At 36.8% G+C, this 72,089-nt stretch overlaps 2 long non-coding RNA genes across 6 annotated transcripts; both read left to right on the forward strand.

Moving 5' to 3' along the window:
- Positions 1-20,525: 20,525 nt before the first annotated feature.
- On the forward strand, positions 20,526-23,764 carry LOC113283130. 4 transcript variants are annotated; one of them, XR_003327349.1, is made up of 7 exons: positions 20,526-20,748; positions 21,156-21,204; positions 21,418-22,060; positions 22,173-22,319; positions 22,401-22,624; positions 22,982-23,059; positions 23,571-23,764. It is a non-coding gene; the product is annotated as an uncharacterized LOC113283130 (long non-coding RNA). The 4 variants fall into 4 exon arrangements; XR_003327348.1 differs by having other exon boundaries at positions 22,401-22,439; XR_003327346.1 differs by having other exon boundaries at positions 22,173-22,624.
- A 644-nt stretch (positions 23,765-24,408) lies between these two features.
- LOC113283131 lies at positions 24,409-29,859 on the forward strand. 2 transcript variants are annotated; one of them, XR_003327351.1, is made up of 6 exons: positions 24,409-24,708; positions 24,830-26,136; positions 26,218-26,365; positions 26,451-26,550; positions 26,647-26,863; positions 29,596-29,859. It is a non-coding gene; the product is annotated as an uncharacterized LOC113283131 (long non-coding RNA). The 2 variants fall into 2 exon arrangements; XR_003327350.1 differs by having other exon boundaries at positions 29,605-29,859.
- Positions 29,860-72,089: the final 42,230 nt, after the last annotated feature.

Raw genomic sequence — 72,089 nt, forward strand, 5'->3', positions numbered from 1 at the left:
AACCAGGGTTGTAAGTCTCTGAGTATGGGTCAAACTTCTGACGGTTCTCAAACCTATCATTGTTATAGATAGCATGGGATTGCTCTTCACTAACCCAACCTTCCCAAAACGAGTTATTGGGTTCTACTCAACAACTAGACACTTGAAAGGCTCTAAACCTATCATCAGGTTCAACAAGAGACCTATGTTTAGGATGATTCAATTCCAAAGCTTCTAACCTTCTAGACAAAGCAACAAACTTAGCATCAGACCCGAAGCTTGTATCTACCACATTGGTGCTACTTCTATTGACCAAGAGTCTTTTGAGGGGTTCAACACAAGACTCCCACTGTTGGGATTTTTCAGCGACAACTCTTAAGAAGGTGAAAGCATCATCAGCACTTTTACTAGTGAACTCACCAGCGCACATAGACTCAACCATGGCTTTGGTTGAATAGTCTAAACCATCATAAATAATCTCTACGAGTTTCATCTTATCGAATCCATGGTGAGGACACTGTGATAGGAGATCATTAAATCTCTCTAAGTACCTATAAAGAGACTCTCCCTCTTGTTGCACACTGGCACTAATTTTCTTCCTAACAGATGCAGTTTTATGCTTAAGGTAGAATTTCATATACAAAGCAACAATAAGTTCCTGCCATGTTTCAATGGATTCAGATGGTAGGTTGTTCATCCAGGTCTTGGCTTTATCTCTTAAGGAAAATGGAAACATCTTAAGTTTCAAGACTTCATCAGTAAGGTCTTTTGTTCTAATTGTCCCACAAATTTCCACAAAGTCCCTAATATGAAAATAAGGGTTCTCATCGTCTTTCCCTAAGAATATAGGGATCATCTGAAAAATACTAGGTTTTATCTCGAAATTAGCCGTAGTGACTGGCAATTTAATGCACGAAGCTCGGGTGGACCTAGTTGGGAACATGTAATCTTTCAAAGTTGCAATTGCTGACACAACTGAAGTACTATGGGTATTTTCCTCACAAAGAGACAGATTCTCAAAACTGAAGTTTCCAAAAACATGGCTCTCAAAAGAAGAGTCTTCGAGCTCCCCGCCTTCACAAAAAGAACTACTTGGTTTATCACTAATCAAACGACCTAGAGTGTTTATTTTCCAATACCGCTCTTTAATAACCTTGGGCATACACTAGAAAAAAAAAAGAAAAAGAAAGAAATCCTAAAAGAAAGGGAAGTTCTATGCAAACACAAAGCAGGATGACTCCACCAAAGCAAACCTAAAGATTTCTAGCAAACAAAAAGCATGATGGCTCCACTTAGATTGTTTCTAGACCAGCTTCTAATCCTTCGAAAGGGAATTTGTTACAATTCAAGCAAACCCCTCTGGAATCAATCCGAGTTTAGGTAAGTTGAATCGAGACGAGGGAAGCTCAATGGATCTTTGATACCCAAGGCCTCACCGGCGTTACAAGGCGGCGTATTCAACTCGCAGAAACCATCATGAACTTTGAAGCATGCTTAAAAGAGTAACCAATATTTTTTGAATGACTTTCCTATTAAGCTCGTTACCCTATAGGTCTCGTTCTAGTCAAATTTTAGGCATAGGTTCGCGTTTGGTTTCATTTTCCTAAGGCGGTCAAGAAGGGACAGTGATGAAATCCGAACCCTTATCTTGTATGGCCAGTCCTTGCCCTTTACTAGGAAATTAAAGCAGTCGTTTTCATATCCTCAGCATATATGCAAACGAAGGAATACAATAACTCGCTGACAGGAGATTCGCGAGTGTTTCGACAAACTTACCTCCCGTACCAGACGGGGGATGAACCGTTGAAGTCGACTCGGGCCACGACTCCTATGTCATGTACGAACCCGAGGGGCCGAGGCGATATCGTAATCGCCGTCCTTCTCTGCAAACAGTTTATATTTTAACTACCCTTTCGTAGGGTTTAAAAAAATAAAGTCCCAAAGTCCACAGTCCAAAGTCCGAAAATAAAGTGCAAAAGAAAAAGATAATCTAAAAGAAATTCTAAAAAAAATATTGTCTCTCTGTTTTTTTTTAATTAATTTTTATTCTCCTTTTCTTTCGCTCCTTTCGCTTTGCTTGTACTTCAAATATTTAAGTATTCACCAAAAGCTTTGGCAAATTTTTCTTTCGCTCCAAATTCCAAAATCTGTAAGGAAAAGACAAAAACCCAGAAACGTAAAGAAGAACAGATAAAATAAAAATGAAAAACAAATAAAAACCTAAAAAAAATATCTAAAAAACTCTAGCCTAAAGACAAGTCCGCGTCGGTGGCGCCAAAAATTGATCTGATTTCAAGTTGTTGTTGTAGTGAGAAGTTAGTTGAGACTTGTGAAAGCAATAGATTTTATATTTAATTTTTAAGACTAAAAATATAGCAAACTTAAATAAAAGTGATATGAAAAATATGGTGAAGACTGGGGCTATGGAATCCACTGTTTACCAATATCAAAGTGATTTATATTCTCTAATTATAATCATGCAAATCATGCATTCAAATTGATTCTTAATATTGCAATAGTTGATTTTTTAGAAATAACAATTGTAGATCGAAAGTATGGGACATCAAAACCTAAGCTAGCATGCTCCATCAATTGAAATGACAATTGTTTAACAAAAACCATTTTGACAATTTATTTATCTAGGCAAATAATCATATAATAATTCCATAAATTAGAGATTACCACTTTTCATTGGTGAAATAGCTTCCTCCTTTTCCCCAGAGGATGGGTTTAGCACATCATTGTGTAAACACGCTCAAAATATTTGTTCATTGCTTCAAAAGTTGTTTACAAAGATTAAATGGAGAGAAAATAATGAAAATCGGGTGTTTGCAACGTTTTTAATTGTTGCAAAACACTGTTACAGAGAACGATAAAAGGAAATTGTCGTTGTCACTGTAGCTTATACGACTGTCAAATATGTGTCGCAATCACTGTAGAAATTACGATTGCTCCTTGTGGTCTTATGTTATTCGTATCTTCTTCAATGGCAGCAACGGCAATTCTCTCAAACTCGCGTTTCTTTGCTCTGGTCTCTCCCCCGATCACTCCCCCCTCCTCTGTGACTCCCAAGACTTGTTTATATACCCACGGCTCCTCCAAATTATCTCGAATAAATGCAAATAATTCTCCTCTTTACCCGAGAATAATATCCTGCCATTTTCCGGAGATATTATTCCCCTTTTCTCTTTCTGTGCGTCTTCTGGTGGTGATATACTCCAAATGCGTTTCTTACACGATCCAGGAAAGTCAAACTCGTGCATACACGAGCCAAACAGAGTTAAACTCACGTAACTTCCATATAAAGCATCACCTGCCGGAAATATTCACTTCCGTCTGTTCCACGTAACCTTCCTATTTTATCGAATCCGACTTGCATACCTTCCGTGTTTAGGTGAAACATGTCTGTATCTGTCCAAACCATGAGAGAAATCCGCCTAAGTCTTTTCCAAAACCAATCCAGCAGAATACGCAGGTGGAGTATAATTTTCCCGCCAAATCAAATGTTTAAACGAGGAAGATAGGGGTGCCCTTATAACTTCCTGGGTGCCTTTAGCGCGATGGGTGCTGAGGACAAATTTGGGTGCTGAGGATGAATTTGGGCTACGCATACACTTGGGTATCCCTTAGCCAAATTTGGGGTTCGTATAGCAAATGTCCTTCAGGGGTCCAAATAGCACTTTTTGAGCCACTTTTTCCACACAAGTGTATTTCTCCAAAAACACCTACACAAACATAAAAACACCATAATAAGTACAAAATCAAGCACTAGCAATAGAGACACTGATGTGTCTGATCAGAATACACAAGGATTGATTCTATCTTCAATCACTATTTGCATAACGACAATTAATAGACATAATCCTTGAATACAAACGATTTTAACCTATCTTCCATCAAATGTTTGACAATATAGGCTTCACTTTTGTATTTGTCAAAAGTCTATTCATTCTTTTACCAGTACGTGAATATCGTTCACAAATGACTTTACTTTTGATAGAGTATGGGATAAACATAATTCACGAACGTAAACACCAATATCCCATAACAAATTGCAATATCTAAAACCATAAAGATTAATACTGCAAAAATCATCTTCAAACAATTTTTTAGACTTTTAACAAATAAATCTAAAACATGAAGATGAAAACGTTGGACATAGCTATGTGTAAACACAATAACGGGTATTCCAAACTCTAGTAATCCTTCTCAAAAACAAGAATAAGTTCTCATAAGAAGTTTCCTAGGCACCAAGACAAACTCGTAATGCACATATAAGATGATTTGTCCTTAGAGGGTAGAATCAATCTTTTCTCCCGGATTTACACCAAGAATAGCTACCAAAGGCGTATAAAAATATTTTCTTAACAAATAAGAACATACAAAGTCATTAACGACCATGCACCATAGTCACAAAAAAAAATATTTGTGAACATTCAAGAATCTCATAGTAATGCGTGTTACTGCCCATTCTTGAAATTTCTTCTTTGTGATTCACCAACAACATTCTTGTAAAACCTACAAATGAGCTTAGAAGAGTAGTACTCCAAGAATCCAAGTGCCCAAGTCCAAGAGAAGTGGAACAAGTACAACGAAACACAGCAAAACACTCAAAAACAAGAGACATGACAAATACCAATCTTAACTCATCCAAATTCAGAAATTCTCATCTTCAATTTGAAAAGAATTCAAAGAGGAAGAGAATGCAAAAATAATGAGGTCATTCCTAGTTCGGACGAAGAAGTTACGGCCAGAACAAGTTTACCGAATATCGACGTCAAGTATGCATATGGGTTTGCAAACGAATTTTCAAGTCCGCGAACTTAAACCCCTGGATTTTGATTTTAAAAGATGTTATGCATACCTGGTAGGTGTACCATGAAGTCCAAACATCTCGAACTACTATTTTCAAACCTAAACGTTTAAGAACTTTAAACACAGATCAAGTTAGGTAGAAAAGAACGATAAGAAAGGTACGTGAATCAATATAAGTTCTCTAAACAAATAAAAGCACAAATCTTGCTCAAGTTTATAGACATACCTTTTTATATTAATCCAATTGAATTCTACAGCCTTACCGAACATAATCTGTGCGCCCCAATTTTCGTGCTTCCTTCACCGCATAGCAGGGCATTCCTTGGTGAGGATGCACTTACAACACAATCAAGTTGTGTTGGGGTGAACAATGTATTGTTCACCACAATTGACCTTTGGATTATCATGAAATGGATCACTTTTAGATCCTTTCACATCCAATTCCGTTTTTCCAAAAACTTGTTAAGTTCCAACATCATGGATACTGCCTTCTCCATAGTCATGGAATTTTCTGGAAGATCATTCCTTTTCACACTCAAAGCATCATTATCTTTCTTTGGTACCCAATTCTGAGTGCGTTTAGGAACAACCGGAACCTTCTTCCCATTACTCTCTTCAAGATTTCTCGGAAGAGAATTGGATTGACTATTCTTTTGCAAGTTAGTCTTTCTCCAATTGGGAGCATCGGATCTTGTCTTCGTCTTTACGAAGTTATCCTTTTGATAACCATTACGATTACGAAGTTATCCGCAGAGAACATCCTAGAGTTACCATAAATGTGTTTCTATAAAGTGAAAAAGAAAAAGATAATCTAAAAAAAAATTTATCTCTCTATCTCTCCTTTTTTTTTAATTAATTTTTTATTGTTCTTTTCTTTCGCTCCCTTCGCTTTGCTTTTACTCAAAATCTTTAAGTATTCACCAAAAACTTTGGCAATTTTTCTTTCGCTCCAAACTCCAAAATCTGTAAGGAAAAGACAAAAACCCAAAAACATAAAGAAGAACAAATAAAATAAAAATGAAAAACAAATAAAAACCTTAAAAAAAAATCTAAAAACTCTAGCCTAAAGACAAATCCGCGTCGGCGGCGCCAAAAAATGATGTGATTTCAAGTTGTTTTGTAGTAATAGGTTCGTTGAGACTTGTGAAAGCAAAAGATTTTATATTTAATGAAATTTAAAAACAAACAAAACTTAATTCAAGATTATTAGGAATAACCAAGACACTGATTCCACTATCACACATGAATAAAATATGGCAAATAATCCAAAACTCTAATTATCTTTTAAGTCCCTTTTTTCTTAATTCACAAATAATCAGGCAAATTCTCAAATATCAATTGTATTCCCTAAGCATAGGTTATCAATTGACTAAACAAAGTATAACCTATCATATTGAATCACAACTAATTAAGAAAATTATACAAACAATTTAAAACTCTGCAAAAGCAATGATTGAGTGAATTATAAATTATAAATTATAAATTAGAGAAACTAAAATACTTACCAATTATTCATGCGTAAATAGCTTCCTCATTTCCTTGGTTGTAGGAGATTTAGCTCATTATCATGTTGGAAACACGCTCAAAAGTTGATTTCATTGCTCAAATGGTGTTTACAAATGATGAAAAGGGAGAAATAATTCAAAACCGGTTTGTAACGCTTATAATTGTTGCAAACCAAAGAACGATACAGAGGATGTGTCACTGTTACTGTAGCTCTAAGATTGTCGCTTCTAATAACTCGTCCATATAGTCAGATAGCTACAAACACAGACTTTTGAGGTCTTAAACGTGTTTTCCTGCTCTGATACCAATTGAAAAAACGGGGGTCTAACAACCACACCCAATATTTTGCTTAGCAATCTGTATGGACAAACTCCAAAATACTTTCTAAAGAATCAACTAGACAGTCAGACTCAATCTAGATAAAAGTATATCAAAGAGTTTATATCTCAATATCTCGATTTGATCTATACTCAAGCAAATAGAAATCAACGAGTCTTTATCAAAGAGAGATAACTTGGATGGTACCAAAGACCAATATCCAAGTGCCAATCAATTTAAATCAACAACCCAAAAGGTCGGATATTCTAATTGATTGAAAAACACACAACCTTTGATATTTCAATTATATAACAAAATATAATGTGGAATAGAAATAACACAGACACCAGGATTTTGTTAACGAGGAAACCGCAAATGCAGAAAAACCCCGGGACCTAGTCCAGATTGAACAAACACTGTATTAAGCCGCTACAAACACTAGCCTACTCCAAGGTAACTTCGTACATGACTGTAGTTGAACCCCAATCAATCTCCCACTGATCCAAGGTATAATTATGCTCCTACGCTTCTGATCCCAGCAAGATACTGCGCACTTGATTCCCTTAGCTGATCTCACCCACAACTAAGAGTTTCTACGACCCAAAATCGCAGGCTTTGACAATAAACAAATATGTCTCACACAGACAAGTCTATCAAAGGATCAATCTGTCTCCCACAGATAAACCCTAAAGGTTTTGTTCAGTCTTTTGATGATAATCAAGGTGAACATGAACCAATTGATAATCCGGTCTTATATTCCCGAAGAACATCCTAGAGTTACCAATCACCTCGACATAAACATTGTTGTGGAAATACATTTATGTATAAGTCCTATTCCTTGAACCAAAGTTTGCGAACTTTGTTGATCAAGAAAAACTGGAAAAATAGCTTTGCCAAGTCCGCGAACTGCCGAACTTCTCATCTCGAGAAATTCTGCTGGAGTTGACGAACTAGATGCGTCCGCGAACCGGCGGAAGGTCTTTGCCAAGATTTTCTGCCGGAGTTTGTAAACTCTACCGGTTGCTTAAGTCCGCGAACCTAGTTTGCGAACTTGAGAAGGTTATATATCTGAAGATGATTTCTGAACTTAAACTTTAAAAGACTAAGGAATGCAGTTTGCAAACCGTGGCTATAAAAGTTCATGAATCGATTCAAGTGAATCAAATCATCTTTGATTCAATTGTGTCTTGTGTAGTACATAAGATTTCCTTGCAATTGAACAACTCTCTAACTAGTTCATTTGAAGTCATTTGAACTAGTTATGGTGAAGAAGAACATGGTTGATATGAAATGCTCATATGGCTAACCTTTTGGTTAACTATTGTTGAACCAACAAGTGCATACGTTTGGGTACGGTTAAAAAACCTAGAAGCGTGCATTATCAAGTGTGTGTAACAAGCTAAGTTTTCGATCTAACGGTTGAGAAATATTAGCTTGAATCTAAATCAGGTTTTCATCTAACGGTGAATATTTAATGCTTTGTTACTAAGCTAACATTGGTTACAAACCCTGATTTGAAAGACTATATAAAGGAGACATCTAGTATTGTGCAAAATTAATCCCCACACCTTACGTGTGACACTATTTTGCGTGCTAGAGTCGATTCTCCTTTAACCTTTGGTTTTCTTTTTCTAAAACCAGGTTAACGACTTAAAGACTTCATTGGGATTATGAAGCCAGACCGATAATACTTTTATCGTAGTTGTGTGATCTGATCTTGCATCTTATATCGTACAAGTACAATCAGATTTATTGGCTTGAGATTGATATCTCCGATAGGCAAGATATAAAAAGTAATCACAAACATCTTCGTCTCATTGTTTGTGATTCCACAACATCTTGTTTCGCTACCATACGATTAAGATTGTTATACCAGTTCACAAATTACCAGATGATTCTGAAAGCTTTGATTCATCTGAGATAACTGCCACATCTAAGTCAATATATAAACATTCTCTTGATGTAAAAACTGTTGATTGGGAAATACTCATAGAAGAACAGTTGGATGAACTTTCTGATGAAGGTGATTCAGATATTGATAGAGATGTTGATGAGGAAATCTCAGAGTATGTTAAGTTTTTGGATTCGTGGAAAATGAAGAAGATTACAACTTCTCATGTCACACCTCTTCTGACTCCTCTCTGTCGAGAAAACAAGAAATTGAGAAGATGTTACGCATATGTTTATTTTTCGAATCGTTCTAACGAATCGATCCTCAAGGATTCTGAGGAAAACCTACGTATGAAGTCACTTGAATGTGATAATCTTTATCACAAGTACTTTTTGTTGGAAGGGAAACTTGAAGAATCTGAAGCAAAATGTAACTCTCAACAAATTAGTTTTGATGACAGAGAAAGTGCTTGTCTCGTTCGAGAAAAACGCCTTGAGGCTGTAACTGCCGCTCTTGATAAAATCAAGATATTGGAAGATGACTTGAAAAAGTTCAATACTAGTTCAAGCAAATTAACCACTATGCTAGGAGCAAGTAAAAATCATCGTGATACACGAGGATTGGGCTATAAGGGAATAGATGCTCCAAATATTAGCAAAAAGGTAGAATTTGTCAAGGATAGTGATTCTTCTCGACAAAAGGTTTTCACTGATAGCAAAAGAGAAATACCTTCACCGCCAGTTAAGGTTCAAAAGAGCAAAGTATATCAACCTCCAGAATCAACACACATGGATTCGGGTAAGAACGTTCCTTATATTTGTCATTATTGTGGAAACAAAGGTCACCTGGAAAGGAGATGTCGTTTTCGTATAAGGAATGCAAAACTTCATGATATGCTTGTTTGGGTGTCAAAAGAAGTGATTAAACCGGGATCATATATTAAGCCTAACACTCTCGACATTACGGGTTGTAAATGTCCAACCTTTAGGCAAAGGAATTAGTCCTATGATAATCATAGTTTTGCCTATAAACGTTATACAAGCCTTTTCACAATCGTAATGGTTATCAAAAGGATAACTTCGTAAAGACGAAGACAAGATCCGATGCTCTCAATTGGAGAAAGACTAACTTGCAAAAGAATAGTCAATCTAATTATCTTCCAAGAAATCTTAAAGAGAGTAATGGGAATAAGGTTCCGGTTGTTCCTAAACGCACTCAGAAATGGGTACCAAAGAAAGATAATGATGCTTTGAGTGTGAAAAGGAATGATCTTCCATAAAATTCCATGACTATGGAGAAGGCATTATCCATGATGTTGGAACTTAACAAGTTTTTTGGAAAAACGGAATTGGATGTGAAAGGCTCTAAAAGTGATCCCTTTCATGATAATCCAAAGGTTAATTTGAGCAGTCGCAAATACTGTAGCAAAAACGACTGCTTTTGTGGGTCTGTGTTCTACGTGTTCTTCAATGGCAGCAGCAGCAGCAGCAACAGGTTTCTCCGGTGATCGTGTTTCGCCTCTGTGATGTTCCAAATCCTTCCCAAACTCTCCGTAAACCATCTAAGATGCCAGAACACGCTTTATATACACAACAACTTCAAAATATCTCGTAATAATGTCTCCAAATTCTCTCACAGCAAAGCCATTACTCGGGAATATATTATTTCCAAATTTATGGTTTTATATCCTTCTTTACGTCCTTCACGCGTCTATTGCAACTCAGAGTTCTCCATACATGTGCAACACACAAATTAGAGTCCCAACAGCACACGAAAATCATAGGAAGTCCCGTGAAAACTCTCCCACGAATCTGTTGTTCTGTTTGCTTCAAACCCACGATGCAGCCAACTCTAACCGAAACCATCGACCATACCATCCCTGTTTGGTCCAAACATGCCCAAAGAAATTAAATCCAGTGCTCGAATCTCATTCCAACGTGACCAAAATCTTAACAGAGTTTCCGCAGGAAGAAAAACCCGGGAATATGCTCAACCCTTATTTCTACCGTTCTATCCAATTCTGGTATGAACGACGACCATTACCGGCTCTATTGGATCAAAATAGACAAACCCAATGAGTTTAAGCCCTTGAATCTCCCTAAAACATGATCAAAACCTCAACCCTAATTCTGCCTGCGTCTGCACTATCTTCCCGCCAATTTTGAATTTTGAAATGAAGAAGAAGAGGTGCCCTGATCCAAAATGCAGACGCCTTTAACAACAAGGGTGCATGGGGGGTTCCCTTATCCAAAATGAGGGTGCCTTTAGTACTTTTCTCTGGAGGTGCCCCGAGCAACTTTTCGAGCCGAATTTTCCAAAAATGTTTATTTCCCAAAAATACCTACAAATACAAAAAACACCATAATAAGTACGAAATCAGTACCAGCAATACAGAAAATTGAGGACAATATAGACACATAAATCCATCTATCATTGCTCCATAAGTTTGCTTATGATTGATCATAATCAATTGAATTGATCATTTCCATGATTTGTTTAGTTGTGTTGCTCCACAAGTTCTCTTATGTCGAGCATGACCAATTGAATTGATCACTTTGTTGTGGTTAATTTAGTTGTGTAATTTCGACTGAATTAATTATGAGTCTTCTTGCGATTAATTTAATTGTGCATTTCAATTGGATTATCATGAATGCTTTTATGGATAATTCAATTGAATATTTGGATTCAAATTCATGTTTTCATGTGATTCGATTTTGTCCAAAAAAATCCTTCTTTTCTTGTGAAAGTATGGTCGCCTTTGTTGTTCTTTTGGGAATGACATTTTATGTGGGAGAGTTCTTTTGAACTTGTGCTTAATCGCCATATCTTTGTGGGGAGTGCGGTTTTGCAATATATTAGGGGTTATCTTGTATCTTTATAAACTCCTTGATGAGTGCATTTAGCTTCGGCTTTATGATTGCATCTAAATTTGTTGGTATGTTAATACACCTTTGGTCTTGAAAATCTCCGTGGAAATTTTATTAGGATCCCACTAATTTCCGTACCTTTGCCAATTTTATTTATAAAAAGGGGGAGAATTAATGTGTAGTTCATACTACAAATACATATGGTTTACAGATCATTATGTAAGGGAGAGTGGTTTTCAGGTTGAGATAAAATATTGACTAAGGGGGAGCGATACATATCACCATAGTTTTGTTGTCAAAGTTGTGATACAATTGAACTTTGATACTGTGTAATAATACTATGACACTGTATAACAATGATTGAGAGCATTTGTTTTCTCATTGTTAAAGCTACGGATCCTCAAAAACAATGATACTAAACTTACAACCTTTGGAATCATTGGAGTACTTGGAAGTGACGAAGATTTCGAATCTGTTGAAGATGCCAAGGAGATCAAGCATGTGAATGAGAAGCTTCAAGTTTTATTTATTTTGTAATCCATATGTATTGATAGTTTTGTCACTAAAATTGACAAAGGGGGGAGATTGTTAGAGCATTGATCGGTCGAACTCGCATGCGTTGCTATCTCAAGCATGTTTGTTAATGTTGGTGTTCAAAACTATAAGTCTTGATTTCTAGCCTATTCATAGATGTCTCGGACTAGGACATAGATAGTGTAGTTGAGCTTAGATCTCTCGTCGTTCATCATTTGAAGACGAAGAACTACTAAGGGGATCTTGTGGAACTTTATCAACAAAAGGTATGTGGAGACTTAAACTCATCTATCACTTGGAAAGTCCATTTCTTCTCTATCTCCTATATTGAGACATAAGTCGTGTTACGATATAGTTTTTCTATTATACACATTTGAGATTTTGAGCTGAGTTTATCTCACTTATATATTTCTCGAAATATGTGTTGAAAAGCTTTTGCTTTATCCATGAACTAGTTAGAGAGTTGTTCAATTGCTTAGATCTTATGTAACTTCAAAAGACACAATCAAAGAAAAAACAATTTGATTCACTCGAATCGGTTCATGAACTTTATAGCCACGGTTTGCAAAAGCATTCCTTAATCAATAAAGATGAGTTCAAGAACAATTGTTTTTAGATATAACCTACTCAAGTTCGCGGACTTAAGTTCCCGGATGGAGTTCACAAACTCCAGCAGAAATTCTCGGGTTGAGAACTTCGCCAGTTCGCGAACTGAGTTCGCGGACTGAGCTTGCTGAGTGAGTTTTCAAACTCCAGCAGATATTCTCGGATGAGAACTTCCGCCAGTTCGCGGACTGAGTTCGCAAACTGTGCAACACAATTCCGGTTCTCTTGATCAACAAAGTTCGCAAACTTTGGTTCAAGAAATAGGACTTATACATATATGTGTTTCCACAACAATGCTTATATCCATCAATGGTTATACAATCTAAACTCTCATTTCAATCATTGAAACATTCTCAAAGGACGTTATATAGTTGTTATTCACAAACCATTTTTCGTCAGAGCAATTTTCAAAGTGATTGAAACATAATATGACTTTCGTCACTAGGTAAAGATGAACTTGGCTAAAGAGAAAGCTTTACCAACACATATTTCGAGAAATAGATAGGCGAGGTAAACTCGGCCCAAATACCAAATGTGTATAATCTAAGTATATATAGCAAAACGACTTTTGTCTCAAGATACGAGATAGTAGATAGACTTTTGAGTGATAGATAAGTTCAAGTCTCCACATACCTTTTAGTCGATGAAGATTCACCGGTTCCTTGAGTAGTCCTTCGTCTTGTATGATGATTTCCATGGAGTTCTTGAGCTCAACTACACTTTCTATCCTAATCCGAGACCTTAGCTATAGTAGACTAGAAATCAAGACTTATAGTTTTGATCACTAACATTGACAAACATGCTTGAGATAGCAATGCATGCGAGTTCGACCGAGCAATGCTCTAACATTTTTATATAAATATTTGCATCAAAGAGTTTGTCCAGCACATCAACATTCCAAGCATAAGTGGGACGAAAATTTCAGAGACTACCTCATAAAACCTGAAATGATCAATGATAGGTGTATGAGGATCTGACATTCCTGGTATCCATCTGTCCAGCCAAATGTTTATTTTTTTTCTCCATTATTAAGCTCTATGAAATAGTTTTACTAAACTATTTCCAAACCTTTTGTAATACCATTCCAAGTGTAAGAGCAATTTTTAGCCTCTATGTGTTGATGAAAAATATCACCAGATTTGAAGTATTTACCTCCAGGACTTGTACCATGAGATGGATGGATTCAGTACATATTCTCCAGGCTTGTTTGTTTAATAAATATAGATTAAGACTCTCAAAATATCTGAACGCAAGGCCTCCAATGTCTTTAGGCTTGCACATATTTTGCCAGACTATAAGATTTAAACCCCTGTTAGATTTATGAACCCAGAAGAATTTCCTTTCAATGGAAGTAAGCTACTTAATGAGATTATTGGGTAATTTAAAAGTCCCCATTTGGTAAGCAAACACTGAATTGAGAACATGCTTGATCATGGTTTCTCTACCTGCTTGAGAAAGAGAGATATCAGACCATATAGAGTATCTACTTTCAAAATTTTCCTTGATAGATTTGAAAGATTCTTATTTTGAGTGACCCAGAAGAAGTGGAGATCCCAAATAATTTTCCTTAGCATCCATCTTTTTAACTCCCATAATTTGAGTTAAGGTAACTACAACAAATGGATTGGTGTACTTGCTAAAGTGAACTGAAGACTTTTCAAAGTTGATCACCTGACCTGACTGAGAGCTAAAGTCTTGAATAGCAAGTTATTCACTGTAGTTAGATTAGGTTGAGTGAAAATCAAACAATCATCAACAAATAGTAAGTGATTAATAACTGGAGAAGTATTAACAACTTTCATCCCCTTAATTGTGTTATTCTGTTGAGCATGAATTAGATTTCTAAACAAATACTCCATAGTAAGAATAAAAAGATAAGGTGATATAGTGTCACCTTGTCTAATTCCCATTGTAGGTTGAAATCTTTCACAAGGAGAGCCATTGAGAAGCACAAAGAGTGATGTTGTACTTACGCATTTATATACAAGGTCACAAAAATCATCACTGAAACCAAAATATTGAAGAACTTTTATAAAGAAATTTCATTCTAGCCTGTCAAAAGCCTTTGACATGTCTAGCTTAAGTGCCATCCAGCCTGTTTGACCCTTTTTTTCTTCATATAGTGGATGATCTCCTGAGCAATTATAGTATTATCACTGATGAGTCTTCCTGAAACAATCTTAGCCATTAAAGGTTTCATTCTTCCAACAAGAATTTTGGATATTATCTTATAAGAAGTATTACATAGACCTATTGGCCTACAGTCAACAGTCACAAATGCATTTCTTCTTTTTAGGAATGAGGAAAATATAAGTATTATTAATTTCCTTCAGTATATGTTTTGTTTCAAAAAATATAGAGACCATCTGACAAACATCTTCACTAATAATGCTCCATCGACTTTTGTAAAATCCAGCTTGGAAACCCTCTGGACCAGGAGCACTCCAATTTTGCATACTTTTAAGAGTAGAGAAATTTTTTTCTGAAGAAGGTATACTAACTATAAGTGTATTGTCTTCAGAGGTAACAATTTAAGGAAATACATTATATAACCTCTCTTCAAGAACATGAGAAGTGGAAGTACTGATATCCTTGAAATAGAATGTAAGATGATTAGCTATTTGCTCTCTCGAATGTAACCATTCATTGTTCTGATCCATTATTGAGCCAATGTTATTTCTTGTTTTCCTCTTATTTGTTTTTTTTGTGGAAGCACTTTTTATTATAATATATGTCCTGTGATACTTGATAATAGGTTCAGACTTAACCAAACTTTATCGGATCACTATCAAGTATGTACGGAGTTAATGTTTGTGTAATTTACTTTAAATTATATAAACAAATATAATTGCGGAAATAGAAAAGTAAATCACACAACAAGATTTTGTTAACGAGGAAAACTACAAATGCAGAAAAACCCTGGGACCTAGTCCGGAATTGAATACTCTCAGAATTAAGCCGCTATACAAAATCTACACCAACTTCGTATAGTTGAGACCAAGCAACTACCCATAGTTCACTTAGTTTCCTCAATATCCCTGCGCTTCCGACTTCGATAAGTGCACGCACTAGAACAATTCCTTTGGATCGTATTCCAGACAGTAAAGGAACAACAAATCTGTTCGGTAACAACTCTTTTGATTCTTTCAAGATAAAAATATCTCAAGTCATACGCAAAGGATCTTACGTTCAATCCAATAAACTCCTTTGCCTGGTTAGATCAATCTATCCAATAACTACCAAATTAGTCAAGTTTAGATTTGCAATCAATTGATATAGATTCCAACAAAAAACTATAAAGTGATGCCGATCTCGCACAACTAATAAATCCGATTCTAGTCGGATCCCAGCCGATCAAGGTTGTGCACACCCAAAGACATGAGAACCAAATAAGAAATCTTCTTTGTCTTCAAATCTTCTGTAATCTTCAATAAACATCTGGACAACATCACTTGAATCTCTTGTGATCAATCACACACAGAACGAAGTCTGTTAACAATGGATTATCACAAGACGTCTTTAGATCTACAACAGTTCTAAAGATCCCGCCGATACTTCGACATAGTTTGAGTGAATCTTATATCAAAAGACAATATTCTCAAGAATAAACAAACTAGGTGCAATCAAATTTTCAACAACTGTTAGTCAATCAAATCAATCGAAAACTAATAACACTGCAATTATCTAGTTTCCTACCAACATTACTCGCAGAGCTTCTTGATCCCACAAAAGTCTTTAAACGAGCGGTCGTAAGAGATTTCGCCTAATTAGGTTACTTTCCTCTCCAGATAGACGGCTCCACCATAAACAACAAAAAGATGAAGTTTTCTCGGCTCTTAGGATAGTTTGCTAGAAATGCAAACTTATGTATTTATAGACCAAGGAATTTCCAAAACCAAAAATATTCTCAAAATATGCAATAAAAAGCAAAATTCGGTTTTCATAATTACAATAAATGTTTGTCAAAAACTCTCAATAGAAAATCTTCAATTAGCAAGTGTACATTACTAATTATTATTCTCTAGAGATGTGCATTTAATTGCTGGTAATTAGAGCATATAAAACCAAAAACCTTAACTAAAAGATAATCAAATTATTTTGGCACATGATCTCCTTGAGTACTAAGGAATGTATTTGAACAATAAATGATAAGAGTTATTGTACGTGTTCAAAGTATAATGACATCTTTTCACTGTAAATCCTCACTCATATTAACATGGATTTACATTCTTGGAATCGGTTATACCACACTTCCAAACAAGTTTAAAATTGATGAACCTACATTCCAAGATCACTATGTGATTGATCAAATATCAAATCACATACATGGGTTAAATCGGTTCTACCAATCACTAGGATCGGTTATACCTTAATATAGAAACACTTGTGGTCGGTCACACAAGTTACCAGGATCGGTTACATCAATTACCAGGACCGGTTACCATATGCTCATGGTATTGCTTGTGATTGGTCACACAAGTTACCAGGATCGGTTACACCAATTATCAGGATGGGTTGCACCAATTACCAGGAATGGTTACACTAGTTACAAGGATCGATTACACAATTTCTCTGTGACCGGTCACACCAATTACTAGGATCGGTCACACCAATTACAAATATCGATCATACCATCGCATGTGATTACTTAGGATCGGTTACACTAATTACCAAAACCTAGTCATACCAAATCATAAGTAAGACATTGTTATTAGTTATACCAAGATACATAACAAAGTTACGATCGGTTCTACCATCTCACACATATTGGTAATATAAAGATATGCAATGAATAACCGTACCAATAAGCCTAGTGATTTCCCTTTCGATTCATAAAACAAGTTCACGAATGTACTTCCTCTAAAAAAATGTAAAAACATTGTTTCCCAGGATGAAATCTTCACCATAACCCATTCACATAATCAAAACAATATATATACGATTATGTCGATGTCATATCTATGAAGTTCAAAAGATAAGCGTTATACTTCGTTGTCTAATTCCCTAATACTATGATCATACAAATATGACTCTCTCACATCACTAGAGTAATATATACATTATGTACAATATATACAGCTTCGCAGTTATGTTTTCAATATAACACGACTTGAAAGATACGTTATGGATGAAAGCGGTTCAAGTCAATATTACTAACCTCAAGAGGAAGGATGATGTTATCGTCGTAGTTTGCTTCTTCTTCACTTTCTTCAGGTCTTTAGAGTAATACTTGTATGTCCCAACATTCCTAGACTTTCTAGTCTAACCTAAATGAAGTTGACTATAGTATACAATCAAGCGACTTTAGATGAGTTTTGAGTCACTAAAATATGACAACCAAACTTGACATACCAACGCTTGGTGAGTTCAACCGAGCAATGCTCTAACAGGATGAACTCTATCTACATAAGCATGACCAACGCCTGATATTTCACTAAACATGATGAACTCAGAAAGTCCAGAGTTCATAAAAGAAGTACAAGCATGAGAAACGCTTGATAGTTCACCAACATGATGAACTCTTATGAAAAAACAACTCGAAAGTCTAGAGTTCATAAAAAATGATGAACTCCAACTACATAAGCATGACCAATGCCTGATAGTTCACCAACATGATATACTCTTACGAGAAAACAACTAGAAAGTCCAGATTTCATCAAAGAGGATGAAGTCTATCTACATAAGCATGAACAATGCCTGTTAGTTCACCAAACATGATGAACTCTTATGAGAAAACAACTTGAAATCCGGGGTGCCGACTCTTCTTATTGGAGGGATTTTTGTAGAGAAATCGATGTTGTTTGAAGAGAAAACCGATGTTGGTTCACAAGTTTCCATACATAGTCTTCTCTGGATTTTTGTAAAACTCGCGTGTTTGTTTTCTTCAGACCTTGGATAAAAATGGTGATTCCAAATATTTGGAGAAATTGGTAATCGATCATAGTTGTTATTTTTCGTTGATATTTTTGGGAATTTCTTGTACTCAATCAAGTGCATGCTCAAATTGGTTCAACCTTCAAATCCACTGTTTGTGATCGATCAAATCCATTGTTTGTTCTCAATCACTTTCAATGCTTCCTGAACTAAACCTATACGGCAGATGTAACACGCCTCTATAAATTGATTAATCATTGCAATTGAGATATTGATCATAACTTTGGACGGTTCACTCATCATAAGATTCGTTGTATGGATTCAATAATACTGACCCTTGAGCATCTGATATGGTACTAAGATGAAACATAATATTCAGATGAAACGCAAATCTTTTATTATACTAAATATTTAGTAAGTTAGATTGAAATTTGTGATCTGAAATATTTAAAATTTGAAATTTTTGGATTTCAATTGAATCTCTTGGAATTTTTTAATTGAATATGTGGATTAATTTATAAACGAAGCAACATCTTATCAACTGGTATTAGTACTACTAGTTTCTCTATTTCAAGAAGAAACTTCTTCAATAATGGTGACTCAAGGTAACAATAATAATGATCCGATCCAAAAAACGGCAGAGAAAAAAATTGGGATTGTATTTGGAATGGCAGTAATCAAGGAAATAGATTCCAAATCTACTTGTTACTTCTGATAGTGATTAAGATTTTTGTGGTCAAGATTTATACTAGTCTTGGACAATTACTCTGTATTATCATTGAGTTTTGGAGAGACGATGGCTGTAATTTTTTCTAACTAAACGAAGAAAAATAAAAAGGAGTTAGAAAATCAAGAAGGCGGTTTTGCCAAGTTTTTTCCACCAATTAGTATAGCCGGAATGTGCACCCCGGTTTTAGAGGGGTGCACAAAATTGGACTCAAAGCTTAGAGTTAATTAAAGAAGATGAATTCCATCTAAATAAGCATGACTGACACCTGATAGTTCACCAACATGATGAAATCCTATGAGAAAACAACTAGAAAGTCCAGAGTTCATCAAAGAAAATCGATGAACTCCATCTACAAGATGAAAAACGGTGAACTCGCATTTATCAGAAGAACATGTATTTAAATATCAAATTCATATTTCCAATACTAAATTTGAGATTAAGTTAAGATTTTTTTTTTTTGCGTTGTACCTTTAATTACTTGAGGATGTTGCTCCGGTGTTGTTTGTGCAGTTGCGTCTTCTTCAACTACAACTGATTGCTTGTCTTTATCTGAAGACTTCTTTGTGGTTTCTTCATTAGGATTTTATCGAAGTTTTCTGGTTAATTGTTTTGATGAAATCGATTATGTTTTTAGTCGATTAGGGTTATTTCTGAAAGAATATTATGGTTTTGATTAGTCGGTTGGTTTCTTTATGGTTTCTGTCTCCGATCTGAAATAGAAGTGAAACAGTTTTCTGGAGACGAGAGGAATAAATAAAATGAATATGGGAAGGTATATCGTTTGTGAAAAGGCTATAATAGTTAAGGGAGGATCTTTTGGCCATTTTTAATATTTCCAAATAATTATGAACCAATGAAGCCAGTCGATGACCATATTGATGAAGGCCCGAAATTTCCCCATATTTTTATACATACTTCCCAACAAGACGTAATCATCAATATACTCTCTCAATCCCACTATTAATTGACCTACTTTAAAATTGATTATCTCCCCTCCTTCAAAACACTAAGTCATATGAGCTCCACGTCGCACGGTGAATGTGACACCCCCCTCAAATTAAATTAGATAAAAGTTTTGGACATTGGTAAACATGGTGATGACACTTGGCCAGACTCTATTAGTCAAAACATTAAAACTTGGATTACACTCTGCTTACACCATGTATTTAACTAACTGTTTATAATACCGTTAACGAAAACGAGGGTATACAACACTTATGTGGGGATTTACACCTAATTAATTGTTTACACTTGGTTTACACCAAATATTTAACTGGACGTTACTCACGCCGGTTAAGTATACAAAACTTCCGTCAAACTGTAACCCCTCACTGAGATACCAATTAGGTCGAGAGAAAGGAAATAATTTCCAGTTTTTTTTTTTTTATTCGTGTTCTTTCCAAATTTCATCCTACTGTTGCAGATAAAAGATTTTGATCGAGAACATGGGGTCGCTGCTGATCAGCAGGAGGGTGTATGGTTTGCTTTAATAGGAAGATGAGCAAGAAAGAAGCTCAAATGATGTTCTTGGAACCTAGAGATTAAGAGGGGATGAAGTTTCAAATGGATTCAGTCAGTAATTTTTCCAGGTTTTGAAGTTCCATTAATGGCGGTAGTGAAGGTTTCAGGTAGGGTTTTTTGGTATGTTTTCGATTTTTTATTCAATTAAGCCTTTTCAGGTAGGGTATTTTGGTGTGTTTTTGTTTTTGATTTAAGTTTGATTTTTAGGGTTTAAATCTCAGCACCAATTTGGTTCAATTAAATGGAAACCCTAATTTTGGCTAAGAAACGAGAAAAAAAGGAAGTAAAATCGTGTTTTTTTATTGAAAATCAACTGATTACTGACAGATGCATAAGAATTTCCTCCCTAAATCGTGTTTGTAAGGGAGAAGGTATTTACCCTCTGTGGAACTTATATATTGTTGTTTATAGTAGGCCCCTTGGGTTATATATAGAAGTACATTCCGTTCTTTTGATTAATACATGACAGATGCATAAAGATGTAAAATTGATCATACTTATGTTAACAATTCAGGTACAATTCAATACAAATATATGAGTGGAAATCAACAGTTGCCAACAAGGTATGTTTGGTATGCCCTTTTGTTCATTCCATCTGTGGGAAAATATTACCCATCCATGGAATTAAATTATTGGTACAGGGAAGGAGATGCAATGGATTTATAAATCACTAGGTAGTTCCAGATATGAAACACCAATAAACTGCACATCATGTGTTTGTAAAAATGTCTGAACCACTTATTTATTTTTGCGCCTTTTGTTTTTCTATCACCAAGGAAACCAGTCGAGATGAGTCTGCAGCTTGAGATTGTCGTGGATGGTCTCAGTTGTTGTCAAAGATGAACTCAGGTGAAAGAATGGATGTTGTGGTTGAGAGATGAACTAGGAGAGACGGAGATTCAAATTGTGGCATGCTGCGAAGAAGTAACATGTACTGGAATAATGGTGAGATCTCATTGAGTAAACAAATCAGTTGAAGACCATGTTGCTGCCATGATTTGTGTGGGATGTATGCAAAGAAATTTGGATGGGTTTGAATGATTTGCAGGGAATGAGATTTGAAATGACTTGGATATCAACAGCAGTATTGCATCTACAACATCAGCAGAATACACGCGAGGCTTTTGAGAATGAGCCTAAGTGAATGGATCGATACCAGTTTGTGGTTCAAAAGTATGCATTTCTGTCATGGGTTTCTGGGCTATTATTGAACTGGATTTTACGTTAAAGACGTGGAGAAGCAGATGAATGGTTGCCGCTGGTGATGGTTATCTGTGAGAAACTCTTGGAACCGATGGGGAGTTATGAGAAGAGTTTATTGCTGATGGTAATGAATGAAGGTCTGGGAGCAGAGGGTTTGGCTCGGAATCATCCATCGGCTTCTCTGTAGGTATTTTGATCTTTTTGGATAAATCACAGGTATGTTTGATCTTTTTTTGGGTTCTTAATTATAGTTATGATGTTCATATTTGATCTTTTTGGATTAATCACAGGTGACCGACTAGTTTATTTGTTTTATTTGTAAGTGCAGACCGAAATCTCAACTATCTGCGGCTCTTGGTGTTGCATTTGAGGGTATTTCCAGTATGTGGTTTGTTGCTTAATCATTTTAATTCTCTTTCTTATTTCAGGGATTCAATTTTGTTTTTCTGGTGGATATATTTTTTGCGCCTCTGGGGTTAGTCAGTTCATTTATTTATTTATTGGATTTTTTTTGCTTTCCGTATGGACAGTAGTTGATTCTCTGTCTCTTTTTTAGTATGGCGGGGGAAATCTGTTGTTCCAAAAAAAAAAAAAGGTGTGCGCTCTTGGTTTTCAAAAATTACATGTGTATCTGTTGTTTGTTTCATTTTCATTCTCAATTGGGGTGTTGTACTTATGCCAAAACCTCTCAGGGCCTGATTTATTTAATCTTATCCGTGAGTTTGTTTGACTTGTTATAGGTATTGCCTCCTATACTACCCCATTATCCTCTTATTACAAGTGAGTAGAAAGGATGATATGAGGGATCTTCTATTGAAGATTAGAGTGATTATTATGCATTTTATTCTATATTATCTCATCATTTTTGATTAAAAGTTATGTTTCTCAGTTTGTAAAAATGTAATATAGCATGTACAAAATCAACATTTTATTTGGTTACTTGAATTCCTTTCGCTAATTTCCAATGTCCTTTTGGATCTCAAGTCATTTTATTTGGTATCGTCTGCTAAAATATTTGTGATTTTTAGAGTAATGCAGATTGAAATATGAATACCCGGTCAAAACAAAATTAATAGTACATAAAATCTTGACATTCTATTGTAAGTTGATTCTACACTGATGTACTGAATGTTTCAGGATTCATTTGCGAACAAAGTGGGTGGAAAAAAATATCAACAGCAGTTGAAGTCATTGGCTTGACATTTTAATACAACGGTGAGTTCTTCTTCTTCCTCCCTTGAATCCCTACCACCATAATAAGTTCGTGGAAACAAAGGTATCAAGCATATTTTTTATTTCAGTAGTTTTTGTAATGAAGTGTCGATATATGGACAGCCTCAGAAATATATGTACTGATGCTCCTGATTAGGACGTGGCATGAAAAACTGCAGTGCCCGACCAAAAAGTAGTACCTATGAATGATGAATTTGATGCCATCATCATGTTTAAACGAAGTCTTAACTAAAATTTATAATACACTTGCCAAGATTGTGCTTTACCTTTTCGATTCAGATGTTGAATTTGTACAAGGTATTCTCTTTTGTTGATTTGTGATGGTTTAATTTGTCGTGGGACTTCATAGTTCAGTTTTTCAATGGTATGTTGAAATTATGTTTAAAATTTTAGGTGTTGTTTTAAAGCGTTTCAATCATATGTTTCCATTGATATTTGGTTTCCTTGCCTTCATGGATTGGTAGTTTTTTGAATTTTTCACTTCACCATGTAGGCATGGGTTACATGTATCTGGAAGGGAGCAAAAGGTGATGGTGTAGAAGCAGATATTAAAGAAGAAAGAATTCAATCTTGCATTTAAGTTAAATGTATGCCACCTATTAGAATTTTATTCTTCATGTAAACTTTTGATTGATTATACAAAAACTCATATCACACTCATGACAAAAAGTTGTTATTTGAAACTCATATCAGTACCATTGTAAACTTTTTCAAACGGGTATAATGGGCTAAAAATCAAAAATCCTAAGCATCCATCGCTAGCGGGATGGGCAGAGGCGAAGCCGAGCCACATCAAATCAAAAATCCAAAAATCATAGATTAAAAATGTATCACAGCGGGGCGGGGTAAAGCCCCGCGACGCCAAATCAAAAATGCACGACGGGGAAAAATTAAAAATGTGGTTAAAAGAAAAAGATGCCCGTGCTACGGGCGAAGCCGAGCCACAAAAAAAAAGATTATAAGCATGTATCGCGAAAGGGGAAAGGCGATGCCGAGCTACAACGCTACACCAAATCAAAAATTCTAAGCATGTATCAAGATCGGGCGAGGCAAAGTGATTTTCGGGCCCCGACGGTTGCATAGCACGGGCACAAAATCTAGTAGTTCAATTAATATCGGGACGGAGTAACCGAGGTGGGAAGATCGAAGAGATAGCACCACGCTTGTCTTAGTTTCAACCTTTGGTTTACACCACACCTGTCGACTTTGTATTGGATATCTATCATTTCTCGATACGTCCAGTCACATAGTAAAATAATTTGTGTACTAAGTGACTCCCACAACCCACCCGCCACGAAGAAACAACAAGTTTCATCCGAGAATACATGAGTTTTCACACGTACCTTCGGTGAGGTTTTCGAGAGGAATTGAAATTTAGGTTTTAACTTTACTTCACAGTCAAATTCAAGAAGCAAGTTTCATATAATAATACATCCCGCAGCAAATCGCTATCTCTAATATTCTTCGGTGAGGGTTTATGAGGAATTGAAATTTAGGTTTTAATTTCACAGTCGTCAAATACTCTAGAGATTTACTGCAAATTAAGGTTAGGGTGAGATTTTATTGAGAATTACAAGGTTTCGATTTCACATTCAAAGATGCACAATTCTGGAGCTGAAATCCCTAACCAGGTAGTAATACTTTATTAGATTTTGCTGTTGTTATTTTTGGTTGCTCAATTTTAGTTCTATGCGAGATCCCCAATGTATTAGTTTATACTAACCCTAACCAAACCTAATATGTGTTCTGCAGATGGATACTTCTCACCAATCCGACTTTACTTATCCGGTTCATATAGTTGTTCCTTATGAATGGGCAAATCTAGAGGATCTTGTGGCGAATTATCGGCTTCTTATTAATGCGGCCACCACAATGGAAAATTTACTCGAACAATTCTCACTACCCAAGGCTGATTTAACTTCTCAACATGGTCTACTAATTGTCAATCTCTTAGTGCTCTCTTTGATAAAATCAAAAAGGGTCAAACAGAGTTCAGTAGTTATATCAAAGGCAAATAGGTAACTCAGCCGCATATTGAGAGTGAACCTGGTGTTTTAATTACTGAGGTGATTGGTGGGGATAAAGATGGCAGTGATGAGAGGCATAATGAGAACAAGGAGACTGAGCCGGATATTGAGATTGATCGTGGTGTTGAGAGCGAACCTGGTGTTTTAGTTACTGAGGTGATTGGTGGGGATAAAGATGGCAGTCATGAGAGGCATAATGAGAACAAGGAGAATGAGCCGGATATTGAGATTGATCGTGGTGTTGCGAATGCGAATTCTGTGTGGACTGATGAGGAGCAAGAACATGTGGTGACTGTTAACACTGGAACTATTGATTCAGATTCTGAGACAGATTTTAACAGTTCCGATGTTTCCGTTTCTACTACGTCACTGTCTGCTAGCGACTTTGAATACGTTGGAAAATTGTATGCAAAAACCCCTTCTCCTCCTCCTCCTGCTCCTGCTCCGACTCCGAGGTGGAAATTCCGGGAACGTTGTCATAGACCCGGATTTTATAGCAAGAAAACCTCTAGCACAAAGAGAGGTCGAGGTCGAGGTCGTGGTAGGGAACAAACTGGAAGGGGCGTTTTAATAAAAAACACAGCAAAGAAGTTTAATTGGGCTGAGGATTTGAAGCGGCGGCAAGAGTATTGGGATTGACAAAAGAAGAGGAAAGAGGATATGGGTGAGAAATTGAGGAGGCGGAAGAGGCGTGAATATTTGAAAGCACTCACATTGGACAAGTTGTTGGATGAGAGGTATCACGACAAGAAACATGAGAAGTTTGAACAAATGAAAGAGAAGGAAATAGATGAACAGAGAGATAAGCAAAGAGATGAGCAAATAAAAAAACAGGAGTCGAAGAAAAAGAGGGAGGAAGATGAAAGAACAAGGAAATACAAAGATATAGATGTGCATGATAATGAGAGGACAAGTTCCTTCATGTACGATGCTGATAATGAGGTGGAACCTACCCCTGCTGAGCTTGTAAGGGAGAACGAGGAGAGAGAGAGAGCGATAAACCTGACAAGAAGATTAAGATAGGGCTAAACGGTAACTGCATTCACGATTTTTGCTTTCGTCAAGCTAATCCTTTATGATGTTGCGGGTAACATTTTTGTTTGTGCAATGTAGGGATCGATAAAGTGGGCATCTTATATGCTAAGGCAATCCTTGAAAGGGGTGATTTGGACATCGTAGCCATCAATGATCCATATTGCAACACTGAATACATAGGGAAACTGCTACCTGGAAGTAAAAACATTCCTGTGTTCAATTCCTGGTATGTTTTTCTTTCAATGTTGTTTTTCAAATTAATTACTAATAGTGCAGTGTAAATTATCAATTTCTTTTTATGTTTATATTAGGAAACCAGACGACATCCCACGGGGAACTGTTGGGGCTGATGTTGTTATTGAATCAACTGGCGTCTTCGCTGATTCTAAGAATGCATCTCTACATTTGAAGGTCTGTTCTTTTTTCCGTTTCTACTTGTTTTTTTTTTTGCTTGGTTTTCTAACGATCTTTAGATGAGTTAAGTTTGAGATGCTGTTTTGATTTCAGCATGGTGTTAAGAAGGTGTTTATATCCTCACCTAGGAAGGATGCACCCATGTTTTTCATGGAAGTTAATGGGAGATTGTATAGTTCGAAACTGAATGAGGGTGATGAGACAATCGTGAAAGTCATCAACCAAAATCTCGAGCACCTGAACAGTGAAGAACCGGGGAAGCAAGCGGTCCAGTCTTTTAGAGTTCCCGTGTTACTGACTTGAATGCAAGGTATGCTACTAACTGTAACAATGATGTACAATTTCATTTCTTGGTCTTTCTATTCTAGTATGATTCAACTATATAAAGATTTAAGAGTCTGCCACCAATGGAAAAAAAGAGAGGTGAAGAATACTTTGCTAAAGGCGTTTTTCCATCTATTTGTCTGCTGGGCTTGTGAACTGTTCCCAACTTTTGTTGATCTAGGAAAACCTTACAGAACACTTTGGTTTGTGTTATTTTCGGCAGAAATAGGAATACAGACAATAGAGAAAATGGTAGGCGCATTAATTTTTGATAAAAAAAGATTAGAAAAAGCAAAATTTCATTTCTTAAGATCGTCTTCACACATTTTGTATACCCTACTATCTTTAAATGCCAGTCTTCTTTAAGAACAAACTTCTTATTGTTCATGATAACCATTCCACGGTGTCTGTTGTAATATTTCGATTGCGGTAAATAAGAGTTCGTTGCTCGGACTTGTAAAGATTTAAAAATAAAGATATATACAGAAAATATGTCACAAGATCAAGAGGAACCAGGATTCAGGATTCCAATGTGTTTCATATTCAAGTGGCTCAGAAAATAATCCTAGTCAATTATAGCTCAAAATAAAACAAATATTAACTCTATCTTTGCCAAATTAGATTTCATAAAATGTTACTTGTATATTATAAGCATGACACATCAAGAATCCCTAGGACTAAGCATGTTCCATCAAACAAAATCACAAGTAATTAATTGAAATCATAAATCAATTAAAATCGGTGCAAAAAGTGAATTAAGAATTATTTAAATAACCACATGGCTGAAAAACAGCTTCCTCCGTCATCCCAGTATGGGATTTAGCTACTCATAATAATCATGTTCTCAAAATACATACTTGATGCTCAAAATATGATTAAAAGAGTCAAAAATATAAAACAGTGAAACTACGACCCTCTATAAGCGTCCAGAGAAGAACGATACCAGGGAACTGCAGTAAAGTAACGACACTCCGCTGCTGCTGTTGATCCTGCGGAAAATAAGACTGCTCTGTGCAGTCTGTTCTTCGTGTTCTTCAAGGTCCTCTAGTGGCAGCAGCAGGTGGGAATTGCTGCTAATCCTTCTTCTTCGCTCCTCTGCGTCCCAAACCTTCCCCAAACTCTAGATAAACCTTCTCTAACTTCTCTCCACCTCTTATATACTTCACAGCTCAAAGAAATCCCGATAGAATCTCTTTATTTCTTTCTTCCAAAGTCTCGGAAAATATTTCTCCTTTTCTGTTCTTCACGCGGCTTCTGGGTTTATCAAAACTGCTCAAAGCTATTCGTACGCGTCTGTTAGCTATAAACTTTCCACCAAACTCTTATCAAGACTTGAACAGGACCTAGTACGTAACTATCCAGCGTAAAACTCTCACAAAATCTTTCATAAAAATCCTTGAAACTGGACATAACAATACGTATCCTGTTTGGACTTTGATCGCTTCTCCCAGCCATTCCAGCCCAAGTTGATCGATAAAATCACTTGCATACGGTCTGTTTAGTCTTAACAGGCCTAGCCCAATTGATTTCAGGGATTTAATCTCCCTCAAAACCGCCCAGAAATCCAACAGCAAATTATCGGACGTGAACTTTAGTTTTCCCGCCAAATTCCATTATTTGAACTTTGAATGTGGTGTCCCCTTAACCAGACTGGGAGTCCCTTTAGCATATGCCTTGAAATGGGGTGCCTTTAGCAATTCTTCTGGGATGTTTTCCGCACTTTTTCGGAGTTCCTCCGGGGTATTTCTGGATGTCTCCAACATACTTCTGGGGTGCTTCCGGGGTATTTCTGGGGCGCTTCCGGGATGTTATCTACGGAGGTCCAAATGCCGTATTTTTAGCCAATTTCGCCGCAAAGCCTTATTTTTCCAAAAACACCTACAAATAAATAAAATAACCAAATAAGTATGGAATCGAGCACTAACACTATATACAATTGAGGTATATTAGACACATAAATGCGTCTATCAGTGTCAACATCTTTCTGTCAAGGAAAACCTTTCCCACTTTAAACAACATTTTTTTGCACTCTAAATGATAACATAATACATGCATAAACAATTCAAGAAGCTTCTTCGTAACAATTCTTTGATGTGATGTCTTGTCTCTATGGGCAATCTTTTCACCTCACTTAGTCAAGGGTACAGTTAGCATTATACCAACACCGGAACTCCATCATTGAAATTGCTGAATGCTTGTAAATTTGAGATTTTCTGCTGTTAATTTTGATATGATCGTCAAAACTCTTTTATAGTGGATATTATTTATAGGAGCAATAATTGTTTATATGGTAGCTTCATTTATATGTTGTCAATGATAGTTGGTGTAGCTTCGTTAAGATGTAGAGCATGCCTAAGGTCTAAATCTGAAGATCGCTCGTTTCCACAAAGTCAAGTAGCAGCATCGTCTGATGATCCATGGTCTAGTAGTTTGAATTTATTATAATATTAGTTTGAACTTAGAGAAAAAAATAATAATATAGGTAGAGGAAATGTTAACATATACTGTTCTGGATAATACATCAAGCTACCTGTTCTGGATAACCTATGCTCCCCATTGACAACCCTGGAAGATATTATAGCTGTCATACTTAATGGTACTCATATAAGGAAAGAGCATCACAGATTCAAGTAATTTTATGATGCTATGCAATGTCTTTAACTTTACTGTTGAAGTTTCTGGTTTTTAACTTTGAGATGTTTATTTTTTATGAACAAGTTGTTGCAGGTCGACTTCAAAGAGGAGGATGAGATTTAGGTCATGTTTCACATGATTGCAGGTGGCTACGGGAAAGAATGCATAAACCAGTTATGATTTTTTTTTCTTTCGTAAAACTGTAGGCCTTAAATCAAGGAAAGGGTGGAGTTTAGATACTTAAGTACATGTTATCTAGTAGTACTTTGGCTACTCTATGTTGCTTGTGTACTTGCCCTTCTGTTGTACCCTTCCCTCTGTGTTTTTATAAGATTCTCTTATTCACAATTAGCTTGCAGCAAACTAACAAATGACTGAGTGATGGAAGTACAGCATGGCCCCTGTAGAGATAATATGAAAACTAGTAATGTGCCATTCTTAAAGATTGGACATGGTGAAAAGTGAAAACTAGTAATGTGCTTTTCTTAAAGATTGGGCATGGATCTGATCCCCCAAGGGCAACTATTATGGTATGGATGTATAATCATCCACGACTCAAGGAGAATCCCTAAAAATAGGATGGTTAGAGCAATCATAGCGGGCGAGTATCACCAAATATTTGGTCAAAAAACGAGACACAACGGACAGACTATCGATAAAATCCGGACAAAAGATCAAATCCCAGACTATATTTGGTCCAAGACCAAAACCAAATATAGTCAAGCGAACGTATAGTTAACGCCCCACCACCAGGCGGGTGTATAGTTAACGCTCCACACCAGGCGTGCATAAAGTCTCTTCCCCACACCAGGCGTGCTTTATACCTCCGCCCCATATATATATATATATTTTCTTTTGGGTGGGGCGGGGTTTATACCTACGCCCCACTCTTTATTTTTGTTCACTTTATATGGGGCGGGCTTTATACATCCGCCCCATTTTTTTTTTTTTTTTTTTTGGAATCTTATAGGGGCGAACGCATAGTTTACGCCCCACACCAGGCGAACGTATAGTGCACGCTCGACCAAATTTAGTCTTCTACCCGTAGCATCGCACACCAAACTAAACTCAAATTTGATCGTTTTTTTTGGTCTTTGATCTTTGGTTATACTCGCACCACTGCAGTTGCTCTTAGAGACCTTTTTTTCTGCATGTGAATAAGATAATTAAAAAAGAAGAAGTCTGGATTACAACATTGGTAGAGCCATCCAATACGGAGGCTTGGTTAACTCTACTGATATCAGATTTAACTACTGATATATGGTATTGAATACAAGTTCAAACACTTCAAAATTTCCACAATGTTGGGAAAAACAACACCCAACAAATCAAAGACAATTAATCAATCAATTGCAAGATATTTCTCTCACCTCTGTCTCCTCTCTTTCTCCTCTTCCTTTTCGAAAAAACCCTAGAAAAAATCCTGCTCCCATGGCGGCTAATCCCATTAGAGAGTAAATCTTAGGACAACTTGGGGGCGAAAGTTAGATCAAGGGGTCTATTCTCTATGGATCTTTCTTGAATCGATCTTTCTATGATCTTTAATGCCTATTTGTTGTTGAGTTGCTTGTTTAATCGATATATCTAGGGCCTTTGCTGCTGTTGTTTGCCAGTTCAATCTCTAATTTCAGTATTAATTCTTGTTTGCTTGTGATGATTCTCTTTTCTATTCTTGCTTCCTTTTTTTCTTTCTCTCCTTCTCCTATTTCTTCCTTTTGCTTGTGATCGGTGATTTGGATCTGTAACTTGGGGTTTGATAAGATGACTTATAAATTGATTCTCTTAAAATTAGGGGTTCATAAAAATGGGATTTTTGAACCCATAAGGAAAATGAAAATCCTTGATAATTTTCTTCTGTTTCTTTCTCTCTGATTTTAATCCGGCATCTTTAGTATGATGTGTGCTTCGTCTATCCTGTATCTTCTCTCCTGTTTGATTTCTTCTGCGTTTTTAGTTTTTTGTTAGTTAACTAAGCTATCTTGTTCAATTCTGTTGCAAAAGTACCTTTCTTCAAAACCCTTGCCCTTGTTCTGATGCTCTAAAGGTTAATTTCTTATGGTTTTAATGGTAATCTGCCTTCTTAATCCCTGAGTATGTTATTTGCTTGTTTTCAGGTTAGTCTTGAGATTTTAGTAGAATAGGTTGATTTTTATTTGTACCAAATGTTGCTAAAGTCTTTCTCTCTGTTTAATCTTGTCTTGAAGCACTCTAGCATCGTTTGTTTGACTCTATCTCTACGAGTCTACTCCAATTTCTTTCTTTTGTTGCCTGTTGTTTTGCGTCTTCGTCTCCCTTCCGCCTATGTTTTCTAATAAAATTTTTAGATCGTCATATGAATTTAAGTTTTGCTTGATGATTTTGTGGTATGTTATGCCTGAAAATAATGGTCAGAATGAATAACTCAATCTCAGTCTCCCACCCTAGCCCCACTGATATGACTAAGCCCCCATGTAAGTACATCCTTAATACCCTTGACACCTCTCATTTCGTTTTTTTTTTTTTTTTAATTTCAGTGTTCAACTATCTTGAGTTTTTCTAATCTTTGTGTCCAAGTTTAGGAATCAAGTGCCTGGCCAGAGACACAAGTTGGTTTGGCTATTCGGGGGCCTATTTCTTCAACTCTTCTCTTTGGTTTCTTTTAAATTGTGAATTTCTTCCTCTTTGTTTATGATGCATGTTATTCAGGTTCATTAGCTCCTATAATTATATAGTATCCGCTGAATTTCTCAGCTTTTCTAAACACTAATTTATTATTTGTCTTTAGTTTTGCTCCGTATTTTTGCTCTTTCCCTGTCTATGTGTGAAGTTACATGCAATTTTACTCTGGATTAGTCGAGACTGGACAATAAACTAAGATTTTTAACATGCATTCATCTTGTACAGTTTCTTCTACCTTTTAGTCACAAGTTTTTATTAGGTTAATTTTCATGATGGTGTTAGCCTCATCTATTAGTTATTTATATATATATTAGCTTTTCCGTTTAATATGTATTGTGTCTGTGTAATGTTAGTGTGCAATTTAATCTCCCTTTGTGCTTCTTCTTGGTATAGGAAATTGAAGACTCCTATGAAACAACATGATGTTGAAATCAATACTGACTATGTTCGACATGGTTACATTTTTTCGAAGATGCTGCCTTCACCAACAAAATCTTCGATTGTGGAAAAGGTTATACCGTCATCCTCAATCATTAAGAAGAGATATCTTTCCTATACATGTCGTAATGGCATTTTTATCAGACTAGTTCGTGATAGAAGGGCTCAGGAATCCATCTTGATAGTTTTATCTCGAGCAAAGATGCTCAATCTTCACAACTTGTGTGTGGATCTTTACACACTGCCAATATTAGAAGACTACTCATTGGTTACCGATGGAAAATACACGTTTCCTTGTCTCTTGAAGAAATATAAAGGTTTTGGTTGTCTCTGCATTTTTAGTTCTAGGACCTACTTTGGGACTTATCGCGCTGTGCTATTTTTCTTCGTCGAGGTTTTATCCCTGGTTTTATATCTTTGGTTATGGGTTTTTCTTGTCAAGGTTTTTAACGAGGCAACATATGCGTGTCCAACACCTCTTGGTGGTTCTATCATTTATTTTTTACCGTTCTCCTTTTACTTTTCTTGTAATACCTTTAATTTGTATGTTTCTTGTCGTATACCATTAGATGGTTATACATCTGTTGTAATTTTGACTCCTTTGGAGCTTTAGTTTTTTTTAATGCAATGCCTAATTCATAAAATAAAAAAAAGAATACAAGTTGGAGGAGTAATCACCCAATTTAAAGCCCCGTTTTGGATTGATTTTTTCAATCAAAATCACTTTGTAACAGACTTTCACCAAAAATTATGTTTAGTAACTTTTTTCAAAGTGGTTTTGGAGAGAAGCACTTTCATTTTTGGTCTGGTTTTAAAAGCTATTCAACACTAGCTTTTAAAAGCTGGAAAAATAGAAGTGCGGACCCACATAATTTAATTTAATTGATTCTCTATTTTAACCTTATTATTTAATTTTAAATACAAGTTTTACTCTTGAATATAGTAATATTCTAGAATATAATATATTTTTTGACGCGGTGGGATTTGGATGTCACTAACCGGAGAATCTTCAAAGCGACATTCATCCCTCTTGTGAACATGGGTCTCCCACCAACGAGTCCTATGGGAATCTTCAACCGGAAACATTCCCCATTCTATCCAACGAGTCCGAACATGATATCTCCCCAACCTTATTTTGTACAGTTCAAAATGAACATTATAGTTTGGAATTGCAGGGGAGCTACCAGGCCTCCTTTTGTTGTTGTAGCAAGATATCTTATCAGGACTCATAAGCTTGACATTTTGCTATTTTAGAAAATCATGTATTGGATTTCTGGGCTTCTCAGGTGCTTAGCCAACTTGGTTATACTGATTTTTATAAGTGTGGAACCACAAGGCTTCTCTGATGGCCTTTGTCTTCTATGGAATTCAGCGGATGTAAACATTGAAGCTACTTCTCAATCTAGACGGGTCTTGTATGCAATTGTCAATGTGTGAGGAAAAAACCCTTGGATTTTATCTTCCATTTATGGTAGCGCTGATGCCAATTGTCGTAAGCGAGTATGGGGAGAAATTCAAGCTATCGCTAATATTGTACTTGTATCCTGGGCTTCTATGGGGAAATTTGAATTGCATTTATGGTATTCACGAGAAAAAAGGTGGTAAACTCCCTACTTAAACTAAGTTGTCTGAATTGAACAATCTAATGGATAATTGTGGCCTCATTGGTGATGAGGTTCCGAAACTAACCTGAAACAACAAACGTATTGGCTATGCTAATATTAAGGAACGATTGATCGTGTTATGGAAAATGCTCAATGGATACATCAATTCCCTAAAGCACGGGTTTGCAATCTCCCATACTTTAATTCAGATCATCAAGCTGTTTTAGTTAATCTTTATCCTAAGTTAAAATTTAAACTTCGACCCTATCGCATGGAAGCCATTTGGACTGAGGATAAACACTTTGAATCTATAGTTAGAGCACACTGGCATTATAATCCTTTCATGTTAGCCGATTCTGCATTTCATACTAATGTGCATTAGTTTCAAAACGCATCTAGGAAATGGAATAAACATACTTTTGGTCACTCGCATGCTCAAATTAGTCGTGCTAAGGAGAATTTTGCTATAGCTCAGGATGTATTTGATATGAACTCTTCTCTTGCTAATAAATAAGCTATGTTCTTTCACCTTTATGATTGTCTTAGGTTCTTACACATGGAGGAGCTTCTCTGGAAGAAAAAAATATAGAAATCAATTGCTTAAGGAAGTTAATCTTAATACCCGATTCTTCCGTACTACTACTTCAGTTAGAAGGAATCAAAATAAATTTATTAAGACGATAATGACAAATGGATTCAGGAAGATCATGCCATTAATGCACACATAATTGATTATTCTTTTACACTTTTCACTGATCCAGATACTGCTTCGTGTAATTTCCACACTTTATCTTCTTACCGCCTTCTGTGATCACTGAACATGATAATCATATGCTTACTTCACATGTTACAGGATAATCATATGATCACTTTATTTTCACTAAGGTCTCTTAAAACCCCTGGTCCAGATGGTCTTTACGGAATGTTTTACAAAAACTATTGGCACATTATTGGGTCTAATATAGTTGCTCTAGTCCAAGACTTCTTTAGGACAGGTAGCTTTAGCCCTGAGTTGAATATAACTTTCATAGTTTTAATTCCTAAATCCAAAAATCTAAACACTGTGAAAGAATATCGATCAATAAGTCTGTGCAACTTTTATCTTAAAATTATCACCAAACTCATGGCGAATTGTTTGCGTGCTATTCTTAATAAATTTTTCTCGGAGACTCAACATACTTTCATCTCTGGTAGGTCAATATTTGATTTCTATTATCATGAAAAATGAAATTTTCAATCACTCGAAATAGACTTCTTTAAAGCTTTTGATTGTGTTCGGTGGAATTTTCTGTCAAACATTTTGCATTGTCTTGGTTTCAGTATTGATTGGATTAATCTTATTCATACCTGTGTTAGCTCTGTTTCTTTTAAAGTTCTTGTAAATGGTTCTCCAACTGATGTCTTTTTTCCCATTAGGGGTCCTAGGCATGTGTATCCTCTTTCCCCCTATCTTTTTTATCACTATCCTTGAAGTCCTTTATAGACTCATCACAATTAATATCGAACAAAAGACTATCTAGGGATTTTGTGTGGCTAGAGGGGATCTGTGTATAACTCATAATTCTTTTTACAGGTGATAGTATGGTATTTCTAAATACTACCCACAAGAATGCTACAAAGTTTAAATCAATTTTAGATTAGTTTTGAAGTTGGTCTGGTCTCACTTGCAATTTTCAAAAATTTCTCCTCTTTAGAGCATCCACAATGGTGCGATCAAAACCAAAGATCAAAGACCAAAGAGAACGACCAAATTTGAGTTTAGTCCGTAGTGTCACGCTACGGTAGCGAGTATATTTAGTCTAGCGGACGTATAATCTACGTTTGCTTGTGGAGAGTAGTTATAAAGTTCGTCCAGTTGAGGCGTAGATATAGTTTACGATGGTTGTGGGGCGTTGATATAGATTACGCGGGTTATAGGGCGCACATATAGTTCATGCAGGGACAAGGGACGGAGGTATAATCCACGCCTGTTGGGGCGAGTGACAACATTAACGCCTGAAATCCGGCGTACATATAATCTTCGCTCACAGACACACGTAAACAACACGTGTGATGTTAAAGCCACGCGAACATTATACCTCCACGTAAAGCCCACGTGTTGTGTTGGCGTTTACCCTAATCTTCTCGGGTCTTCTTTTCTTTTCTACCTCTTTGTTTCTACCGCCATCAACACAACATTTCTACCATCTTTGACTCCCATTCTCCAACAGGAAAAGAAAAAAAAAAAACAACGAGATACTTACCTACCTCAGTATCCGGGTTCTATGAGAGATACGTTTGTTTTCTTAATCTCTTCTGTTTATCTATATTGTTGTATAATTTATTTATGGTTTTAGTTTGTTAAAATTAAATTTTAGAAAATTGGGTTTTAACGAACAAATATGAATATGAAATTGTATGTGAATAAATTTGAATATGTATGTTGTATGTAGATTTGGTTAAATATGAAATTAGGTTTTAAGATGAGCTAATTTATGTGTTTTTTCACAAATTTGGATTAATATGTGTTTTTACAATTCTTGTGGTTATGCGAAAATTGTGGTTATGTAAATTTTGTGTGTTACATATGTATAATAGCTAATATATATATATATATATATGTAAATGAGGGTAAAAGCAATTGACTTTGTAGTGATTTTTATGGAATCTTGAAGTGATTAAATTGAGTTGTTATGAGGTATAATTTTTTTGGTTTCTAATATGTGTTCGAAATACATCGGTGACGATTTAATTTGTGTTCGTGGAATTATAGAATTTGGAATTAATATAGTTTGTGTTAAGGATTTATAGTATTTGGAATATAAATGGTGATGGACTTATAAAAATATGGAATAATGAGGGTTGGTGTTTTAATAATGAAATTGCATCTATCTTGTGTGTGCACAGATGTTGAACAGATTCATACGCGGTTTAATGGTCGCATGAAGACAAACAAGAAACAGAAATATGTAGCCGAAGAGGATTATAACTTAATCTCTACTGGTAACATTAAGGAGGTTGATATTCCCCAGTTAGGGAAGTTTCCTATACTGCAAGATGATAAACCGAACGCTACTACGAACATTACATTTATAGGGGAGCAAAAATTGAAGTATCAACATCGTGGATCTCTGGCATCGGTAATTTATCACTATCAAACTATTTCACAACACTGTTTTAGAGCTAAATATATTATTTAAAAAGCGGGATGGCAAAGTTTACTGAACATACAATGTAGCGAAATCCAACATTCAATGGTTGATTATATTGTTGAGCGGTTTTGGGATACAACAAACACTTTTCACTTCCCATTTGGTGAGATGGGATTCACCCTGTAGATTGGATCATGTTGACTGGACTGAGTATCGGTGATGGGCCTGACGTTCCGTATGATTCTGGGAAGTACCAATTTGAACATGTTCGTGAGCATATCTTTCCGGATATCCAAGATGTCACGCTCTGTCCAAAAACTCCGTCGTGGGTTTCAAATTCAATTACAATTAAATATTTAAGCTCATATTTCTTAGAAGACAAGTTGGTTGCGGCTGAAAATGATAACACCCTTGCTCATAGAGTAACAATTGCATTTTTCATGTATGTTTTGGGACATTTTCTCTTTTCTAATGCAAAGACCTATATTGATGCTGGATGGTTAGCTGCTTTTGAAAATCTTGATGTATTATCCACATATGACTGGGGTGGTGCCGATTTTTCGAGATTGTATGTGGCACTCCGTTTAGCTGGGAGGAGACAGAAGGCACTATGCGGTCAATTCCAAATATTAGAGGTATTCTTTTAATCCAGTTATTTCTTCATTTCATTGTTTGTTTTGTTGCGAAGTTATTAAATTGGATAATTATTTTCATGGAGTAGTTTTGGGGGTATGAATACCTGGGCATATGTCGACCAGTCATCTCAAAGGCGAGTACAAAACAAAAATGACCTGTAACTTCTAAATGGAATGTACCGAAGAATACAAATGATATTTTCCGTTGTAGGAATTTACTGAGTAAGCTTACTGCTGAACAAGTGACATGGCGCCCATGGGAATCATACAAAGAAGTTCTTGCATCTGATATGGGATGCACGGCTACGAGGCTATCAGACTCGAGATATATGTTTTCTTACATGAGCATTGTGAGTTAATAATTAAATTTTATTCGATAATTGTTGTTAAATGCCAATAACAAATTTTTTTTCATGCTTATTTAGTATCTAACATACTTACTACATTCGTATTCCCTTTCTAACTATACAGCATAACATGTACCTCGGATAAAGGTACTGGAGGCAAAACCATTATACTTTTGATGTTCCCATAAAACTACACAAAGTTATTGGGGATATCGGAATTATTGAAGCTGAACGCCTAAAAACAGAAGGTTTGATCGATACAACAGAGATAGTGCATTGCTAAAGATTATGATATATATTTACAGTACTGGAGAAAGGTAACTAACTACAAATATTATGTGACTCATCCTAATTGAGAATCCCAAACATATGGGTATGTTGGTGACCTGTATACGGAACCAATTGAACACCCTGCTGAACATGTACCTATCCCTCCTCCACATCTATTATCCCACGTACGTTAACTTTCGAATTTTTATTGTACGTTCGACTTTTTATTATATTTTTACTTATGTATGCTCTTGTTTCATGACAGCACGAAGCTTACACATTATTTCAAGAACATGTTGATTTTAATCAACAATTTCACGATTTTACATTAAAACAAACGAAGGATAGGATTGACGTTATTATAGCGAAAGAAGCAGAAATACAAAGGCTGAATACTGAGAACATAGATTTGCAGCAACAACTGTCTCTTTTCCGTACGCCGCACCCTGTCCAACCTCCCCTTGGATACGGTTCTTTTTCCAAAACAATTCCACCGCAAGTTTGGAGTTCCATGAGTCAAGGATCAGCTTCAACAATGTCCTCAGTCAATACCACTCCGAGAATGAAGATGCCTTTTATGCCACCAGGATCGGCGCCTTCAGATACAGATAATATGAATGGTTAATTGGTTACGACTATTTAGATGGCCTGTCTTTGGTGTTATCTTTATCTTTGCTGTATGTAGTCATACTAGACCTACTGATAGTTAAGAGCTTATCTTATCTTTCAACGAGTAGTCATTTCAAGTCTACTCTCTCCACTGTCCCTTTAGTAGTCCTCTCAAGTTTAAGCGAGAATTCAGTGTGTATAGTTTTTACACCGTCCATATAGAGTATAGTCATATCAGGTCACTGACAAACACTTTATCTTTTTTGGAAAACACTTTATTTTTTTTTGAAAATCACTATCTATTTTGTTTTTTATTAAGGCTCTTGGATATAAATTAAAGACACGATCACTCAATATATGAATGGTAACACCCCTCTTCTGCTTCAGATAGTAATGGAAAACCATAGAAAACCGCTCATTATTGCTCTTCTTCTTCTGCTGCTGCTTCTTTTAATAGTAGTTTTTATTCCTCTGATGATGATGCAATAACAATTATGCAAAATAACATGGCCGTTAGTTTGGGAGTCCTTGTTACAAATTGAAAATGGCCTCAAACTCGTATCAAAATACCCAAAAATCGTGATGCATGAGCTGAACTTCTATGGAACGACTATTTTTCTCCGTACCCAAACCAACCACCCAATGTTTTTCGCAGAAGATACAGAATGCGTCGATAATTGTTTAACCGGATAGTGGAAGTTGTTACCAATGCAGACCTATATTTTTTTCAAAAGCCCGATGCTTGTGGAGTTATAGGATTAAACCCTCATCAAAAAGTAATAGCAGCAGTAAGAATGTTAGCTTATGGATGTGTGGCAGATGCAATAGACGAGTACTTACACATAGGAGAAACCACTGTGTTGAAAGCTACTCGTAGGTTCTGTAAGACGATTGTCAATGTGTATGGGAAAGAATATTTGCGTGAACCAACTGCTGGTGATGTTGAACTGTTGCTCAAGCAAAACAAAGAGCGGGGATTTCCAGGGATGCTGAGTAGTCTAGATTGCATGCATAGGAAATGGGATAAATGTCCGTCGGCAGAGTCAGGGGCTTACACCGCGTATAAAAGGGAGCGAAAGTATCGTGTTGGAGGCGGTGGTGTCGTATGATCTATGGTTTTGGCATGCATTTTTTGGTATGCCAGGCTCTAACAACGATATTAATGTTATGAACCTTTCATATGTTTTTCGAAGTTTTGTAACAGGAAAAACACCACCAGTGAGCTACGAGGTAAACGTACATTCATATGATATACCGTATTATCTAGGTGATGGCATATACCCAGAGATAGCTACTATTATTATGGCCATTAAACATCCGGTTGGTAGGAAAAAGGAAATCTTTTCATCGATGCAAGAGAGTGCAAGAAAAGATGTAGAAAGAGGATTTGGTGTACTTCAACAACAGTTTGGAATCATCAAACAACCTGCAAGGATGTGGAATCCAGATGTGCTTGCCTATATCATGAAAACCTGTATTATCTTACATAATATGATAGTCGAGGATGAGCGTCTACCGGTGACTTACCACATGTTTATGAACAACGTAGCAAGCCAACACCGGTTAATATATTAAGAGGCAATAGTGAGGAGTTTTCCCAAATTAGAGCTGAGCAACGCCGACGTGCAATGCGTAACAAAGATGCGCATATTCGCTTGTGTGATGACTTGATCGAACATATATGGTCAGAATATGGAGATTAAAAATTTGGACACCGAGGCATGTTTAATTGTATGGGTTATTTTTTTATGAAAACTGTTGATTATCATTTTCTTTATATCTTAACTTTGGATGATAATAAAATCATTTTCTTATCTTCTTATGATTTTCTTTTTGTCGATACTATATAGAAATCCCCATGGATTACTGTTTTCTTATCCCAACAGATTATGATTGATTCATGTCCATTCCTTTTTTTTAATCCTATAAAACTATAGAATTCTTATTTTTCTTCTTTTCTCCAACCAGAACAATCTCTTTAGTTTGTGATTCAGCAACGAAATATGAAAAAATTCAATAAAGAAGACGATGTTGGTATTGTTCAAGCATGGATCAATGTTACAACAAATCCACTTTATTCAGGGCAACCCCGCAACCGTTTTTGGTCAAATGTTTTTGATATATTCGATACGATAACATGTAATGAAAATTCTAGAACTAAAAAAGAGGTTCAAAATAGGTTCAATCGCATCAACAAGGAGGTGGAAACTTTTGTTGTGTTTCAGGCTGATGTTAACATACAAAATCCTAATATGGCGTATGAGGAACGGGTGAGGATATATTTCAAATCCTATGCTTAGATCTATATTTAAGCTAAACATATATGTAACTTATTTTTGTTTAAATTTACAGCAAATGACAGCTCGGTTGGAATTTTACCATGAGACAGGCAATGATTTTGAGCATGAGGAATGCTATGAAATCTTAAAATCAAGTCTTGGGCACTATAATCCCGACGAATGATTAAATTAGAATGTCGTATCTTTCCTATAATTATTGTTCGAAAGATGTTGATCAATACCTGGTCAGTATTTTTGAACGAATTATTTTATTTAAATGTATTATCTCTTTTTTATGTAATCATCATCAAGTTTTAATTAAGGTTAGTTGTTTGAAAAAACGTTTACATTTAATTCAATTCAACGAAAATAAACTTAAAATGCAGAAATTACATAATAATACGGCTAATTGTAATAATAAGAAATATTAAAACATAATTATACTACTAAAACTATTAATCACTAAATAGGAGGGATAATAAAGTTTTCAACTATTCCGTCTTTGTGTTAAGATTGGTTTCTTCTATTCCGAACCATGTACGCCCTGCGAAGTTCGAAGTACTTCTTTTGTACAGGATCCAATTTTTCAAGATCCATCATAATGATGCGAAATTCGTCGTCTTCAACTTCCTTGGATTTTTTTGCCGCATGTTCGACTTGTTTTGCTGCAAACTCTGCTGCTCTTTGTTCCATCTTGAATCTTGATTGTTCTTGGTAATGAGTATTGAAATTTTGTTGTTCTTTAATAATTATTCCCATCAATTCCTCTTGGAAAATGGATTTCTCTCTCCCAGTTTTCATCAATCGTTTTTCTGTTTTTTCCCCATCTTACGAAGATATGTGTTCTCTATGTATCCCCTATATTTGTCGTTACCGGACTCGCCTTGAGTTGTTGTTTGCTGTCCTTCCTCATCTTCCTCGTTATTCTCACAGCTGTCCAAATTGTGCGTCGTATCGAATATAAAAGTCGATCGCCGATTATATGTTATATTTTCTAAGACAATTGGGTAGCACTCTTCGTGCTTAAATTTTTTTTCCATCGTTGCAATCCTTGAACCGCTTGTTTACTTCTTCAAGCTGTTAATGTTTTTAAAAACAGTTAAGTTCATGGGCGTGTAAATATTAGAAAATAATTGTTCAAAAAATAAAGAATACTTACCTTGTTTTCAGGACCCCATCCAGTATGATATTCACCTTCCACTTCCGCCTCTTTCGCCGAAAACAACGCCATATCTTTACTTATTCCCTGATATCTTTTTTGCCAGGAACTCCAAGACCTCTCTGGTTTATTAGGTAAATGAAGTTCAATATCATCCTTGATACGAGTCCACAACGCCGCCTCTGATTGTTCAGTTCCAACACCAGGATCTTGAGATATTGATAAATGAATTTTACACATCGTTACATCTTCGATTGTCGTAAAATTTGGACCTCGTGCTACTCGTGGTGCCATTGTAAGCGATTAGGTGAAAATTTCCTAAATGATTTGAAAGACGAAATACTTCTTCTTCTTATGATAGATAGTTTGAATGAGTAGTGTTTTGAGAAATATAAAAGGAATTCATGTGTATATATAGGTGCATGAAAGAAACCTTTAACGTTCAAAATTTTCAACGTTCGAAAATGTCCAACGTTCGAAAATTACCAACAGTATAAACATTTTTGACGACAATTTTCATCAGTTCAACAATGGTAACGAACGAAGGTATAATGTACGCTCGGTGTGGGGCGTGAATTTTATGCACGCCTGAGTGGGGCGGCCATAAAATGCACGCCTGAATGGGACGAACACTTTATGAGCGCATGTCATCAGGCGCATATTATACTCACACCTGGTCGGGCGTACATTTTAGCTTCGCCTGATTGCGGCGTACGTTATATAAACGCCTGACCACGGGACGAGAAGTATACAACCGCTTCATCTGAAGCGTGCATTATATAAACGCCTGTTAACAAACGAAGTTTATAACTTCGCTCGATCAAATTTGGTTTTGGTCCGTGTTCTAGACCAAATATAATCTGAAATTTGGGTTTAGTCTGGTTTTTGATCTTTACTATGTTCGACTGCGTCACGCATCTGGACTAAAACTTTGGATTTAGTCGTCCATTGCAGTTGGTCTTAACTATAGCGATATCGGTAATAAACAAGGTACTATCCTGACCAATATTGTCAACTTTAAAAGAGGTCCTGACTGATAAGCACGTCGGTACCCATAACTATATTTGGTAGGACTCTTTATCGGACTAATGATGTTGTTTTAAGCCATTTGCTTCCGATCACGGGTGAAGTATTGGCTAATTTACAAGCTAAAATGACATTTTTCACTCTGCCGTACCGAAAAGGGACACTGCTAAATTAACCATGGGGAAGCATGTTATTTATTTAATGTTGGTCAGGGGCACCTGCTTGATTGTGTCATTTCTCGGACAGAAGACAGTGTAGTGGAAACAAAGGAATTGCCTTTGTAATTTTCAAGCAGCTGAAACCCACCAGTGATGATGAGAGGAGTAGTGGGTTCTTAAAAGTTGAGACTATTCAACTTCCTATGGGTCCTACTTTAGTTTTTAATATGGCAAGTGATTTGGTGGAAGGCATACAGTATGGCAACTTCAGTACGTAAATGTGAGACACCAATTTGAAGAGTTTTAATGTGTTGGAAATAATACGTGGCACACTATCATTGGGAGTTGGTTTATTATTTAACACATGGAAACCTTCAATTGGGTGTGATGATGTGGTGCACAAAAATGAAAAAGAAAACGAAAAATGAGTCATTTGTCCAAATATTTTTAAAACGTGGTTCAAATGGAAGAGTAAAAATTAGTATGGGTGAAACGGTACCAAAAAAATAGCAAGGATAAAACTGGATTCATTCTGACTTAAATTTAAAAAATAGCAAGGATGAAACTGGATACATCCTGATGTAAATTAAAAATAAAAAAAATTATCTGAAAATGGGTATGATGAAACTGTTTATATCTTGACTATTTTTACATTTTTGTCCATTTAAACAGTTTCAAAATATAGATGTCCTTTTCACCACGGAATTGTTGATTTTAGTCTTTTTAACCAGTTTTGTGAAAAGAAAACTAGTCATTTGGAGGTGATATATCGGGTTACGTTTAGAGACAGAGGGAAAGGAGAGAGGCCGGCTACTGGAGCCGTAACTTGGGAAGAGGAACAGAGAACAAAGGGAGGCGGCTAAGACGAAAACAAGGAGAGGGTTTGCAGTTCCATTTCTCTATTTTCGTTTTGGTTTGCTAGTGATTTTTTCTCGTATGTTTATGGCTTTTAAGATAGTCATGTCTTGGTAGATTATTGTAACTAGGATTTATATTGAAACCACTTTAGGGTGTCAGGCTATTTGAATTGATTGATTTAGCAAAGACCATAATGATTTGAGTAAATTAATTCTTGAATTTTTCTTATTGATTTGTTGAAAATTAGTTGTTACTTCACCGGTTTTTAAAACCTATGTGCTTGATGAATTAGTTTTGCAAATATGTTTGTCTTATTATTTGATGCTCCATGCTTGGTTAATTTCTTTGATGGGTTATGCTTAGAAAAGCCAAATAAAATTCGTGAACTATATTTAGTTTCGTATAATTTTCTCCCTACCGCAATTTGATGGTGCATGTTTTGGTTTAGTCTTTTGAAGTGTCATGCTTAGGGTGTCTCAGTGATATTTGCGACTCTAATACATATAATAGGTGATGTCAATAGAACGGACAATAATAATTCATGATTTATGTTTCATTTCTATTTGAATAGAAATAGTGGTGGATACATTAAACCCTGGTTACCAACTTTCCCATTTGAACTTATCTATCACTCAAAAGATTAGCATTTCAGCTAAAACAGTATTTGCATCAATTAATCAAGTATCGTCTCTAAGTTTTTAAAAGATTAGCATTAAATTGCTGGTATTTTAATTACTTTCTGCATACTTAACGGAAGAAAGAATTTACTGCAAGAATCCTTTCAAGTTTCAATATCATGTTTCAGGTATAACAATTTCCTATCTTTTCGGTAAATTATGTAATCATGCGGGAACGGGATGATTTTCCATCTTGTAGTAACACCGCGACTACTATTGTTACTTTAAGAATTGTGTTTAATAATTAATCGTCCAAGTGGGGTAAATTAAAGTATGGGTATAAAATGGAATTCCATCCATATTAGACCCATTTTCAAAAATAATAATTGATACATTAATCTCCATTTCTATTGAGCTAATCTGTAGGTTAATTGTTTAAAAATTTCATCAAGTTTCGAATTTGAACGCGGAGTTAATTTAGCTCTAAATAACGTACTGATAGTTGGATTTAAAGTATCCATCAAAATTATATTAAATTATCCTCAAATCGTTGAACATTACTGCATTAAATTTGGTTTTAAGGCTAATTTTAAACCAAAATTAAGGCTATCCCACAATTCTAAATGTGAAATCCCATAGTCAAACTAGACTACTAGGTAACACCTTTTTCATGTTTAGAACAATCTATAGTACTGTCACATCCAGAGTTGCTCTAAAAACTCTCGCGATTAAATCTATCGTCGACCTAGACTTTGGATGATCTTTATCATGTCTAAGATTGCTCATAATCCCTTACTATTATGATTGATTTGAGTCGATTGAGACTCTTACTTAAGAGTTGGCAAAAACTCTAGACGCCTAAAATATTAAAAGTTGACTTAAACTCTTGATTTTTAATTCCATAGTCATAGCTTTACCAAGCTTTCAACTACGAATTTATTCTACATAGCTCAAATATGAAAATCTTTTCTCAACTTCCAATAAATTTTGGTACCATAAATCTGCATATATAAGTTTTGGTAAAATAAACTATAAATATTTTTCCTTAATCATAAAGTAGAGGCCAGTCTTATGATTGGGTGGCTGATGGATGCCTAACACCTTCCCATCATTTATTAGAATCTCCTTACCTAGACTCTCTGATAGCATACCATATACATGTAGGTCATAACCAGATTTTGTTTTCCCGAAAGAATTCAAACTAGTTAAAAAGGATCCTGACTCCCCTTTTTCAGGTGGCGACTTCAAAACACCTATGTTCTTTGTGGAATTAGCTCTCTTATTAACGAACTAATAAGAAGTTACCTCTGCACAACTTGTGCGATAAGTATCCACGAGTATATGAGCACATATACTTCACCCCCATAATAATTAGGGATCGGAAAAGCCCGTCTCTTGACCCGTGCTAATCCTCGATTTCTACAGTGGCGACTTCACTGAGATTTCTAAGAGATTCGAATCGAAAAATGATTAATGGGAAATATTTATAATCTTTTCTTTATTGCGTACTAAAATATCATATTTCATATTTTGTGATTTCAGGCACTCATCCAAGCATAAGCAACCATAATGGGAGGGAGAGCTTACACTAATAGATGGTATCGGAACAAAAAAGGAAGGCTGACGAAAGTGTCTGATTCACAATCTGGACAAGAAAATTCTGAAACATTAACTGTTTCAAGAACAGAACGTCAAGGATCCGGAGAACCAAGAAAGGGAGAATAACGTGGAGGGCTCCAATTATCATCAACAGTCAAACGACAAGGATCCGGAGATGGTACGCATGGCGATGAAAAAATGTGGAGGAGTTAAAAACCCATGTATCAATGATGAAAGCGAAAAACGAAATAGAAGGACGACGCTTATGAAAGAACAACTAGAATTTGAATATTTCAAGGAGAACGTTATGAAAACGCTGTCAATAATTGAAGACAACACCGGCGTCGAAAGCAAAGTATGGTATACTCCACCGGAAAGAGATCTTCCTGAAGGTTTCAAGTTTCCAAAGATGGAAAAATATAATGGCCGGAGACCCCCAGGGTCTCACATTAAATATGCCTCAACAATCTAAATCCCTAAGGGTTAAGCGATGACAGGCTGCTAAACTTGTTCCATCAGAGCCTGACTGGACTAGCTCTCGATTGGTATCAGCATGTGCAAAAATCTAAAATATCCACATGGCAGATCATGATTGATTCGTTTGTTGAACACTTCATGAAGAGTACGGATCATACTGTAGCCTTACGCTAACTCGAGTCCCTCCGACAAGGGGCACATGAAAAATCCATCGATTGGATGAGTCGATGGGACAAGGAAGTGTTTCATATGTTTGAACATGAAAAGTTAAGCCTCTTATGTCAATTCTTTGATGGAAGGTAGGTTAAAATCTTTTGTTCACAAAGATTATGTCTATTATAAGTCGTTATGCAAATAGTGATGAAGATAGAATGATCTTTGTATATTTCGCAGTATTGATCTTCCCTGATCCATATTTTATGTATATACTGTGCAGCTCCATAAGTCTTCTTATGTGAGCATTTCCCACTAAACTAATCATAGATTCGTTTGTGATTAATTTGGTTGCGTATTCCAATTGAATTAATCATGGGTTCTCTTGTGATTGGTTTAATTGAGAATTTTGGATACAAAATCATTTCTTTTATGGCTTTTGGTGTCCAAATAATTCATTCTTTTCTTGTAAAAGTAAGGTCGCTCTTGTTGTTCTTTCGGGAATGACATCAAATGGGGGAGAGTTCTTTTGAACTTGCGCTTAATTTTCATGTCTTTGTGGAGAGTGCGGCTGTGGAATATTTTAGGAGTTGTCTTGTATCTTTATAAACTCCTTGATGAATGCATTTAACTTCGTCTTTATGATTGCATCTAAACAAAGTTGATATGTACTTTTCTTTGGTCTTGAAGCATCTCCATGAGAATTTCATTAGGATCCCGTTTTCGTACCTTTGCCAATTTTATTGAAAAAAAGGGGGAGAATTAATATGTAGTTCACACTACAAATACATATGGTTTTCAGATCATTATGTAAGGGGGAGTGGTTTTCATGTTGAGATGAAATTATTGACTAAGGGGGAGTGATACATATCACCATAGTATTGTTTTCGAAGTTGTGATATAAAAACTTTGATACTGTGTAATAATACTATGACACTGTATAACAATGATCGAGAGCTTTTGTTTTCTCATTGTTATGGCTACGGATCTTCAAAAACTATGATGTTGAATTGAACATATATGGAATCATGGGAGTGTTAGAGCATTGCTCGGTGGAACTCGCATGCGTTTCTATATCAAGCATGTTTGTCAATGTTAGTGATGAAAACTATAAGTCTTGATTTCTAGTCTACTATAGCTAAGTATTGGACTAGGATATAAAGTGTAGTTGAGCTCAAGAACTCCACGACGATCATCATACAAGACGAAGAACTACTCAAGGAACTGGTGGAACTTCATCGATAAAAATGTATGTGGAGACTTGAACTTATCTATCACTCAAAAGTCTATCTACTCTATCTCCTATTTGAGACAAAAATCGTTTTGCTATATAGACTTTGATTATATACATTTCTATTTTGAGCCGAGTTTATATCGCCTATCTATTTCTCGAAATATGTGTTGGTAAGATTTTCGCTTTAGCCAAATTCATCTTTACCTAGTGACGTCATGTTATGTTTCAATCACTTTGAAAATTTCTTGACGAAAAATAGTTTGTGAATAACAATTATATAACGTTCTCTAAAAATGTTTCAATAATTGAAATGAGTGTTTAGATTATATAATCATTGATGGATATGAACATTATTGTGGAAACACACATATGTATAAGTACTTATTCCTTGAACTGAAGTTTGTGAACTTTGTTGATCAAGAGAACCGGAATTGTGGCGTGAGCTAAGTCCGCGAACCCAGTTCGTGAATTAGCGGAAGTTCTCAACCCTAGAAAATCTGCTGGAGTTTCTGAACTCCTTCCGGGAACTTAAGTCCGTGAACCCAGTCAGCGAACTTGAGTTGGTTATATCTAAAAACGATTGTTCTTGAACTCATGTGTATATAAACTAAGGAATCCAATTGCAAACCGTGGCTATAAAGTTCATGAACCGATTCGAGTGAATCAAATCGTTTTTGCTTCGATTGTGTCTTGCGTAGTTACATAAGATCTAAGCAATTGAACAACTCTCTAACTACTTCATTTGAAGTCATTTGAACTAGTTATGGTGAAGAAAAAGATGGTTGATATGAAAGTGCTCATATGGCTAACCATTTGGTTAACTATTGTTGAACCAACAAATGTACAAGTTTGGGTACGGTTACGCAAACCTAAAACGTGCATTTCATTTATGTGTAACAAGCTAAGTTTTCGATCTAACGGTTGAAAGATATTAGCTTGAATCTAATCAGGTTTTCATCTAAGGGTGAATATTGAATGCTTTGTTACCAAGCTAACATTGATTGCAAACCCTGATTTGAAAGACTATATAAGGGAAAACTCTAGAAACTGGGAAACCTAATACCCACACCTAACATGTGATACTAGTTGTAAGCTAGAGTCGATTCTCCTTTAACCTCTGGTTTTATTTTCTCAAACCGGGTCAACGACTTAAAGACTTCATTGGGATTGTGAAGCCAGACCGATACTACTTTCTCGTAGTTGTGTGATCTGATCTTGATGTTGTACGAGTGCAATTTTAATAATTGGCTTGAGATTGATATCTTCGATAGGAAAGATATAAAGGTAGTCACAAACATATTCGTCTCATCGTTTGTGATTCCACAATATCTTCTTTCGCCGCATCGATTAAGATTATTGTGAGGTGATTGATAATTCTAGGCTGTTCTTCGGGATATAAGTCCGGGTTATCAATTGGTTCCTGTTCACCTTGATTTATCAACAGATGGAACAAAAACTCTTGAGTATTTCTGTGGGAGACAGATTTATTCAATCCTATAGACTTTTCTTTGTGATACAGATTTGTTTATCAAGTCTTCGACTTTGGGTCGTAGCAACTCTTAATTGTGGGTGATATCAGCTTAGGGAATCAAATGCTTAGCATCATGGTGGGATTAGAGACGTAGGAGCATAACTGTACCTTGGATCAGTGTGAGATTGATTAGGGTTCAACTACAGTCCAGATCGAAGTTAGTTTATAATAGGATACTGTCTGTAGCGGCTTAATACAGTGTGTGTTCAATCTGGACTAGGTCCCGGGGGTTTTCTGCATTTGCGGTGTACTTGTTAACAAAATTCTGGTGTCTGTGTTATTTCTATTCCGCATTATATTTTTTTATATAATTGCAATATCACAGGTTGTGCGTTGTTAAATAAATTAGAATATCCGACCTTTTGGTTGTTGATTTAAATTGATTGGTACTTGGATATTGGTCTTTGGTACCATCCAAGTTATCTCTCTAGTATTTGATAAAGACTCGCAGATTTCTATTTGCTTGAGTATAGATCAAATCGAGAGATTGAGATATTAACTCCTTTGATATACTTTTATCTAGATTGAGTCTGACTGTCTAGTTGATTCTCTAGAAAGTATATTGGAGTTAGTCCTTACAGATTGCTTTGTTATACCCCCGCTTTTTCAATTGGTATCAGAGTAGGAAAACACGTTAAAGACCTTACAAGTCTGTGTTTGTAGCGATCTGACTCTATGGACGATAAAGTCTCGAGTAACGCTTCACCAGGTTTAAAAACCAATCGTAGAAGAAGTTTTGATAAACTGGTTATTCTCCAAAAAAGATTGGATGGACAAATCCAGATCAATTCTTATCTTGTTGCGGAAATTGCAATACTTAAGGATTTGAAATCCTTTAAAAATCCTTTGATGGATTTGAGTAACTCCAGTCGTTCCTCTCTGAAGAACAGTCGTAAGTCAGATAATTAACATCGATCAGATGTCGGGAAAACTGATATGACTCAGAACTGCTCAGAAAAGCTTAAAGGTGTTGGCCCATGTTTTATGTCTTTTCAAAAAATTCTAAAAGTTGCAAGTAAAAAATCTTCATAAGAAAACTAAACAACTTATTACTTGTCTAAAAGGACGTACAAAACTATCAGGAAATCCTAAACAGAAAAAGTATTGATAGTATGAGAGCTTTTGCTTTAAAATCAACATCACACTTTTAATGGTTTCTTGACAGTGGATGTAGCATACATATGACAGGTGATCTCACATGGTTTGTTTCTTCTGACGACTATGAAGGTGTAGCAGTAACATTTGGATATGGGAGTTGTTGCTACATAAGCAAGAAGGGGACGATCAAACTACCCGGCGTACCTGAAATCCATGATGTAGTATACGTAAAAGATATGACTGCAAATATTCTTTCTATTAGTCAAATTTGTGACAAAGGCCATCGAGTTGTCTTCAATGCAAATTGATGTGACATTGTAGACAAAACTGGGAAAGTAATTTTTCAAGGAACTCGTGGTAAAAACTACTGTTATCTTCTCGAGACTCAGTTCAGTAACTGTTGCAATTTGACTAAGGTGGAATCTACACATCTTTGGCATGAGCGTTTTGGTCACATCAATTATCGTCTTCTAACTAAGATCATTAATAAAGAACTTGTTAGAGGCGTTCCCAAAATCAATGCAAAGATTGAAGGTGTATGTGGTGCTTGTCAAAAGGGTAAACAAACGAAAGTTCACCATAAATCATCACGAGATATTCTCACTAAAGCTCCACTTGATTTAATTCAAATGGATATCTTCCGACCAATTCAACAACCCACGGTTGCTGGTAAGAAGTATGTTTTAGTTATGGTAGGTGATTACTCCAGATTCACTTGGGTTGTATTTCTGTCGCATAAGAATGAAACCCTTGGTGAATTCAAGATTATTGTTAAAAGAATGTAATCGAACAAGGTCGCAAACTAAAGAAAATTAGAAGCGACCGTGGAACTGAATTCAAAGAAACTAAGGTGTTTGAATTTTGTGACGAACTGGAGATTATTCAACAATATTCACCACCCATTACTCCTCAAGCTAATGGAGTTGTAGAAAGAAAAAATAGGAACATTCAGGAAATGGCCAAGGTAATGCTCCATAACAAAAACCTACCATTATGGTTTTCGGGAGAAACTGTTTTTACAGCATGCTATTTGATCAACCGTATTTACTTACGGTCTAAAACCCTAAGCACTTCTTATGAGTTGTGGTATGGAAGAAAACCCAACTTACACTATCTCAGAGTGTTCGGAAGTAAGTGCTACATTCTAAATGATCGAGAACAGTGAGGGAAATTTGATACCAAAAGTGATGAAGGTATCTTTCTTGGCTATGCTTCCGATAGCCGTGGTTTAGAGTATTTAATCTCAGAACCCAGGTCATGATGGAATATGCTAATGGTATCATTGATGATGTTAGTAATTTTCGTCATGATAATCCTCCTGCTGAATTGCCTCCAACAGAGACAATTGAGAAATCCAAAGAAATCCCAAATTCAGTTGAAATCATCCCAACTATCATTGACCCTGATATTTCTAGTGACAAGGAGAAGAGCAATGATCAGGATACTCCTGACGAACAAGAGCGTGTCCCTCCACGACACCTCTGGGTTCAAAGGAATCATGATCCCAACAATATTATTGGAGGAAGAGATTCTACAGCTAAGACAAGAGGATAACTTCAAAATATTTGCAATTTTGGTTGTTATCTTTCACAAGTGGAACCAAGAAATATTGATGAAGCACTGAGCGATCCCTTTTGGGTGAATGTAATGCATGAAGAGTTAAATCAATTTCAAAGACAAGACGTATGTGGACTTGTACCTTGTCCTTCCAATGTTAATATTGTTGGTACTAAATGGATATTCAAGAATAAGTCTGATGAATTTGGTATAATTGTCAGAAATAAATCCAGACTTGTCGCTCAAGGATATTCATAGATTGAAGTTATTGACTTTGAAGAAACCTTTGCTTCTGTGGCACGCCTTGAGTCCATTCGTCTTTTATTAGCTCATGCTTGTTTTCTTAAGGTTAAGCTGTTTCAAATGGACATAAAATCCGCATTCCTAAACGAGATATTAAAGGAGGAAGTCTATGTCGCTCAACCTAAGGGGTTTGAAAACCATGATTTCCCAGATCATGTTCTTAAACTCAAAAAGGCATTATATGGGTTAAAACAATCACCTAGAGTCTGGTTTGAAAAACTTACCACTTCTCTTATTAGAAAAGGTTTTTCAAGAGGCGGAGCTGATAAAACTTTATTTACCAAATGGATTGGGAAAGATGTTATCATTTCTCAAGTCTATGTAGATGATATCATCCATGGTTCAACTTCTGAGAAATTTGCAAAGGACTTCCAATTCTCTTTTGCTAAAGAATTTGAAATGAGCAATGTTGGTGAATTAAAATTCTTCTTAGGATTACAATTTCAACGACATAAGGATGGAATTTACTTATCTCAAGAAAAGTATGCATTGGATCTTGTGTCAAGATCCTGTTTGGATAATTTAACTCCAAAACTGACGCCTATGCCCACTACTGGTAAACTACATAGAGATGAGAAAGGAGTTAAAGTGGATCAAAAACTGTATCGATCTTTTATTGGTAGACTTTTATATCTTACAACTACTAGACCTGATATTTCTTTTAGTGTTTGTTGTTGTACTAGATTTCAAGCTAACCCAATGGAATCTCATCTTGCAGCTGCAAAAAGGATCATACGATATGTCAATCACACTGTAGGGTATGGTCTATCTTACACTTTTGATACTAACACTGACCTTTCTGCTTATTCAGATGCTGATTGGGCATGATGCGTAGAAGACAGAAAAAGTACGTCAGGGGGTTTCAACTATGTATGACTGAATCTTGTGGCTTGGCATAACAAGAAGCAGGATTCACAATCCCAGTTTACATGTGAAGCAGAATATATTGCTGCTGGTTCATGTTGTACTCAACTTCTATGGGTGAAACAAATGCTAGCTGATTATGAAATTGATACTGGAATAATGAAGATCTTTTGTGAGAACTCTAGTGCGATTCGAATAACTGAGAATCCAGTTGAGCACTCAAGAACTAAGCACATTGACATAAGCTACCACTTTACTCGAGATCTTTATGAAAATGGTATCATAAGTATGGAATTTGTGCCTCCCGAACAACAATTGGCTGATATTCTCACCAAACCATTAGACACTGCTACGTTTCAATACTTATGGCAGTCTATTGGTGTTGTTTTGGTTCATTAATTGTTTTTATGACTCTTTCCCCTGTGCTTATCTCAATCTTCTGGGAAATTGAGTTTGAAACTCCAGTAAGTGTTTACTTCAATTCTGTATTTGTTTCCGTAGGTTTGATTTTTCTGTCAAATTCCTTTGTGTGTTGTGTCCAAAGAAATCCTTCTTTTCTTTCGAAATTAAGGTCGCTCGTGTTGCTCTTTCGAGAATGAAATTTAATAGGGGAGAGTTCTTTTGAACTTGCGCTTAATTGCCATATCTTTGAGGGGAGTGTGGCTGTAGAATATTATAAGGGTTATCTTGTATCTTTAAACTCCTTGATGAATGCATTTAACTTCGGCTTTATGATTGCATCTAAAGAACAAGTTGATATATGCTTTCTTTTAGTCATGAAATGTCTCTTTCGGAAATTTCATTAGGATCCCGTTCTTGTACCTTTGTCAATTTTATTGACAAAAAGGGGGAGAATTAATATGTAGTCCACACTACAAATACATATGGTTTTCGGATCATTAAGGAGGAGTGGTTTCCATGTGAGATGGAGTATTGTATAAGGGGGAGTGATACATATCACCATAGTATTATTGTTAAAGTTGTGATACAATTGAACTTTGACGCTGTGTAATGATACTATGACGCTGTATAACAATGATCGAGAATTCTGTTTTCTCATTGTTATAGCTACGGAGTTTCAACAACGATGATGCTAAACTTACAACCTTTGGGATCATTGGACTACTTGGAAGTGACGAAGATTTCGAGTAATGTTGAAGATTAGACATGTGGAATAGGAGCTTCAAAAATGTATTTATCTTTTTTGTATTCCATATGTATTAATAGTTTTGCCACTAAAATTGACAAAGGGGGAGGTTGTAAGAGCATTGCTCGGTCTAACTCGCGTGCGTTGCTATCTCAAGCATGTTTGTCAATGTTAGTGATCAAAACTATAAGTCTTGATTTCTAGTCTACTATAGCTAAGTCTCGGACTAGGATAGAAAGTGTAGTTGAGCTCAAGAACTCCATGGCGATCATCATACAAGACGAAGAACTACTCCAGGAACTGGTGAAACTTCATCGACAAAAAGGTATGTGGAGACTTGAACTTATCTATCACTCAAAAGTCTATCTACTCTATATCCTATCTTGATAAAAAAAGTCGTTAATCTATCTTGAACTTATCTCTCCCCTATATATTTCTCGAAATATGTGTTGGTAAGCTTTTCGCTTTAGCCAAATTCATCTTTACCTAGTGACGAAAGTCATGTTATGTTCACTTTGAAAATTGCTTTGACGAAAAATAATTTGTGAATAACAACTATATAACGTTCTCTAAGAATGTTTCAATGATTGAAATGAGAGTTTAGATTATATAACCATTGATGGATATAAGCATTATTATGGAAACACACATACGTATAAGTCCTTATTCCTTGAACCGAAGTTTGCGAACTTTGTTGATCAAGAGAACCGGAATTGTGGCATGAGCTAAGTCCACGAACCCATTCCGCGAACTAGCGGAATTTCTCAACCCGAGAAAATCTGCTAGAGCTTGTGAACTCCTTCTAGGAACTTAAGCCCGCGATCCCAGTCCACGAACTGGAGTTGGTTATATCTAAAAACGATTGTTCTTGAACTCATGTTTATATAAACTAAGGAATGCAATTGAAAACCGTGTCTATAAAGTTCATGAACCGATTCGAGTGAATCAAATAGTTTTTTCTTCGATTATGTCTTGTGTAGTTACATAAGATCTAAGAAATTGAACAACTCTCTAACTAGTTCATTTGAAGTCATTTTAACTAGTTATGGTGAAGAAGAAGATGGTTGATATGAAAGTGCTCATATGGCTAACCATTTGGTTAACTATTGTGGAACCAACAAATGTACAAGTTTGGGTACGGTCACACAAACCTAAAACGTGCATTTCACTTGTGTGTAACAAGATAAGTTTTCGATATAACGGTTGAAAGATATTAGCTTGAATCTAATCAGGTTTTTATCTAACGGTGAATATTGAATGCTTTGTTACCAAGCTAACATTGATTGCAAACCCTGATTTGAAAGACTATATAAGGGAGAACTCTAGCAAATGGTAAACCTAATCCCCGCACCTTAAGTGTGATACTAGTTGTAATCTAGAGTTTATTCTCCTTTAACCTATGGTTTTCTTTTCTCAAACCGGGTTAACGACTTAAAGACTTCATTGGGATTGTGAAGCCAGACCGATACTACTTTCTCGTAGTTGTGTGATCTATTCTTGCTGTTTCTGTAGTACGAGTACAATTGTAATAATTGGCTTGAGATTGATATCTCCGATAGGAAACATATAAAAGTAGTCACAAACATCTTCGTCTCATCGTTTGTGATTCCACAATATCTTCTTTCGCCGCGTCGATTAAGATTATTGTGAGGTGATTGATAATTCTAGGTTGTTCACCTTGATTTATCAAAAGACGGAACAAAAACTTCTTGGGTATTTATGTGGGAGACAGATTTATTCAATCCTATAGACTTTTCTGTGTGATACAGATTTGTTTATCAAGTCTTCGACTTTGGGTCGTAGCAACTCTTAGTTGTGGATGAGATCAGCTAAGGGAATCAAGTGCGTAGCATCCTGCTGGTATCAGAGACGTAGGATCATTACTGTACCTTGGATTAGTTTGAGATTGATCGGGGTTCAACTACAGTCCAGACCGAAGTTAGTTTGTAGTAGGCTAGTGTCTGTAGCGGCTTAATGCAGTGTGTGTTCAATATGGACTACGTCCCGGGGTTTTTCTACATTTGCGGTTTCCTCGTTAACAAAATTCTGGTGTCTGTGTTATTTCTATTCCACATTATATTTTGTTATATAATTGAAATATTACAGGTTGTGCGTTGTTCAATCAATTAGAATATCCGACCTTTTGGTTGTTGATTTAAATTGATTGATACTTGGATATTGGTCTTTGGTACCATCCAAGTTATCTCTCTAGTATTTGATAAAGACTCGCAGATTTCTATTTTCTTGAGTATAGATCAAATCGAGAGATTGAGATATTAACTCTTTTGATACACTTTTATCTAGATTGAGTTTGACTGTCTAGTTGATTCTCTATAAAGTATATTGGAGTTAGTCCATACAGATTGCTAATCGAAATATTGTGTGTGGTTGTTATACCCCCGCTTTTTCAGGGAGTACTTGGAAAATACAAAGTTTTCAAGTAATGTTGAAGCACCAAGGAGGTCAAGCATGTGGACGAGAAGCTACAAAGTTTTATTTATTTTATAATCCATATGTATTGATAGTTTTGCCACTAAAATTGACAAAGGGGGAGATTTTTAGAACATTTCTCAGTCGAACTCGCATGCGTTTCTATCTCAAGCATGTTTGTCAAGTTTATTTGTCAAAACTATATGTCTTGATTTCTAGAATACTTATAGCTAAGTCTCGGACTAGGACATTTTAGTGTAGTTGAGCTGCAGACTCCATGGCGATCATCTTAAGAAGACGAAGAACTACTCAAGGAACCAGTGGAACTTCATCCGACTAAAAGGTATGTGGAGACTTGAACTTATCTATCACTCAAAAGTCTATCTACTCTATCTCCTACTCTTGAGACAAAGCTGTATAAGTATGATAGTTTTCATACATACACATTTGCTATTAAGAGCCGAGTTTACTCGCCTATCTTTTTCTCGAAATACGTGTTGGTAAGCTTTCGCTTTAACCACTTTTCATCTTTACCCGTGAAGAAAGTCATGATGACGTTTCAATCTTGAAAATAGCTTTGATGACGATAGTTATGAATAACATTATAGAAGAATGTTACGATGATTGAAATGTAGAGTTGAGATTATGTAACCAACTATGGATATAATCATATATAGTGTGTCCGCAGATTAGTGTGTAAATCCATGTGCCGGAAACCAAGTGTGTGCACTCGTGCATACAGTATTGGTGAAGGAGACAGGTTGGGTACGCGTACTGGTGGAAGTTTTCGAACTGAAAATTTCTGCTGAGTTTGTAAACTCAAATCCGGTAGCTAAGGTACACGTACCCGTACATAATTTCATGAACTTAAAATAATAAATCATTAAGGAATGCAATCTTTGCAAACCATGGCTATATTGTTCATGAATTGATTCAAGTGAATCAAACCGATCTTGTTTCAATTGTGTCTATGCATAAAGACCTAATCAATTGAACAACTCATTAACTAGTTCTTTTGAAGTCATTTGAACTATTTATGAAGAAGATGAATACGGTTAATATGAAAGTGCTCTAATCGCTAACCATTGGTTAACTATTTGTGAACCAACCAAGTGTACACGTTTAAGTACGGTTACTCAAACCTAAATGAAACACATTTCATTTGTGTATGACAAGCTCAGTTTCGATCTAACGGTTGAAATATATTAGCTTGGTTAAATCAGGTTTTTCATCTAACAGTGAATATTGAATACTTTCTTACCAAGGTAATTTAGATTGCAAACCATGATATGAAAACTATATAAAGGAGAACTCTAGCAACTGGGAAAACTAATCCCCACACGTCCTGTGTGATACTAATTGGTTTTTCTAGAGTCGATTCTCCTTTAACCTTAGGTTTCTTCCCGAGACCCTGTAGGTTAACGACTTAAAGACTTCACTGGGATTGTGAAGCCAGACGAAACTACTTCTCTTGTAGTTTAGCGATCTGATCTTTCCATTTTCTATCGTATGAATTCAATTGAATAATTGACTTGAGATTATATCTCCGATAAGGCAAGATAAAAAGAAATCACAAACATCTTCGTCTCATCATTTGTGATTCCGTAATATCTTGTTTCGCTACCATACGATTAAGATTATTGTGAAGTGATTGATATTTCTAGGTTGTTCTTCGGGAATATAAGTCTGGATTATCAATTGGTTCATGTTCACCTTGATTTTATCAAAAGACGAAACAAACTTGTAGGTTTATCTGTGGGAGACAGATTTATCTATTATCGTAAACTTTTTTGTGTGGTACAAATTTGTTTATTCAAGTCTTCGACTTTGGGTCGTGGCAACTCTTGGTTGTGGGTAAGATCATCTAAGGGAATCAAGTGAGTAGTATCCTAATGCGATCAGAGACGTAAGGAGCACACCTGTACCTTGAATTAGTGTGATATTGATCAGGGTTCAACTACAATCCATAACCGAAGTTAGTTTGGAGTAGGCTAGTGTGTGTAGCGGCTTAATACAGTGTGGTGTTCAATCTGGACTAGGTCCCGGGGTTTTTCTGCATTTGCTGTTCTCGTTAACAAAATTCTGGTGTCTGTGTTATTTCTATTCCACATTATATTTGTTATAAAATTGAAATACCACAGGTTGTGCGTTGTATCGATCAATAGTGAAATCCAACCTTTGGTTGTTGATTGGAAATTGATTGATCCTTGGATATTGGTCTTCAGTACCATCCAAGTTTATATTACTTGTATTTGATAAAGACTCGCAAATTTCTATTTGCTTGAGTAAAGATCAAATCAAGAGATTGAGCCTGACTGTCTAGTTGATTCTATTAAAAATATATTGGAGTTCGTCCATACAGATTGCTAATCGAAATATTACATGAGGTTGTTAGAGTCCCACATTTTCAGATATGTATCACTCCCCTTTAGTCAATACTTTCATCTCACATAAAACTCCCCCCTCCACCTCACATAATGATCCGAAAAACATATGTATTTGTAGTGTGAACTACACATTTGTAGATGGGGAAAAACGATTTACTGGTTTTTACGGGATTGAGGAGATGACCGTGCGGAGGAGTCTCCCTAAACCGAGCGATATTTTTAACCTCACACAGATGCACTGCAATAAGGGAGTGCTTTAAGTTCGAGAGATCAATCTGTAGGACTCCGTCCTAAACCAAGACAATGGCCGTTCCAGAGTCAATTCAGTCACAAGAGAGGATGGGTTGATCTGTAGGAGGGAAGCTGAGAAATGTGTGAGATCAATGGTGATTGAGATTGTGGGTGTATTGTGTATTCTGCGCAAAAAACTTCTGAATGATTGAATTTTACTCATTTGAGGTGATTGCTCAGACGATGAGTTCGTGTAGACGAAAGATTGTCCGTGTGAACTTGTCGAGAAATTCTTGTCTTGTTTAAATCAGGATTCAAAGACTTATTTATATTGCTGGAACTGTAAACACCTTAATCCCATGAAGTGTGACAGTTGTTGAAGTCAAAGAGTGGGGAAGTGGGAAATCGTGTCAAAACCAGTTGTTCATCGTGCAAAGACTTAGTTGATATTCCATCCACCACTTTGCTAACTCCTTCAACTGATTGCACGACTTGCTCACATTCTCATCGTGTATATGAACACACATGTCGTAGACCGCCAGACCAGAACCCTAGTTAATATCCCCCATGTGACGTGATTGACATCTCGTAATTGTGGAGTCAGTTGCTGACTTTATGGGATGATGAGTCCTTTTATCGCTGAGTAGAACGTGACTTGCAAATGTTCTGAGACTCATGAATTGAACATGTATGATGACATTCTGATGGTTGAACCAATATTCCTTGGTGTGAGCAGATGTTGCTCGTACGAGCGAATATTGCTCGTATGAGCAAATATTACTCGTTTGATGAGTTGTTGGTATCGTTGTATATTGATAGTTGAACCAATATTCCTTAGTCTGAGCAAACATTAATTCAAGATGCTGACATCTGAGACGAGCATAATTATTAAGGTGTCGATCACGAGATCAACAACGTAAAATTATTAGTGTTTAAATCTGCTCAGAATTATGTTTTTGCAGAGCTCTGGATTCAAAACCCTCAATTGCTGAACTGATGATAAATTGATTATTTATTGAAAATCATTCATGAAATGAAGGAGGGACCGGCTACGTGGGATGATGAATCGACCATGTAGCGTCCAGATGCTCAAGTGAGCAAAATACCAAAGTCTCTTGAAGACTAGTTGGTCCCAAGATGATTAAATGCTGGTTTAATCATTTATTCAAAAGCGCTTATGTGAGCATCAGGTAGTAGAACCTGATTATGGAGAGATGAGGGACCGACCAAGGGGTCATGGGACCGGACTTTGGTGGTCGTGCGACCAGCTGATGGCCTTGTGAGCAAACTCCAAGTTGTTTGAGAAGAGGTTGGATCCAGTATGAGCAATTGAGCAAATTAGGTCAAAATTGTTAAAACACGCGGGACCGGATCTTTGCAAGCCTCAGGGACGGCCTTGGTCGGTCAAGGAGACATGCTCGTGTCACCATAATTTCCATGTCTTAGTCCTGAGAGTTTCGATATTTTCCGGTGTGCGTTTGAGCAACATTTTGAGAAAATATGAAGAAATCATGGATTTTTGCTGAAACCGGGAAAACTTCATGAGATGAAGGAATAAATAATAAAATAATAAAGGAATCATGAAGTGTGGGACCGGATATGACCAAGGCATGGCCGGACGGCCAAAGATCCCGGTCCCAAGGCACTTTTCCTAATTTTATAATATTTTTCATGATTTTAGAGAAATATCATTAAATCCAAGAGTTTGTTGAAACCAAGGAATTTGTTGAAATCAAGGAGTTTCCATGAGATGAGGGAAACATAAAAAAAAATAATAGGCAAAATAAGGGGCGCGTGGGACCGACCGGGTAGGACCCGGTCCCACGGGTATTCCTAATTTTATATTATTTTCATGAATTCAAGGAGTTTGTTGAAACTAGGGAGTTTCCTTGAAGTGAAGGAGTTTCCATGAAATGAGGAAATAAATAATATTAAGATAATAAGACATGGGCGTGTGGGACCGTCCACGGCTAGGGCATGGCCGGCCGTCCAATGAGCCCGGGTCCCGTGCGTTTTTCTCCTTAATTTATATAATTTCATGAATTAATGGAATTTTCATGGGATGAGGGAAATAATAAAATAATAAGGAGTCATGAGGTGTGGGACCGGACACGGCTAGGGCATTCCTGGCCGGTTAGTGGGCCCGGTCCCGCGATACCTTTCCTAAATTTTATTATTTGTTTGATACAAGAAAACACCATGAGACTGGGGAGTTTCCTTGAGACGAAAGAGAGATTTGCTCAAATAAAGGGATTTTCGTGAGATCAGGAGAAATAATAAAAATATGACAAAATATAAAATTGGACGTGGGACTGGCCACGGCAGGACCGGCTGGCCGGTGGGCCCAGTCCCCAGCGTCTTGATTAATATTTTATTATTTATTATTTTTCTTCCTATTTTGCATAGGTTCATCGTTCCTTCGTGTTTTGGAATGCTCATTTGCGCATTCAGGTGCTCGTTTGTGCATTATCGCTGAGTACAGTTGCACCATTTTGGTAGGGGCTTACTCGAGAGCTGCTCAGATGCCCGTAAATTGAATATTTATTACTAACCCGTGCAATTCTGCTGAGAAGAACCACGAATTGAAGTGATGAAATATTACAAAGAATCGCAGAATATTGTTGAATATTCAGTTAACGATTATAGATAATTAACTAATGGCTCTATACTAGCAGGCATGCTGTTTAGGAGCATTAATTATCTGAGAATTGAGAAACATGAGCTTGTTGAAACATCATATTTCTTTTATATAGTTAGGGAACACTTTGTTATATCTTGAAGACTTTATTGCTCTATACTAGCAGGCATGCTGTCTAGGAGCCGTCCAATCCTTCGATTCTATATAGAAATAATTACTGAAATTGCTTAGCATTCATGAGATGTGCCGTTGTCTCAGCTGAGAGACTACACATCTACATATACTCTGAGAGACAACATTCTCAGTCAGAGATTTTGCGGCATGAGCTTTCATGCTTTCAACGAGAGACATGAGCCTCAATAATCAGCTGATTGCTGGATCAGGAGCATTACGATTATGTTTTTACGATTTTAACCCTTGTTGAAAATCCACCATTTACATTAAGTCCCCTGCTTAGTGAGGGACAGTCATGTTCCTCAGTCAACACAGAATGGTGATTTTCTAGTTACAGACAAAATAAGTAATTGAACTTAGTCATAATATAAGACGTTACCGAATTTTTGACTGAATGAGCAATCTATGGCTTGAATGAAAACCCAGTGGCATAATAGAGCATCATCCAACGAGCATAAATTGGTGTAGAACCGCTAATTTGATGGTGGAACCTTGGTCGGTTTAGGATTCACGGGCCGGGCCCAAATAAGGAAATCCTTGTGGAATTAGGTTTTGGAAATAAAATTGATATAAAAGGGAATTAATCCCTTTTTTTTTATTTCTTCCCTCACGACCGACCACCTTCTTCCTATCTTCATCACCTTCACGCCAGCATCAGGGAGGAGCAGGAAAAATCCCCGGAGCTCAGCGCCGTCCGACCGCCATCGTTCACCGTCCGACCAACTTCCAGCCGACATACATGTGCGATTTGTTTTTTTGTTTTTTTAAAAGTTTGCTGATTTCATGAGTTTTTCATGCTTTGATTATGTTAAAATTACATACATGTGTATATATGAGTGTGAGTTTTGTTGAAAACCCTTGTTTTATTAAACTTATGTTCGTTCAATCGCTAATTCAAGAGACTAGCAATAATCCCTAACTTGAGAGAGATTTTATTTTGAAAGAGACTTGTGTCCAGTGATAAAATTTTGTTTACGAGATTTCATGAAAACCAAAACTTTATCTTAAAAGATGTGAACTTTTCACAAGACCGAAATAAACCTCCGATTCAAGGAAAGATGCTCATACGAAGGAAAAGAGATTTTTATAAAATCGTGACCTGCTCACGGATTATATTTTTTGTGAAACCGTGAAACATATAATGCCATGTATTTATTTACGTGAGTAAATAATTTTTTTTGAAAATTTTACGTGAAGTATTCACGTTAATAATTGCTTCGTAAAATCAAAACATGGGTTTTGAGTAACCCTTGAACTTAGAAAATTTATTTTATGAGATATTGTCTTGGTGTAAGTTCCATAGTTCAGTTGTGGATGTTTATACTATGAAAATCATGTTCATGATTTTTATGAAAAATCGGGTTTCAATTTTCAAATGATAAGGTTTTGTTCGTTATTGCAGGTTTCAAAGAACGAACTAATCTTGGAGTGCTAACTCTTGTACCACAATCACTAATGAAATCGCGAAAAGGTAAGAGTTACCATTTTTGTAGTGGATTTATTATCAACATGTCCATAATTTTATGCTCATGGTTCCAGAAAATGGTGACTTCCAGCAGCAGCGATAATGATTATAGTTATTCCTCCAGCTCCTATGACGAGGATTTCAAAGCTTCTGCAACCAAATCGAAAACTAAGACAAATCATGCTGAGGGGGAAAATCCTAATATACCCCTTAATGACCGGAGAGTCACTTATGCTGAGCTTATGAAGAGAAAAGCCAAGGATGATGAGGCGGACGACCGTCAGCGTAGAAAGGATCGAATCCGGCGCAGAATACTAGCGGCTGAGGAAAGACGTCGATTTGCTGACGGTGTACCTTCCGACTCTGATGCTTCAGAGGATGAACCAGTGTGGGTGCCGCGGGATCGCAAGATTAATCCATATCGTCGTACCTTAGAGCTCAGAGATTGCGAAACGAGTCGAGGATAAAGCGGAAGAGGACTCGGACTCGGACGATCCTAATATCCATCCAGACTTCATAAATGTCCGTGATAGTGACTCCGACGAAGAAGAGGATTCTGAGAAGGATAATGATGATGAATCTGATAAATCTGACAACTCGGATGAATCTGACGAGTAGCTTTACTCCTGATCTTAATTAAACATTTGAATGTTTTCTTAGCCTTCGTAGTAGACATCTTTTTTATTTGAATAGATTCACTTCAGTATTAAGATTTTCTTTTTGAATGAGAAATCCGTTTAATAATGTTGGTTCTTCTGGATTGAGTCAAACAGAATGAGCCAATGCTCATGCGCCAAAACCCATCATGATCCTTTTGGACTTGCCTTCGGTTTCCATCTGCAAAATATTAGGATACACCGCATATGCTGAGGAAAAATGCGACATACACAAGGCCGTGTAGCTTTCTGACTATATCCATCTTTGGTCAGTCCCCAATACGTTATTTTCCTCCGTGTCTCCAGTATTGATCTCGTTTGAAACTTAGGGTTTCAGTAAAACTCGCAACTGAATTGACTATTCACAGAATATAAGCACCCACCGCATCTCATATATATCTCCAAGACTTAGGGTTTAGCATTTACGCAAATATTTCTTCCATTCCTGAGTTAATTTCATCGAGCAGAGAAAATTTTGATTATCATACCTTTCGTCGCTATGTCCAGCAGTAGTATGTCTTCTCGAAGCGAACCTCAGTCGAAGCATGAAATAGAAGCGTCCATCTCAGTAAGTTGTATATTCTTTTCATCTCCATTTGATCAGAGTTATTGATCATAGGAAAATAATTTGTTGCAGGATAATCAGAAGAATCCATCTTCTTCTCATAACTAGAGACCCAAGCGGACTGTTAGAGTCCCTGCGCGGTATAGGTCGGCTCATACTGGCACATCTGTGATTAATTTTATGATTTCTTGATTGAAGCTTCACTCGAAGGTTTATCCAATCTTCATCTGAAATTGAAAACTTCTTTATCGCAAGTTGATGTGCACGTTGTTGTCGATGCTATAAAGAGGAGAAATGGTAAGTCCGTGGTCGTGTTTGACGATAGCAGCAACCATGTTGACGAAGACTCTACTGATTCTGTGGAGGCTGGGGTTAGATCTCACGTTCACGAGTATCCAACAGCTGGACTCCCCTTTGAAGCTCCCATGACTAATACTTCCCCAAATAATGAGGTGGTTGGTGGATTCGTCATTCCCATATGTCACGTATCTCTGTATACCAAAATTTGGAGACGGTATGGGCACATTTCTACGACATAAATATGGAGAGGCTTTCTCCTAACCATTCTGACTACGGTTGCAGGATTGTTACCGATTATCGAAGAGATGAATGAGATGAATCTACGAGATGTTAAGAATCATGAACTGCACAGGTGGCACAAAATGATTTCAAACTGTGAAATCTTGCGATTCAACATAGGCTGGCTTCGTCGTCGGCTCGAGATGATCAACATTCACAGGCCGGCAGCTGCTGCTGATGCGATTTCTACCACAACTGCTTTCTTGGAAGAGGAGAAGGCACTTGCCTTAGAGTCCGCAAGAGTTGAGAAGGCTGTCCAGGACTTGAAAGTGAAGACCAGAAACTTTCAGAAGAAGCTCAACATGGCTTTTTTTTTAAGAATTACCCTCTGGTGGATGGTTTACTCTAAGTGAGCATTTATGATTGTTGTTCTCGAATAGGTTTAGGCTTTTTCTTAGGTAGAATGATTGATCATGGAAAGAAATTTTTGTTCATTCATGAAATGTTTTAATGAACAAAGAATTATTTTGCATACTCTTTGGAGGAATGTAAATTACATTTTGAGAAATGCTTGTAATAATGAAAAGGTAATGGTTTTCTATGGATAAGGCATAATATGCTTTGATCCATTTACCATTGATGATGTTTCCTTCCACTCCTCCATCAATGGCTAAGATCTTGTAATATCCACTAGGCACTGCCTTGATGATCACATATGGTTCTTCCCATTTCGTAGAGAACTTGGGAGCAGACATATCTTGTTGAATGTGTTTTACTGTCTTTAGTACCAAATCTCCTACTTGGAATGTTCGAGGCCTTACCATTTTGTTGTAAGATATGGAAATCCTTTGTTTGTATGCTTCCACGTATTTCTCTACCTTAGCCCTCCTTGACTCAAGCATGTCCAGTTCAGCAATCCTTGAGTTGGACACTTCAGCTTCATCCCATTGTACTCCACTGGATGCGGCGATCCTTGCTGAAGGAATCTTGATCTCTACTGGGAGTATGGCGTCGGCTCCATAGACAAGAGAGTATGGTGAAGTCCCGATTGAGCTCCGTGGTGCGGTCCGGTAGTCCCATAAATCCATAGGCAATTGTTCATGCCGCGTCATAGGATTATCATAAATTGTTCGGCTGAGAATTCAGATCAAAGTTTTGTTAGTGCGCTCTGCTTTTCCGTTTCCTTGGGGATAGTATGGTGTGGAGAAAACTCGTTTGATACCGTATTCCTCGAGCAATTCTGTCACGTGTTTGTTGGAAAAAGGAGTTCCATTATCAGTGATGATGTGCTTAGGAACACCGAACCTGCATATTATGTGTTCCTTGATGAAGGATGCGACCGTGACTCCAGTGGTCCTTCGAAGAGGGATAGCTTTAACCCACTTGGTAAAATACTCAGTTGCAGTGATGATGTATTCATGCTGCTTCGAAGATGCTGGGTTGATTTTCCCTATTATATCCAGTCCCCAGCTATAGAAAGGCCACAGACTATTCACAGAATTCAACGAGAGACAAGGAGTATGGATGAGATTACCATGGACTTGGAATTGATGGCACCTATGAATGTGTGCAGCTGCGTCGTCTTCCATGGTCGACCAATAATATTTCTCATGAATCTGGAGAAATAGTTTCCTTTTTCCTTGATGTTCTCCGTCGTGCATTTCCTTTAAAATTGTTGGGATTTCATGCTCAGATAAGCATCTCAGCAGGTTCCCACCAAAACTTTTGCGGTATAAGATTCCATCCAGAAAGGCAAATCTTTTAGCTCTCTGAATGAGCTTGATTGTTTCTTCTTTTCTAATGGCAGCTCATTGTCCCTAAGGTACTTGATGTAAGGTTCTCTCCAGTCCCCAGTGTGGTGAACTATCGAAGCTTCTAAATGATGAGTAGGCGTCTGAAAATTGGGACAAGATCTTTGCAGAGTTCTTGACTGAGCTTCCATGGAAGGCCAATAGTATCCCATCCTTTGAAGTTTTCTGTAAAGTGTTACCACTAACGTCTGTCCGCAGATTTCTTCATGTACACGTTTGAGTTGCTCTCCTGCTTCATCGTCTCCAAGGCATCGTGATAAAGACCCATCAGGATTCCGATAATATAATGCTCCATGAAGAAAGAAGTAGTTCTTTAGTTCCTTGAGGCTGACTTTCCGTTATGACAGAGAATTTCTCAATTCATGAATAATGGATGCTCGCCAATCGTTTGTCTGAATGTCTTCGACTTGAGCAATCCAGGTATATGATACAACACGCCTTTGTACCGTGATTATTTTCTTCGCTCATTCGAATTGTAGTTTAGAAGCGAGAGTTGCTAGACAGTCAACATGCATGTTGTTAGTTCGTCCAGTATGGACGATTGTGGCATCAGCAAAATGGGTTAAGATACGCTGAGCTTCTGTTATGAATGGTGCGAGCGTGATTTCTTTGAGAGAATATGCTCCTTTCATTTGATTGACCAGTAGATTTGAATCTCCCCTTATCTCAAGGTGCGTTTCTCCTGCTTGTTTGGCCAGGGGCAAACCAAATAAGAAAGCCTCATATTCCGCTGAATTGTTGGTGCAGTGAAAATCCAGTTTGAATGAATGTGAGTAGACTTCACCATATGAAGATACTAGAACTATGCCCGCTCCTTCGGTGTCGTTGCTAGGAGTGGCGGACCCGTCAAAGTATAAGAGCCACGTATCCTCCTTGATGACTAAGATTTCTGGAAACTCGCCAGGCACATCTTCATGTAACATCGTCGTATCCTCCCCTGGAAAAGCGGCGAGCAAGTATGCAACTGCTTGGCTTGCTTTAGGGGGTACACAAGCTATGTCGAACTCCGACATCTGAAGTAGCCACTTTGCTGGTCTCCCCATCAAGGCGGGCTTTGATAGTAAAAACTTTATAGGGTCATCTTTGGAGACAAGCACAACCTTGTTGGACATCAAGTAATGCCTGAATTTATGGATCGCATGCACCAATGCTAGACACTTTCTTTCAGCTTTTGGATATCGGAGTTGAGCATCTCTCATTGTGCGGCTGAAATAGTAGATTGGACGTTCGATACCTTCTTCGTCTTCTTTAGCAAGAACTGCTCCGATAGCTACATCACTGGAAGCTGTATAAAGTATTAATGGTCGTCCTTGCACCGGAGATTTCATGACAGTAGGTGATAGCAATATCTGCTATATCTTCTGGAATGCTTCTTGTTGGACGGTCGTCCATGTGAAATTTGATCCTTTCTTTAGCAGAGGAGTGAACGAAGCAGTGAGTTGAGCTAATCCAGGAATGAAGCGTCGGATATAATTTACCTTGCCCATAAAACTCTGGAGCTCTTTCACAGTGCGTGGAGGAGGCATGGTAGTAATGGCTTTCTTCTTGTGCGACTTTGATTCCTTCGGCAGTGACCAGGAATCCTAAAAACTTTCCGTAGGAAACGCCAAAAGCACATTTCAGAGGATTCATTTTTAATTTGTATTCTCTGCATCTTTCAAAAACTTGTCTCAAAAACTCAAGGTGGGATGCTCGAGTCTTTGATTTTACCAGCACATCATCAACATAGTCTTCCACTTGCTTGTGCATCATGTCGTGGAATATTGCGGTCATGGATCGTTGGTAAGTAACACCTGCATTCTTCAATCCAAAAGGCATCACAGTGTAGTGAAAATCCCCGATAGGAGTACGGAATGCGGTCTTGTTGGCATCATGTTCATACATCTTGATTTGGTTGTATCCACTCTAACCATCTATAAACGAGAACATACCGTGACCACTGGTTGCATCAACGAGCATATCAATGTTGGGTAAAGGAAAATCATCCTTTGGACAACATTTATTCAAGTTCCTGATATCAACACAACATCTGATTTGACCATTTTTCTTCTTGACATGGACAACGTTTGCTAACCATGTTGGGTGCTGAATGGGTTTGATAAACTTTGCTGCCAGCAACTTCTGGATCTCAACTTTGATTTGTTCCTCGACTTCGTATCTGAACTTCCTAGGCGGTTGTTTGACATCTTTAGATCCAGGAGTGATGTACAGATAACGAGTAACTAAATTGTCGTCTAGTCCAGGCATTTCATCGTACGTCAAAGAAAAAACATCATGATATTCTTTCAGTAGATTTATCAGCTCCGTCCGTTCCTCTGGTGACAGCATGGAACTAATTAAAATTGGCCTTGAATCTTCCTCCGTCCATATGTTGATCGTTTCGAGATCGTCAGTGGTGGAATCAGTGCCGTCTTGTAATTGTCGTGGAGCATCCTGAACTTCCTCATCGAGTGATGGTTTGCTCTGACATGTTTCTTCTGGGCGGGGAGACTTTTCATCATTCTCCCCTGTTAATTGCTAATCCTTGCGTCGGCGGTAAATGATCCTCCCTTCCGCATCATGACTGGATATGAAATTAGATCCCGGAGTTGAGACCCGGTCCTTGTGGCGCTTGACCGGTGTAGCAGATGACTTGATCGGCTTAGCGCCTGAGGACGATAGTTTGTCAAAAACTTCTTCAATGGACTTCCAGCTTGGGAGTGGAATGCTGTAAATCTTCCTGGGAGGTTCAGGGATGTCCTTCTGAGATTCAAGGAATTCAGCGTCATAGACCGGAGCGTAAGGAGATGATGAAGCTGCAATACGAACGATCTTGTTATTGAGCAGAGCTTTCATGCATTGATGATATGTTGAAGGAACCACTTTATTGTCATGGAGCCACGGTCTTCCAAGGATCATGTGGTAATCAGGCTCTTGTTCGATCACGTGAAATTTGGCCTTCGATTGAATGGGCCCCACCCTCAAGTCTATGTATGCGTATCCATATGTATGGATCTGGCTTTCTTCAAAACCTGTCATCAAGATGGGATGACGAACAATTTTATTCTGCGAGAATTTGGACGCTTTTAGAGTCTTCATAGTGATAATATTTGTGGAAGCGCCTGTATCGATGAGAGCTCTTTTGAATTTGGAGTCTCTGATAAAACCTGTCACGTACAATGCTCGATTGTGCCCTTCATCTTCCATACGGTCTTCTTCTCCGAACGTGATACTGTTTATCTAGTGCTCAGACATCATGGATGTTTCTTCAACTGCTAGGCATGACGGAGTTAGTTGCACGTCTGATGATATTTGGTTGAGTGCAGCGAACGTGTTTGTACGTTGATCCTTTAAGAAGTACAGGAGTTCACATAGATTTTCAATCAAGTGTGTGACTTCCTGATCCATTGGCTTCTCGTAAGTAGTGAAACTGTTGGCTTGAGGAGCGTCAGTAGAATTTGGCCGTTCCACCATTTCAGCTTCCAAGAGCCTCGTCAATTCCACCATGCAGGTGAAGAGGTTATCAATCGCTTCTTTTAACCGATTGATGTTTCCAGCTAAAATTCCTTGCCTTCGTGCTAATTCTGCCGATGACGGGATTTATCCATCGGTGGTATCAATGGAGGGAAAAGCAGTAGTGAAGTAAGAATGATGAACGTTACCAGAGTCGTTTGAGCGAGTATGAGGAGCGTTGCCATTTGAAAGAATCTGGAGAGAACCTAGAGTTGCTGAAGTAGACCTATGACCAACCATCTTGTGAGAATGTGGGATTGCAACCGAGAGATTAACCTCCCACTGTGGCCGCCAATCTGTAGATGGGGAAAAACAATTTGCTGGTTTTTACGGGATCGGGAGATGACCGTGCGGAGGAGTCTCCCTGAACTGAGCGAAGTGTTTAACCTCACACAGATGCACTGCAATAAGGGAGTGCTTTAAGTTCAAGAGATCAATCTGTAGGACTCCGGACTAAA

The sequence above is a fragment of the Papaver somniferum genome, chromosome 5 (assembly GCF_003573695.1).
Source record: "Papaver somniferum cultivar HN1 chromosome 5, ASM357369v1, whole genome shotgun sequence".
Taxonomy (NCBI): domain Eukaryota; kingdom Viridiplantae; phylum Streptophyta; class Magnoliopsida; order Ranunculales; family Papaveraceae; genus Papaver; species Papaver somniferum.